Source organism: Bufo bufo, chromosome 1 (assembly GCF_905171765.1).
Source record: "Bufo bufo chromosome 1, aBufBuf1.1, whole genome shotgun sequence".
In the NCBI taxonomy this organism is placed as follows: domain Eukaryota; kingdom Metazoa; phylum Chordata; class Amphibia; order Anura; family Bufonidae; genus Bufo; species Bufo bufo.
This window is the reverse complement of record NC_053389.1, coordinates 665,190,841-665,262,929: the sequence shown is the minus strand read 5'-3', so window position 1 is coordinate 665,262,929 and position 72,089 is coordinate 665,190,841. Positions and strand designations below refer to the sequence as shown.

Sequence of the window (72,089 nt, the reverse complement as noted above, 5' to 3'; positions counted from 1 at the left end):
CAGTTATATCCACCTTAGGCTACTTGTACACGAACAATGTTTGTTTCTGTGTCCGTTCCGTTTTTTTTGCGACTAGGATGCGCAAAAATCGTGGACAGCACACCGTGTGCTGTCCGCATCAGTATGTCCATTCCATTGCACCGCCAAAAAAATAGTGCATATCCTATTTTTTTCTAGTTTTGCGGACAAGGATAGGCATTATTACAATGGATCCGTAAAAAAATGGATCCGCCAAAAAAACGGCTGCTATACGGAACGTCATCTTTTTCTTGCGGATCCGCAATTTGCGGACCGCAAAACACATACGGTCATGTGCATGTAGCCTTAGCCTGTAACCTGTGGATAGGAGATAACTTAATCCAACTGGAAATCCCCTTTAAATAATAACACTACACATTATGCTCCCTTTAAATGAGAATGCCCCCCCACCACCACACCCAAGTAAAAGATATTCCACTCTTTGAGTTCTCATCTAGGGTATGTTCACACTGCATTTTTATCTGCAAACATTTTGGCTTGTATTCCACAACGTAATATATGCATAATCCACCTCCTATCATTTTAAATGGGAAATCCGTGCAGTAAGAGATCGTATGGAGCTGGCTACTGTAGTGAGTCTGCTCCATACGTGGTGGGTGCTGGCTGTATCATACAGCAGGCACCCGGCTGCAATGATGGGGAATGGCGATCCTGACGAACCCTGTCATTTAACCCTTCAGGTGCCGCATTCAACGCTGATCTTTGCATCTTTAGAGTTAGACAGAGGGATGTGGCTCCCACGGTTACCATGGCAGCATGGACACTGCTGTTAGAATCCTATTCACCCTAATAGATCTCGCTCGCACGTGCAGCGGGCATCATAGCCGGCGGGCCTCCGCTGTTTCAAACAGCAGAGACCTGCGGCTAATGACCTCGACCGGCAATAATGCAGATCACGGTCACTAAAGCCTTTAGATGCTGTGATCAAGTAAGATCATGGCATCCAAAGGGTGAAAAATACAGAAGCTTCCGGGCTTCTTACCAGCATCCTCTGGGACCAATGAGGACGCTGGTAATTGATTTTAATGTGCTGGGTCTCGCTGAAGAGACGTAGGGCATTTAAGCTGCAATTCTTATTTTGGCCTGCAGGTGGCAGGCCAACATAAAAAAAAAGCAATTCTGAACAATTAACCCCTTAGTGACCAAGACTGTTTGGGCCTTTATGACCAAGCGTTTTTCTTCCTTTTTTCATGGTCTCGTTCCAAAAGCTATAACTTTTTTATTTTTTCGTCTATATAGCTTTATGAGGGCTTGTTTCTTACGGGACAAGTTGTAGTTTTTAATGGCACCATTTTGGGGTACACATAACTTTCTGATTAACTTTTATTAACTCTTTCTGGGAGGGAAATGGGGAAAAATAGCAATACTGCCACTGCGTTTTTACATTATAAATTTTACGGCGTCCATTTTTCGGTACAAATAACATAATATCTTTATTCTCTGGGTCAGTACGATTACAGTGATACTAAATACTATTTTTTTTTGCAATAAAACCCCTTTTATTAACCAAAAAAATAATTTTGCATTGCCACTTCATAAGACCCATAACTTTTTTATATTTTTTTCTATGGAGTTGTATGGAGGCTTGATTTTTGAGGGACGACTTGTATTTTTCATTGGTATCATTTTGGAGTAAATGCCGCTTTTTGATCGCTTGTTATTACGTTTTTTTCGGTGGAAACTAAGAATAAATTAGAAATCTTTTTTTTTTATTTAATTTTTTACGGCGTTCACCATAGGGGATAATTTATGTAATATTTATGTAGTACGGGTCGTTACAGACGCGGCAATACCAAACATATGGGGGATATTTCCTTTTTGCATTTTTTTTTCATTGAAAAGCGTATTTTCAATGGAAAAAAAAGCATATTTTTTTATTTTATGGATTTTTTTTATTTAATAAATGTGTATTTTTTTACTATTTTTTTTTTCTACTTAATAGTCCCACAAGGGGACTATAATATACAGTATTTTGATTGCTTTTAAAATGTAATGCATTATCTCTATAATGCATTGCATTTCAATAGCAATGCTATTCAAACATTGACCAGCAGTCTGCGCCAGAGAGGCACAGCCTGCTGGAGATAACTGAAGACAGGCTCGGGCCCTGATCGGAAGCAAGGTAAGCTTCCCAACACATCAGCACCCCGCGATCGCATTTTCGGGGTGCTGATGGGAGACAGAGGGAGTCCGCTTCCTCTGTCACCCCTTTACATGCCGGGCGCAATGGCGCTCGCTGCATGTAAAGTGGTGACAGAGGAAGCGGACTCCCTCTGTCTCCCATCAGCACCCCGAAAATGCGATCGCGGGGTGCTGATGTGTTGGGAAGCTTACCTTGCTTCCGATCAGGGCCCCGAGCCGGGTCCGCGCTCCCCGCTGCACGGGGGAGCCATGCAGCGCTTAGACTGGGCCGCCGTAAAAACGCGGCGGCCCAGCCTAAGGCCCCTTAGTGACCGCCGTAAAAACACGTATGGGTGGTCACTAAAGGGTTAATGGATATAAAAAATTGGATTTTGTAGGCTCAAATATAAGCTTCAGAATCATAATAAAAAGGTTTAAAAAAAACTGTTAAAATATGTAAAAAATCTAAAAATATTAGTTTTAATTACACCCCTTTCCGTAGAATAAAAAAATATAAACATCATGGGTAATACTGCGATTGAAAATGCACGCACTAGTAAAATATCAAAATCTTTTTCCAATACGACGAATGGCATAACTGAAAAAAGGGTCAATTTGCTATTTTTTCATCTCTTCTCTTACCCAAAAAATTTAATAAAATGTGATCAAAAAGGCATACACACTCCAAAATGGTATCAATAAAAACTACAGATTGTCCCGCAAAAAATGAGCCCCCCACATAGCTCAGTAGATATAACTATAAAAAAGTTATGGGGGTCAGAATATGGTGATATAAAAAAATATATATATATCTCAAAGTTTAAATTTATTTTTTACACTATTTAGACATACAAACCTATACATATGTGGTATTGTTGTAATCATATTGACCCAGAGAATGAAGGGCTCCAAGATTGACTCCAGGATCAGGGCTTTGGGTACCAAGGCTATAAGTCTCATGTGGCCTAAACTCTAGGACCCTACATTGCCATTCTTTGGGGCCGCTCAACAGGCTGTTTGCACCCACAACTCACTTTTCACTTGGCCAAATACTGGAACTAAGTAAAAACCTTGGGGAGTTACAGGGCTTCCAGGGACCCATGTCATTGTATGATCCCGGTGACAGTACTGCAGCATCTTCCACTAACCAGCGAGCTAACACTGTGCCAACATTGTACCAAGGTCCTCCATGTAAAACAACTAGCAACCCCCAACCCTGCCGTAAACGCTTACTGCACCAATAGCACTTGCTGCAGGCAAAATCATTATCCATTTAGAGGATTATATCTGAGATGCAGCACCTGTTACCCTCAATGATTACAGAAATGTCGCCAAACCCACAAGAGGTGACTTATCTCTTTTCCTGATGTAACACCTTGCTTCTCTGATTCCACAGTGACTGCCAACATCTTACAGCTGTTAAACTACTTCTTTTGTGTTCCCTCCTTGGATTTTCCTTACCAATCAAACATGTAAAAAGGAGAAATGTTACACCATCAGAACCTGCACAAACAGGACAATTTTCCAAATGTGTTACCCCCCCCCGGCCCCCCCCCCCCCCCCGGAAAAAAAAAACAGACCCACAAATTCCATGACCCTGTTACAACCTCCTTTGCCCTCAGTATCTGAAACTAACTAGGGGGCAACCCCCTACATTTCTCGCCTCCTCGCCAAGCAGCCTGGGTGCCCTCTCGATGGACAACTGCCCTCTTGCTACACATCTGTGGTGCAAGAGGATGCTAGGAGGATAATGCCACTCCTGGACAACATCAATCTCCATTGTTCAAGAAAGACTCTACCCAGGAAGATGTCCCAAAATCCCTTCAAGGCAAGTGACAACCTGGAAAACATATCCAGGAAGAAAAACCTTCACTTACTGGGAACTCCTCAGACCATCAAAGGAGATGACCAAATGTACTGGAGGGAATAAAATCTTCGTATTCCAGGACTATTTGACCTCAGTTACACAAAGGAGATGTACCTTTGCCCCTACCTGCAAATTACTAATCTACAATAACCACCAAAGGTTCTAGCTCTGGCTTCCAGTATGGTTGCTCAGTGATAGGACTGTTGCCTTGCAGCTATAGGATCCTGGGTTCAAATCTGACCAAGGGCAATGTTTGCATGGGGTTTGTACTGTATGCTTACCCCGTGTTTGTGTAGGTCTACTCCTACACTCCAAAATATACTAACAAATAAAGTGGCTTATGACAATGATCCTAGTGAGCCCTGCAAATTTAAGGCCCTGCACCTTAACCACTTCCAGATTGGCTAGGCCTAATTTTGCAAATCTGACATTTGTCACTTTATGTGTGGTAATAACTTTGAAACGCTTTTACTTATCCAAGCCATTCAGAGATTATTTTCTCGTGACACATTGTACTTCATGTTAGTGGTAAATTTGAGTCGATATGTTTTACCTTTATTTATAAAAAAAAATCCAAAAGTTAACGGAAATTTTTTAAAAACTCACAGTTTTCAAAATTTTAATCTCTCTGCTTTTAAGACAGATAGTGATACCTCATAAAATATTCATTAATTAATGTAGAGGGAAGGGGTAGATTTAAATATATATATATATATATATATATATATATATATATACTCACCTAAAGAATTATTAGGAACACTTGTTCTATTTCTCATTAATGCGATTATCTAGTCAACCAATCACATGGCAGTTGCTTCAATGCATTTAGGGGTGTGGTTCTGGTCAAGACAATCTCCTGAACTCCAAACTGAATGTCAGAATGGGAAAGAAAGGTGATTTAAGCAATTTTGAGCGTGGCATGGTTGTTGGTGCCAGACGGGCCGGTCTGAGTATTTCACAATCTGCTCAGTTACTGGGATTTTCACTCACAACCATTTCTAGGGTTTACAAAGAATGGTGTGAAAAGGGAAAAAAAACATCCAGTATGCGGCAGTCCTGTGGGCAAAAATGCCTTGTGGATGCTAGAGGTCAGAGGAGAATGGGCCGACTGATTCAAGCTGATAGAAGAGCAACGTTGACTGAAATAACCACTCGTTACAACCGAGGTATGCAGCAAAGCATTTGTGAAGCCACAACACGCACAACCTTGAGGCGGATGGGCTACAACAGCAAAAGACCCCACCGGGTACCACTCATCTCCACTACAAATAGGAAAAAGAGGCTACAATTTGCACGAGCTCACCAAAATTGGACTGTTGAAGACTGGAAAAATGTTGCCTGGTCTGATGAGTCTCGATTTCTGTTGAGACATTCAAATGGTAGAGTCCGAATTTGGCGTAAACAGAATGAGAACATGTATCCATCATGCCTTGTTACCACTGTGCAGGCTGGTGGTGGTGGTGGTGTAATTGTGTGGGGGATGTTTTCCGGGCACACTTTAGGCCCCTTAGTGCCAATTGGCCATCGTTTAAATGCCACGGGCTACCTGAGCATTGTTTTTGACCATGTCCATCCCTTCATGACCACCATGTACCCATCCTCTGATGGTTACTTCCAGCAGGATAATGCACCATGTCACAAAGCTCGAATCATTTCAAATTGGTTTCTTGAACATGACAATGAGTTCACTGTACTAAAATGGCCCCCACAGTCACCAGATCTCAACCCAATAGAGCATCTTTGGGATGTGGTGGAACGGGAGCTTTGTGCCCTGGATATGCATCCCTCAAATCTCCATCAACTGCAAGATGCTATCCTATCAATATGGGCCAACATTTCTAAAGAATGCTATCAGCACCTTGTTGAATCAATGCCACGTAGAATTAAGGCAGTTCTGAAGGCAAAAGGGGGTCCAACACCGTATTAGTATGGTGTTCCTAATAATTCTTTAGGTGAGTGTATAGTGCCAATGTGAATAGTGATGGGTGCAGTAAAGTCCCGGGGAAGAATGAAAAAGGGGTGTTGTTTGCTCCAGGAGCGTGTCACCAAGGGGCCCGGCCTTGGTGGAGTAAAAGCCCTAGATATAGGTGGCCACTAAGTTAGGCCTCTTTCAGACGACAGTATGGCTTTTTCAGTGTTTTGCGGTCCGTTTTAAACGGATCCGTTGTTCCGTTTTTTGTTTCCGTTGTGTTTCCGTTTCCGTTCCGTTTTTCCGTATGGCAAATACAGTATACAGTAATTTCATAGAAAAAATTGGGCTGGGCATAACATTTTAAATAGATGGTTCCGCAAAAAACGGAACGGATACGGAAGACATACGGATGCATTTCCGTATGCATTCCGTTTTTTTGCGGACCCATAGACTTTAATGGAGCAACGGAACGTGATTTGCGGCCAAATATAGGACATGTTCTATCTTTAAACGGAACGGAAAAACGGAAATACGGAAACGGAATGCATACGGAACACATTCCGTTTTTTTTGCGGAACCATTGAAATGAATGGTTCCGTATACGGACCGCAAAAAACGGCCCGCAAAGCGGAAAAAAAAAAACGGCCGTGTGAAAGAGGCCTTAGTTGGTGGACACCAAGATAGTTAGCTTAGCTGGCTCCAGCTAGTCTGGGGTGGGCTTTTACTGGGAACATGCTCTAGTGCGGGATTTTGGAATATGCCCATGTCCAGGGATGCTATTTAATCCTGTTGCCTGACTTGGGTGTGGCTCCCAGTCTGGTAAAGGAGCAGGCTGTGTGATCATTTGTAGTCGCCGCATATAACATAGCGCACGTAGTTCAGGAAAGAGGTAGAGCAACGAGGTAGATTGTATTTATAGTATAAATAGGCGGCATCATCACTAGACGACTCGTGCCTATTTATGAATATTAATTATTGATATTAACCCAAAATATTAATAATTAATATTCCCTTTAACAATTAATATTACCCATATGTCTACTTTATGTTGCCATAATTTTGGTAATGTAATTAGATTTTTTTAGGACGTTAGAAGGTTTAGAATTTTAGAAGCAATTTTTGACATTTTTAAGAAAATTTCCAAAGTTAGCTTTTTTTAACCACTTCCCGCAACTGTAACGCCGAAAGGCGTCATTGCGGCGGCTCCCCCAGGCTACGCTAACGCCAATAGGCGTCATCTCGCGTGAGCCGAGATTTCCTGTGAACGCGCGCACACAGGCGCGCGCGCTCACAGGAACGGAAGGTAAGAGAGTTGATCTCCAGCCTGCCAGCGGCGATCGTTCGCTGGCAGGCTGGAGATGTGTTTTTTTTAACTCCTAACAGGTATATTAGACGCTGTTTTGATAACAGCGTCTAATATACCTGCTACCTGGTCCTCTGGTGGTCCCCTTTGTTTGGATCGACCACCAGAGGACACAGGTAGCTCAGTAAAGTAGCACCAAGCACCACTACAGTACACTACACCCCCCCCCCGTCACTTATTAACCCCTTATTAGCCCCTGATCATCCCTGATCACCCCATATAGACTCCCTGATCACCCCCCTGTCATTGATCACCCCCCTGTCATTGATCACCCCCCTGTAAAGCTCCATTCAGACGTCCGCATGATTTTTACGGATCCACTGATAGATGGATCGGATCCGCAAAACGCATCCGGACGTCTGAATGAAGCCTTACAGGGGCATGATCAATGACTGTGGTGATCACCCCATATAGACTCCCTGATCACCCCCCTGTCATTGATTACACCCCTGTCATTGATCAACCCCCTGTAAAGCTCCATTCAGATGTCCGCATGATTTTTACGGATGCACTGATAGATGGATCGGATCCGCAAAACGCATACGGACGTCTGAATGAAGCCTTACAGGGGCGTGATCAATGACTGTGGTTATCACCCCATATAGACTCCCTGATCACCCCCCTGTCATTGATCACCCCCCCTGTCATTGATCACCCCCCCTGTCATTGATCACCCCTCTGTAAGGCTCCATTCAGACATTTTTTTGGCCCAAGTTAGCGGAATTATTATTTTTTTTTCTTACATAGTCTCATATTCCACTAACTTGTGTCAAAAAATAAAATCTCACATGAACTCACCATACCCCTCACGGAAACCAAATGCGTAAAAATTTTTAGACATTTATATTCCAGACTTCTTCTCACGCTTTAGGGCCCCTAGAATGCCAGGGCAGTATAAATACCCCACATGTGACCCCATTTCGGAAAGAAGACACCCCCAGGTATTCCGTGAGGGGCATATTGAGTCCATGAAAGATTGAAATTTTTGTCCCAAGTTAGCGGAACGGGAGACTTTGTGAGAAAAAAATTAAAAATATCAATTTCCGCTAACTTGTGCCAAAAAAAAAAAAATTCTATGAACTCGCCATGCCCCTCATTGAATACCTTGGGGTGTCTTCTTTCCAAAATGGGGTCACATGTGGGGTATTTATACTGCCCTGGCATTCTAGGGGCCCCAAAGCGTGAGAAGAAGTCTGGTATCCAAATGTCTAAAAATGCCCTCCTAAAAGGAATTTGGGCACCTTTGCGCATCTAGGCTGCAATAAAGTGTCACACATCTGGTATCGCCGTACTCAGGAGAAGTTGGGGAATGTGTTTTGGGGTGTCGTTTTACATATACCCATGCTGGGTGAGAGAAATATCTTGGTCAAATGCCAACTTTGTATAAAAAAATGGGAAAAGTTGTCTTTTGCCAAGATATTTCTCTCACCCAGCATGGGTATATGTAAAAAGACACCCCAAAACACATTCCCCAACTTCTCCTGAGTACGGAGATACCAGATGTGTGACACTTTTTTGCAGCCTAGGTGGGCAAAGGGGCCCATATTCCAAAGAGCACCTTTAGGATTTCACAGGTCATTTACCTACTTACCACACATTAGGGCCCCTGGAAAATGCCAGGGCAGTATAACTACCCCACAAGTGACCCCATTTTGGAAAGAAGACACCCCAAGGTATTCCGTGAGGGGCATGGCAAGTTCCTAGAATCTTTTATTTTTTGTCACAAGTTAGTGGAACATGCAGATTTTTTTTTTTTTTTTTTTTTCATACAAAGTCTCATATTCCACTAACTTGTGACAAAAAATAAAAACTTCCATGAACTCACTATGCCCATCAGCGAATACCTTGGGGTCTCTTCTTTCCAAAATGGGGTCACTTGTGGGGTAGTTATACTGCCCTGGCATTCTAGGGGCCCAAATGTGTGGTAAGGAGTTTGAAATCAAATTCTGTAAAAAATGACGAGTGAAATCCGAAAGGTGCTCTTTGGAATATGGGCCCCTTTGCCCACCTAGGCTGCAAAAAAGTGTCACACATCTGGTATCCCCGTACTCAGGAGAAGGTGGGGAATGTGTTTTGGGGTGTCATTTTACATATACCCATGCTGGGTGAGAGAAATATCTTGGCAAAAGACAACTTTTCCCATTTTTTTATACAAAGTTGGCATTTGACCAAGATATTTATCTCACCCAGCATGGGTATATGTAAAAAGACACCCCAAAACACATTCCTCAACTTCTCCTGAATACAGAGATACCAGATGTGTGACACTTTTTTGCAGCCTAGGTGGGCAAAGGGGCCCATATTCCAAAGAGCACCTTTCGGATTTCACAGGTCATTTTTTACAGAATTTGATTTCAAACTCCTTACCACACATTTGGGCCCCTAGAATGCCAGGGCAGTATAACTACCCCACAAGTGACCCCATTTTGGAAAGAAGAGACCCCAAGGTATTTCGTGATGGGCATAGTGAGTTCATAGAAGTTTTTATTTTTTGTCACAAGTTAGTGGAATATGAGACTTTGTAGGAAAAAAAAATAAATAAAAAAAAATCATCATTTTCCGCTAACTTGTGACAAAAAATAAAAAGTTCTATGAACTCACTATGCCCATCAGCGAATACCTTAGGGTGTGTACTTTCCGAAATGGGGTCATTTGTGGGGTGTTTGTACTGTCTGGGCATTGTAGAACCTCAGGAAACATGACAGGTGCTCAGAAAGTCAGAGCTGCTTCAAAAAGCGGAAATTCACATTTTTGTACCATAGTTTGTAAACGCTATAACTTTTACCCAAACCATTTTTTTTTTACCCAAACATTTTTTTTTTATCAAAGACATGTAGAACTATAAATTTAGAGCAAAATTTCTATATGGATCTCGTTTTTTTTGCAAAATTTTACAACTGAAAGTGAAAAATGTCATTTTTTTGCAAAAAAATCGTTAAATTTCGATTAATAACAAAAAAAGTAAAAATGTCAGCAGCAATGAAATACCACCAAATGAAAGCTCTATTAGTGAGAAGAAAAGGAGGTAAAATTCATTTGGGTGGTAAGTTGCATGACCGAGCAATAAACGGTGAAAGTAGTGTAGTGCCGATTTGTAAAAAAGGGCCTGGTCTTTAGGGGGGTATAAACCTGTGGTCCTTAAGTGGTTAAGGGCCAGTTCAGTTCTGAAGTCACTTTGTGGGGCTTACATAATAGAACAAACCCATAAATGACCCCATTTTAGAAACGACACCCCTCAAGCTATTCAAAACTGGTTTTAGAAATGTTGTTAACCCTTTAGGTATTCCATAGGAATTAAAGCAAAATAGAGGTGAAATTTCAAAATTTAACTTTTTTTGCAGATTTTCCATTTTAACCACCTCAGCCCCTATAGCTTAAACACCCTTAAAGACCAGGCCACTTTTTACACTTCTGACCTACCCTACTTTCACCGTTTATTGCTCGGTCATGCAACTTACCACCCAAATGAATTTTACCTCCTTTTCTTCTCACTAATAGAGCTTTCATTTGGTGGTATTTCATTGCTGCTGGCATTTTTACTTTTTTTGTTATTAATCGAAATTTAACGATTTTTTTGCAAAAAAATGACATTTTTAACTTTCAGTTGTAAAATTTTGCAAAAAAAACTACATCCATATATAAATTTTGCTCTAAATTAATTGTTCTACATGTCTTTGATAAAAAAAAATGTTTGGGTAAAAAAAAAAATGGTTTGGGTAAAAGTTATAGCGTTTACAAACTATGGTACAAAAATGTGAATTTCCGCTTTTTGAAGCAGCTCTGACTTTCTGAGCACCTGTCATGTTTCCTGAGGTCCTACAATGCCCAGACAGTACAAACACCCCACAAATGACCCCATTTCGGAAAGTAGACACCCTAAGGTATTCGCTGATGGGCATAGTGAGTTCATAGAACTTTTTATTTTTTGTCACAAGTTAGTGGAAAATGATGATTTTTTTTTTTTGATTTTTTTTTCTTACAAAGTCTCATATTCCACTAACTTGTGACAAAAAATAAAAACTTCTATGAACTCACTATGCCCATCAGCGAATACCTTGGGGGTGTCTTCTTTCCAAAATGGGGTCACTTGTGGGGTAGTTATACTGCCCTGGCATTCTAGGGGCCCAAATGTGTGGTAAGTAGTTTGAAATCAAAATGTGTAAAAAATGACCGGTGAAATCCGAAAGGTGCTCTTTGGAATGTGGGCCCCTTTGCCCACCTAGGCTGCAAAAAAGTGCCACACATGTGGTATCGCCGTACTCAGGAGAAGTTGGGGAATGTGTTTTGGGGTGTCATTTTACATATACCCATGCTGGGTGAGATAAATATCTTGGTCAAATGCCAACTTTGTATAAAAAAAATGGGAAAAGTTGTCTTTTGCCAAGATATTTCTCTCACCCAGCATGGGTATATGTAAAATGACACCCCAAAACACATTCCCCAACTTCTCCTGAGTACGGAGATACCACATGTGTGACACTTTTTTGCAGCCTAGGTGAGCAAAGGGGCCCATATTCCAAAGAGCACCTTTCGGATTTCACTGGTCATTTTTTACACATTTTGATTTCAAACTTCTTACCACACATTTGGGCCCCTAGAATGCCAGGGCAGTATAACTACCCCACAAGTGACCCCATTTTGGAAAGAAGACACCCCAAGGTATTTCGTGATGGGCATAGTGAGTTCATGGAAGTTTTTATTTTTTGTCACAAGTTAGTGGAATATGAGACTTTGTAATGGAAAAAAAAAAAATCATCATTTTCCGCTAACTTGTGACAAAAAATATAAAATTCTAGGAACTCGCCATGCCCCTCACGGAATACCTTGGGGTGTCTTCTTTCCAAAATGGGGTCACTTGTGGGGTAGTTATACTGCCCTGGCATTTTCCAGGGGCCCTAATGTGTGGTAAGTAGGTAAATGACCTGTGAAATCCGAAAGGTGCTCTTTGGAATGTGGGCCCCTTTGCCCCCCTAGGCTGCAAAAAAGTGTCACACATGTGGTATCGCTGTACTCAAGAGAAGTTGGGCAATGTGTTTTGGGGTGTCATTTTACATATACCCATGCTGGGTGAGATAAATATCTTGGTCAAATGCCAACTTTGTATAAAAAAATAGGAAAAGTTGTCTTTTGCCAAGATATTTCTCTCACCCAGCATGGGTATATGTAAAATGACACCCCAAAACACATTGCCCAACTTCTCCTGAGTACAGCGATACCACATGTGTGACACTTTTTTGCAGCCTAGGTGCGCAAAGGGGCCCACATTCCAAAGAGCACCTTTCGGATTTCACCGGCCATTTTTTACAGATTTTGATTTAAAACCACTTCTCACGCATTCGGCCCCTAAAATGCCAGGGCAGTATAACTACCCCACAAGTGACCCCATTTTGGAAAGAAGACACCCCAAGGTATTTCGTGATGGGCATAGTGAGTTCATGGAAGTTTTTATTTTTTGTCACAAGTTAGTGGAATATGAGACTTTGTAAGGAAAAAAAAAAAAATCATCATTTTCCGCTAACTTGTGACACAAAATATAAAATTCTAGGAACTCGCCATGCCCCTCACGGAATACCTTGGGGTGTCTTCTTTCCAAAATGGGGTCACTTGTGGGGTAGTTATACTGCCCTGGCATTTTCCAGGGGCCCTAATGTGTGGTAAGTAGGTAAATGACCTGTGAAATCCTAAAGGTGCTCTTTGGAATGTGGGCCCCTTTGCCCACCTAGGCTGCAAAAAAGTGTCACACATGTGGTATCGCCGTATTCAGGAGAAGTTGGGCAATGTGTTTTGGGGTGTCTTTTTACATATACTCATGCTGGGTGAGAGAAATATCTTGGCAAAAGACAACTTTTCCCATTTTTTTATACAAAGTTGGCATTTGACCAAGATATTTATCTCACCCAGCATGGGTATATGTAAAATGACACCCCAAAACACATTGCCCAACTTCTCCTGAGTACGGCGATACCAGATGTGTGACACTTTTTTGCAGCCTAGATGCGCAAAGGGGCCCACATTCCTTTTATGAGGGCATTTTTAGACATTTGGATCCCAGACTTCTTCTCACGCTTTAGGGCCCCTAAAATGCCAGGGCAGTATAAATACCCCACATGTGACCCCATTTTGGAAAGAAGACACCCCAAGGCATTCAATGAGGGGCATAGCGAGTTCATAGAATTTTTTATTTTTTTGGCACAAGTTAGCGGAAATTGATTTTATTTATTTTTTTCTCACAAAGTCTCCCTTTCCGCTAACTTGGGACAAAAATTTCAATCTTTCATGGACTCAATATGCCCCTCACAGAATACCTTGGGGTGTCTTCTTTCCAAAATGGGGTCACATGTGGGGTATTTATACTGCCCTGGCATTCTAGGGGCCCTAAAGCGTGAGAAGAAGTCTGGAATATAAATGTCTAAAAATTTTTACGCATTTGGATTCCGTGAGGGGTATGGTGAGTTCATGTGAGATTTAATTTTTTGACACAAGTTAGTGGAATATGAGACTTTGTAAGAAAAAAAATATAATTTCCGCTAACTTGGGCCAAAAAAATGTCTGAATGGAGCCTTACAGAGGGGTGATCAATGACAGGGGGGTGATCAATGACAGGGGGGTGATCAGGGAGTCTATATGGAGTGATCACCCCCCTGTCATTGATCACCCCCCTGTCATTGATCACCCCCCTATAAGGCTCCATTCAGATGTCCGTATGTGTTTTGCGGATCCGATCCATGTATCCGTGGATCCGTAAAAATCATACGGACATCTGAATGCAGCCTGACAGGGGGGGTGATCAATGACAGGGGGGTGATCAGGGAGTCTATATGGGGTGATCACCCCCCCTGGAAGGCTCCAGGGAGACGCCTGTATGTGTTTTGCGCATCCAATCCATCTATCAGTGGATCCGTAAAAATCATGCGGACGTCTGAATGGAGCTTTACAGGGGGGTGATCAATGACAGGGGGGTGATCAGGGAGTCTATATGGGGTGATCACCACAGTCATTGATCACGCCCCTGTAAGGCTCCATTCAGACGTCCGTATGCGTTTTGCGGATCCGATCCATCTATCAGTGGATCCGTAAAAATCATGCGGACGTCTGAATGTAGCTTTACAGGGGGGTAATCAATGACAGGGGGGTGATCAGGGAGTCTATATGGGGTGATCACCACAGTCATTGATCACGCCCCTGTAAGGCACCATTCAGACGTCCGTATGCGTTTTGCGGATCCGATCCATCTATCAGTGGATCCGTAAAAATCATGCGGACGTCTGAATGGAGCTTTACAGGGGGGTGATCAATGACAGGGGGGTGATCAGGGAGTCTATATGGGGTGATCACCACAGTCATTGATCACGCCCCTGTAAGGCTCCATTCAGACGTCCATATGCGTTTTGCGGATCCGATCCATCTATCAGTGGACCCGTAAAAATCATGCGGACGTCTGAATGGAGCTTTACAGGGGGGTGATCAATGACAGGGGGGTAATCAATGACAGGGGGGTGATCAGGGAGTCTATATGGGGTGATCACCACAGTCATTGATCACGCCCCTGTAAGGCTCCATTCAGACGTCCGTATGCGTTTTGCGGATCCGATCCATCTATCGGTGGATCCGTAAAAATCATGCGGACGTCTGAATGGAGCTTTACAGGGGGGTGATCAATGACAGGGGGGTAATCAATGACAGGGGGGTGATCAGGGAGTCTATATGGGGTGATCAGGGGCTAATAAGGGGTTAATAAGTGACAGGGGGGGGTGTAGTGTAGTGTGGTGCTTGGTGCTACATATTGCTGAGCTATCTGTGTCCTCTGGTGGTCGATCCAAACAAAAGGGACCACCAGAGGACCAGGTAGCAGGTATATTAGACGCTGTTATCAAAACAGCGTCTAATATACCTGTTAGGGGTTAAAAAAATCACATCTCCAGCCTGCCAGCGAACGATCGCCGCTGGCAGGCTGGAGATCCACTCGCTTACCTTCCGATCCTGTGAACGTGCACGCGTTCACAGGAAATCTCGCGTCTCGCGAGAGGGCGCACCGGCGCGTCCACCCAGAAGAGCAGGGCCGCCGCAAAGACGCAATCCTGCGTACGGCGGTCCTGAGGAGGTTAATCAATTTTTTCCTGGAACACATCAAGGGTTAACAACAAAACAAACCTCAATATTTATTAACCTGATTCTGCAGTTTACATAAACACCCCATATGTGGTCGTATACTGCTGTATGGGCACACAGCAGGGCACAGAAGGCAAGGAGCGCAATATGGTTTTTGGAGGGCATATTTTGCTGGAATGGTCTTTGGGCACCATGTTGCATTTGAAGAGACCCTGAGGTATACCCATAGTGAAACCCCCCAAAAAGTGACCACAGTTGTAAACTACACCACCTAAGGAATTTTTAAGGGGGTGTAGCGAGCATTTCACTCAACAGGTACTTTAGGCCCAAACTTTCTTTTTCACAAAAGATAACAGGAGAATATCCACCCACAATTTGCTACCTATTTTCTCCTGAATACAGTAAGACCCCAATTGTGGTCGTAAACTGTTATTTGGGCATACGCCAGGGCTCAGAAGGGAAGGAGTGTCATCTGGATTTTCTAACATGGAATTTTCTGTCATGGTTTTTAAGAGCGATAACTTTTTTTATTGAATGAGCTGCGTGAGGGTTTATTTTCTGCGGGACAAGCTGTAGTTTTTATTGGCACCATTTTGGGGTACATTTGGCTTTCTGGTTGCTTTTTATCTAATTTTTTGGGAGGTGAAGTCACAAAAAAAGCTGTTTTGTGTAATTTTTCTAATATTTTTTTTTTACACTGTTCACTTGATGGGGTAGATCATGTGATATTTTTATAGATCCGGTCATTATGGATGCAACGATACCAAATATGTAAAAAAAAATTTTTTTTACGTTTTACACAATAAAAACATTCTGTTTTTGTGCTGCCATTTTCTTATTTTTTTTCAATTTTCTGGCTATAGTCTTGTGTGAGGGCTTGTTTTTGCGGGAGGAGGTGACGTTTTTATTGCTACCATTTTGGGGTACATATGACTTTTTTATTGATTAACATTATGTTTTTTGGAAGGTGAGCTCACAAAAAAAAATCTGTTTTGGCCCAATGTTTATTTTTTATTATTTTTACAGCATTCACCTGATGGGTAGATCATATTATATTATTACAGAGCCGATCGTTGCAGATGCGGTGATACCAAATATGTCTTGATTTTTCTTTTTTTAATTCTATTTTTAAAAATTTTTAAATAATGGATCTGGGGGAATTTTTTTTTTTAAATGTGAATCTTTTTTTAATTTTTTATACTTTATTTTTTATTTTTTTATTTCACGCTTTGTGTCCCCCATAAGGTCATACAAGACCTCTGGGGGACATTTGAATTCATTTTTTTTTTCTTCACTTCATTCTGTCCCTTTCTTTTCAATATTTCATCAACACATCCAACTCCCCGCCCCTATATATCAGTCATTGCTGGTCCAGGAGCTAAAAGTCAGTGTCATTGTAGCAAACTCACCTTTTTGCCAGAGTTTGCCATGAGCTTTTGGAGGGGGCTGCGTGCCCGCCTCTTGCCCCAGGATTATGGGCCCTCTCATCAGCCAGGCCTCATTTGTTCACAAAGGACTTGGACTAACTTGAACTCTCACCCACACGAATTAGACCAGGGTTCAAGTTAGTCCATTACGTTTGGTAATTGTATTTTGTGGATTGCGTCTCAGACAATACTCATTGTGTTAGTTAATTGCGTCTCAGACAATGCTCATTGTATTTTGTTGATTGCGTTACAGACAGAGGGAAGGGGATTTTGTGTACAATTGCTGGGAAGGTTGAATACTGTAAATGCATGTGATTGGCTGTGTTTACAAAACCCCGTGGGTGGTAACATTGTTGGAAGATGTGTATAAAGCAATGCTTGTGTTAAAATAAAGGCAGTTCCTGTTTTAACCCTCTAGGTGAAGTGTCGTCTCATTCTTGGGGGAGGATTTATTGCATGCTGTCCCAGTTTGACTGCTAGGAGTGAAAACCTATTCGTATGGTTTCCTATTCAACTGTCTACAGCATTCATATGCTTGAAGAGGATTTATCTGCTTCTTCGGTTCGGTGATTGTGGTGTCTGCCAGAGTGCTTGGAAACCTCAGGAAAACGCTAGGAGCATCAGTCAACGGAGGTACTCAGTCGGGGTGCCAGTAGTGATGGGAAGTTCGGATCTTTTAGGTGAATCGGTTCATTTGAATCAGCTCATTCAAATGAACCGATTCATGAATCGGATCTTCGGTTCACTTGGTGAGTCAGACTGCTGAGCTGACTCGCAAGTGCCAGCCCCACCCCTCCCCGCCCACCAACCAATCACCGACCAGAGCTGAGGGGGCAAGGCAAGCACAGCACACTAGCAGCTCTGACTCGAGTCCTCTCTTAGTGCAGGGTCAGGGAGTCTAAATGAATCGAATGAGTCAAAAGAATCTAAAGATCCGACTCAGTTAGTGACTCATTCGATTCATTGAGTTAAAAGAGCCGTGAGTCAGACTGTAGAACAGGTTACACTGAGGCTCTCGGCTCTTGTTGCAGCAGTGATAAGATTAAGGGACAGGAGCAGAGAGATAAGAGAAGGGACAGATGACACAGAGTTTAGATTAGGGTTGAATTAAATTAACCCTTTAGAATCAAATTGGCTTCTCAGGAGATATATATGTCATATATATTTCCTGAGAAGCCAATTTGATTCTAAAGGGTTAATTTAATTCAACCCTAATCTAAACTCTGTGTCATCTGTCCCTTCTCTTATCTCTCTGCTCCTGTCCCTTAATCTTATCACTGCTGCAACAAGAGCGAGAGCCTCAGTGTAACCTGTTCTACAGTCTGACTCACGGCTCTTTTAACTCAATGAATCGAATGAGTCACTAACTGAGTCGGATCTTTAGATTCTTTTGACTCATTCGATTCATTTAGACTCCCTGACCCTGTACTACTCAGAGAGGACTCGAGTCAGAGCTGCTAGTGTGCTGTGCTTGCCTTGCCCCCTCAGCTCTGGTCGGTGATTGGTTGGTGGGCGGGGAGGGGAGGGGCTGGCAGAAGCAGCTTCCACTCTAAGATCATATTACTGACTCCTCCCGAGTCCCTCCCTCAGGCTCCTGTTGCCAGCGTGAGGTGAGCTGAGCGTCTGCATTCATTGTCTGTCTGCTGTGACTGAGAGCCGTTTCACACGGATCGGATCATTCAAGTGAATTGACTCCTCCGGTTCACTGAACTGAATCGATTCAAATGAACGATTCGTTCATGAACCAGACATCACTAGGTGCCAGCTGATCCGTTACATTGGTGGCAAGCAGTGGGATGGCGTCCTAGTGCGAGGAGAAGCAGCTCAGAGACACCGGTAACGTGTGGAGTTACAAATTGAGGGCAAACGCTAGCACTCGTGCAGCGCCCCTGGGAGCAGAGGTATCCAGCGACTTGGAGCAGACAAGTATGGAAGGCTCTGAAGATGACTGGCTGGCCGAGGTGAGGCAGCGAGTGGCCCAGTATGGAGATAATGTGTCCATGGATATATGCCAGGCCATCTGGAACCAGGTCACAGCCAAGCGACACGCAAGGATGGAACGAGAATTCCGACTGGCGAAAGAGAGAGAAATTGCCCAGCGGAAGGAGTGTTACAGCAGCCGAGCAGAGGCTGCATCCGAGGAGGTAAGCAGTCTCCCCCTGAGGTGGCCAGAGGAACCCGAAGTAGGGGTCCTCATAGACTGGTCCTGTGAGGAACCACAACAGGCAGGTGGAGACGGGACCGAGGTCTCTCCACCGGGATGCTGGGCACCTGGCCCAGACCCGCAGCAGCAGTCAGAGTTGCCAGGTGTGGATGCAGGTGGTCCTTACTCGCAAATGTTGAGGGACCTCACAGACTGGTCCTGGGAGGACCCACAGATGGCAGGTGGAGATAGGACAGATCTCTCTACCGGCCCTACAGGGATACGGGGCAGCCGGCCCAGATCTCCAACTCCAGATGGGGGTAATACAGGGAGAGAAGTGTGTCGTCCTTCCTTCCCAGCGGCAGAGTGCTTTACAGGGAGGGGAGACAGCCAGTCTCACTCCACAGCGGCAGTGTGCTTTACAGGGAGGGGAGACAGTCGGTCTCTCTCCCCAACAGCAGCAGTACCAGGAGGAGGAGGTAAGCAACTCCTCCCCTCCACAGCCAACTCCAAACCAGGTACTGGGGTCAGTAGAGGAGTCGTTAGCCCCCTCTGGCCCCCTCCCAGCAGAAGAGCTGGCATCTGGGCAGAGCGCCGCTGGCCTCTGCCCTACTTGTCCCCTTACTACCCAGCAGGACTGTACTCCAGTCCCTCCAGCAGAAGAGCTGGCATCCGGGTAGAGCGCCGCTAGCCTCTGCTCCACCGACCCCCTTGTTACAGGGCTGGCTTGCACCCCCCTCACCCCAGCAGAAGAGCTGGCATCCGGGCAGAGAGCCGCTAGTCTCTGCTCCACCGACCCCTTTGTTACAGGACTGGCTTGTACCCCCCTCGCCCCAGCAGAAGTGCTGGCATCAGTGCAGAACACCGCTGGCCGCTGTTCCCCAAGTAGCCCCAGCGGTTTGCCTAGCACACCAAGGGGAGACAGTAAGCCCCACAACAGTGCAGATGGGACCGTAGTCTCTGCACCTACACCACTGGAGATATGGACAGTCTGTCCTGGTCCACAACAACAGGACAATGTATTGGAAGGAGAGGCAGTCTGTTTTCCCCTACAACAAGGGAGGGTGTCGCAGAGAGAGGAGCCTGTTACCCCTTCCCCCTAGCAACAGCTTTGTCCAACTGGGGGAGAGGGCGCCCTGGGTACCTTTCCACCAGACTATGGATTTATAACGGAGCACATGTGGCAGGAGGACACTGGGACAGCTACACTGGGTGAGAAAGGCCGGCCGACTATCAGAACCCCAGACCGATTGAAGGTCTGGAGTCTGGATAGTCTTTTTGGTAAAGGGGAGAAATGTAGCAAACTCACCTTTTTGCCAGAGTTTGCCATGAGCTTTTGGAGGGGGCTGCGTGCCCGCCTCTTGTCCCAGGATTATGGGCCCTCTCATCAGCCAGGCCTCATTTGTTCACAAAGGACTTCGACTTACTTGAACTCTCACCCACACGAATTAGACCAGGGTTCAAGTTAGTCCTTTACGTTTGGTAATTGTATTTTGTGGATTGCGTCTCAGACAATACTCATTGTGTTAGTTAATTGCGTCTCAGACAATGCTCATTGTATTTAGTTGATTGCATTACAGAAAGAGGGAAGGGGATTTTGTGTACAATTGCTGAGAAGGTTGAATACTGTAAATGCATGTGATTGGCTGTTTTTACAAAACCCTGTGGGTGGTAACATTGTTGGAAGATGTGTATAAAGCAATGCTTGTGTTAAAATAAAGGCAGTTCCTGTTTTAACCCTCAAGGTGAAGTGTCGTCTCATTCTTGGGGGAGGATTTATTGCATGCTGTCCCAGTTTGACTGCTAGGAGTGAAAACCTATTGTTATGGTTTCCTATTCAACTGTCTACAGCATTCATATGCTTAAAGATGATTTATCTGCTTCTTCGGTTCGGTGATTGTGGTGTCTGCCAGAGTGCTTGGAAACCTCAGGAAAACGCTAGGAGCATCAGTCAACGGAGGTACTCAGTCGGGGTGCCAGGTGATCTGTTACAGTCATCAATTTCTTTATGCTGGAATAAGTCATCGATTAACTATTTGGGCACTCCTATTACCAAAACGCCCAATTTGAGATGTTCTGCCAACATCTCAAATTATATCAAATCTCTCCTTTTCCGCATACAATATAATTTGAAACTGCATGTAGGACATAAAGGGTTTTTTCCTTGCACCCCAACTGATCAGCTATTCCAAGTGTAGAACTGAGCTGCAGTAACCCAACATGGCAACTACACTTGGAATGGAGACATGCTTTAGGCACAATTCAAAGTGCTGGTTCCAGCTCCAGAGACTACATGTAACGGCTGATCAATAGATTATCTGCTGTTGGACCCCCGCCGATAAGATATTGATGACCTATCCTGAGGATAGATCATCAGAAGCCTCGAAAAACCCTTTAACTTTACTGACATATTGACACCTAATTTTGCAAACCAACTAAGAATTATCAAAGATTGGATCCAAAATGTCTCCATTCACACTGACATTGATTTGAAACAAACCTATATACGAAAAAATGCTCCTTTCTAACCTATTATACTCAACTTAAAAAGCTCTCCCTTTGTCAGTAAAGGACAACTCTCTATTATTTTTCACATAGCATGCGTGCCAAAAATATTCTGTCAGAATTATGGGCTTAACCCCACCAACTCTTATTTTACCCTCACAAGAAATCCTAACTTCCAGAATGGGCAATTGGACTTGGTCTTTCACTGTAAGAAAATCCACCCAACAGCCCACATATAGACAACACCTCAAAAGCAGATAACACTAATCACCTAATAACTTTTCCTGTATCACTGTTTGCCCATTTGCAAGCTATGAGTTAAGCACATGTTCTATTTTCTCCTTATAATAGGACACTACATTAAATTCCATCCTCAAACTACCCACCAAATACGAACATTTTCCTTTTCTTCAAATACTTAGAATGTTCCATAGACTACTAGTCAGAGTTACCAAGCTAAATATATTCATTTTCTTTGGGCAAGTTATCAAAAAATCAGAGACAACCAACATTTTTTTTTACAGACAAATTTCATTCAAATGTTGACGGATAGTTCATGCTGACACTGATGCACCCTGAGCATAGAACTTGATTGGGGCTCCTTATCCACCATATGGACTATCCTGCGTTGTGTAACACGTTCGTGACACGTTGCAACCTTTCATTAATTTTTCTCTTCTGTCCATGTCCAGGGAGATTAGCTACAGTTCCATGGGTTGTAAACTTCTTGATTATGGAGATAGCCTTGAGATTGTTGATATTTTTCCACAATTTTCTCTTTTTGTTCCCCATGCTTATCGTGGCACACACAGTGCAAAGATTGAGTCAACAAACAGGTGAGTTTGAACGAGCATCACATGCTTGAAACAAAGTTGTTTACCACACAATTTTGAAAAAGGTGGCAAGGCAACAATTTTGTCCCGCCCATTTTTGGAGTTTTGTGTAAAATTGTCCATTTTGCCTTTATTTATCTATTTATTTATTTTTGTGTTGTTCAATACACACAAAGGACGTAAACATGTGTATAACAAAACATGTGTAATTGCAATAATTTTCTATGATACATGTCTGTAGCTCAATACACTGATAAGAACTCATTACCAGCATTTGCTGTGAGCAGCAAAGTGATAATTATAATCAAAATGATCTGCTCAAATACCACCAGCCTAAAAAAAACTCTTATACCGTACGTGTCTGTTTTTATTTTTATTTTTTTAGGGACACTGGAAAAAAAACTCTATTTTTACGAATCTTATTTCCACCTCCCCATATTCTGATAAAAATAAAAGATACACATCTGTAATACAAAACATGGTTCCTTGGAAGAGTACTATTAAAATCTAAAAATACTACTCTGATGCGGTGAACGGTGTAACAGAAAAAAAAATATCAATATGGCCGATTCACTTCACCTGTCAAAAAAAAAAAGTTATAAAAAGTGGTCAAAAAGTCATACACACTACAAAATGGTAGTAAACTGCAGATTGCCCTCTAAAAATAATCATACGGCTGCATAGACATAACTATAAAGTTATGGGGTCAGAATATGGCTATGAAAAGAAAACAAATATTTTTTTTCAAAGTATATATTTTTTTCCGTAGTAAAACACAAGGAAAACTATATAAATGTGGTTTCACCGTAATGGTACTGACCCGGAAAATGAAGGTAACAGGTCAGTTTTAGGGAAAACAAAACCCATAAAACTGTGGCGGAATTGCATTTTTCTTTCAATTCCACCGCTTTTGGAACTTTTTCCCGCTTCCCACCACATTGTATGTAATAGTAAACGGTGCCATTAAAAAGTACAATTTGTTCTGCAAAAAACAAGCTCTCATATGACTAAGTGAATGGAAAAATAAAAAAGTTATGGCTCCAGGAAGGCACGGAGTGAAAAACGAAAATGCACAAATGGAAAATAGCAGGGTCCTGAAGTGCTTAAGGCCTCACGCGCACAACTGTATTTTTGATCCGGATTTTTAGTACTTCCAGTAATCGCTGCCAAAGGTGCTTCAACTAAGTACTGCGTAAAGGGTCTGAATACTTATGTCAATGCAAGATTTAATTTTTTCCCTTTCAATAAATTTAGCAAATATTTTGAACATTCTGTTAACACTTTCTCATTATGGGCTATTAAGTGCAGAATGATGGGGGGAAAACTAGATTTTTTATTTTAACACAAGGCTGCAACATAACAAAATGTGAAATCCGAATGCATTGTGTATATAGCTGGATCCATAGAGACAAAGAAGTAGCGCCTATTATTAGGCTTAGTGGTGCTTAGTGGGCAGTGCAAAAACGTCAGGATGTTCATAGAAGTTTGTTCCCAATAACTGGCCCATATTATTAGCCGATTATCGGCAGCACGTTGCCCTGGAAGAAATAGTTCCTGCCTTGCATTGGTATATGTGTAATAGGCTTCTATCTCGAGAATGGGGCTGTCAAATACTCTCCATTCACTGCTATGAGACTTCTGAAAGGTGCCATAACAGTGAATGGAGATCAAGATGCCCAAGCATGGCCATCTCTCCTTTCACTTTCATGGCACTGTCAGATATTTTCAGAACTCCCAGAGATGTGAATAGAGGGTGGCTGCATGTTCATCTGCTCTCCCTTCACTTCGGAGGACCCGTTCCCAAGATAGGAATTGGTCCCGGAGGTATGCCCCACACCCATCTGACATTTGTGGCATATCCTTTCGATATTCCACACATGTTTAGATAGGACTACCCCTTTAACTGAACATATGGCATTTTTAAATAATGATATGAACAGGGTTGCATAACTTGGTGCACAATTAAAACACGATACCTCTTAATAAGTATGCAGTGGTCCAGAAAAAAAAATATATATTAAGGAGCCAAATTAAATTTGTAGTCGCCACAGTAGTGAGCCAGCTCTACTTACAGCATACTGCCTGCCAGCACTAGGAAACCTCTTCCTCTTCTCCTCCATTTGACCAAGACCACCATGACAAATTCTTTCAGCCACATCTCATCCCTAAGGCTCACAGAAGGCTTGCTTAGCCAAATTAGGTTTCGGTCACCTTTATTCACTATCTCTCAATTAAAAAAGTTGGGAAGGATGTGTTACACAGTAATACATAGTTATCAGTGGTAGCAAAGAACATTGCAGGTAATAAACTGGAGTAAACCTGCAAGCCCAAATTGTCATTTGCACCCCAAACTTAAAGGGTGCACAATAGTTACCACTGATAAGAGGCTACAATATGCAACACAGGGTGTAATTGCACCCCCTCTGTTCTTCAGTAGCCTATATTGACATAACCCGACTGACTACACAATCAAAACACGTGGCAGTGTGACACTTAAACCGCAAACCATCCACTATCGCTGCATGTTGGGGCAGCTGGAGTTTGGCTAAGCAAAACCCTGCCGCTAGATGCTACCTATGCCGTGGCTCAATGCGTTTCTTATAGTAAATGATCAGGAGCCCTACCGCAGAAGCATAGTGTAAGTTGTTTTACATATATCAGAGCAGCATCACGCCACCCCCCAACATGTATGAAGGCAGCGCTCTCGTACTAGTGCGGCCGTGAAGCGGCCGCCAAAATTCAGGGTATTTAAACCTGAAACCCCCTCCCAAGCCGCACCCGCCCAGTGTCACGTGATCAGAGCGAGGTGGAGAGATCCAAAGCGCTTCTATGATTCACAGATGCTGGCACAGTAAGTGGGGGACCTCAGGGGGGACAATTCCCCCAACAAAAGTAGGGATTAAAGAGGCGAATAATATAATAATGACCTCAGAAAACCAATACCATTAAAAGGAGGAACAATGAACAATGATTTTTTTATTGAACATGAAATTGTTATGTTCTAAATAAACTTCATCATTTGTAACACCAATTCATTATGGGGCCATAAATGCACCCCCCCTTTGTTGTTGCATTTCCGTTTGGCTGCCAAAGATCTTAGGCAGCGGTTTTTACTCTGTGGATACCCTCCCACAGTGCTCAATCAGGCATATCAGCACGCCTTGGGATGTGATAGGGAATCTCTTTTGACTCACCGTGCTAGGCCATCAGAACCGGATCAGATTCGGATCATTGGAGAATTTGATGAGGCCCATATTCATGTGAGGGAGATTTTATCCTGTTATTGGGGAATTTTACAAGCTGATCCTGATATTAGGTATCCGGCGGGGAACACTCCGGCGATCACCTATCGTCGAGGAAGGAATATAAAGGATCGTTTGGTCCATAGTTTTCATGAAACCATTCCTCACACTCCTGATTGGATAACCAGCTCGATGCGTGGTTGCATTGTATGTGGAGCTATCAAAGTACATGTACTGGTCTTACGTATGACATCAGGACATTTATCAGTTGTAGAACCACAAGTTTGGTGTATTTAGTCACCTGTAGCTGTGGTGTCCAATATGTGGAAAAGACTCTGAGAGAGTTTAGAAGGATTGGGGAGCACCTCAATGATGTCAAAAACAAAGCGGATACATCTGTGGCCCGCCATGTGGTTGAACGCCATAATGGGGACCCAGGTGCAATTATGTTCCAGGGCATCGAGGTTTTCAAACCATCCCCAAGAGGAGGTGACTTCGACCGAAGTCTTCTTAAAAAGGAAGCACAATGGATTTTTCGTTTGAAAGCTTGATGAGCACATATCCTTTACTTGTTTCCTATGAATCAGGCTGGTGCTGTTATGTACCTAAGAATATGTTGATACCCTATATAGCAAGGGTGGCCCTTTACATTTCTTTGCATAATCTTTTCCTATAGTGCTTGGCTATAGATTATTATAGTTATACACTCTACAGGTATACCTCTTGAACCTTGCATAAATCTATGCCCATGGACCATATGATTTACAATATAAGTATGGGACATGATATGCTTGGGTCCACCTAGTCAACAATGGATGTGACAGCAAAGCTTATTTTATACACATTGGATAATTGTGCAATTATATATTATGTATGCCATTTAATTCTCTTTGTTTTGTACATTCTAGTGATGTGCTACTCCTATTAATACTTCTCTGATTAATTCTCTGCATGTCAACATCATTTTGCAATCTGGTTCTCATTCTTCCTCCATTTAACACCTTAAGGACCTTGCCATTTTTCACCTTAAGGACCAGGCCGTTTTTTGGAAACTTGACGTGTGTCACTTTATGTGGTGATAATTTCGGAATGCTTTTACTTATCCAAGCCATTCTGAGATTGTTTTCTCGCGACACATTGTACTTCATGATAGTGAAAAATTTTAGTTAATGTAATTCACCTTTATTTATAAAAAAATCCAGAATTTACAGAAAATTTGGAAAAATTTGCAATTTTAAAATTTTTTATTTCTCAGCTTTTAGGCCTCTTTCACACGGGCGTCCCGGATTTGCTCCGGATGCGTCGCGTGTGCATTGCGAGAAACCCGCGCGAGTGCGCACGCAATTTCAGTCAGTTTTGACTGCGATTGCGTTGCGTTGTTCAGTTTTTATCACGCGGGTGCCATGCGTTTTGCACGCGCGTGATAATAAACTGAATGTGGTACCCAGACCCGAACCCGGACTTCTTCACTTGGTGAGCATGATTACGTCATCAAAGGTCCTTTGGCAGGTCCTGAAAGAAGAAGAAAGAAGACGATGCTGGCTGCGCGAACAAGATGATGAGTTTTGTTTTTTTTTAACCCCCCAGAAGCCACATTTTAGTAAGCATTCTGTATTAAGAATGCTATTATGTTACCTTATAACCATGTTATAAGGGAAAATAATACAGTGATTTAGACTTTAATGCGGTTGCTCATCCCTATCATCTCCTAGCAACCATGCGTGAAAATCACACCGCATCCACACTTGCTTGCGGTTTTCACGCAGACCCATTCATTTCTATGGGGCCTGTATTGTGTGAAAAAACTGAGAATATAGAACATACTGCGATTTTCACGCAACGCACAAGTGATGCGTAAAAATCACCGCTCATCTGAACAGCCCCATTGAAGTGAATGGTTTCGGATTCAGTGCGGGTGCAATGCATTCACCTCATGATTTGCACCCGCGCGGAATTCTCGCCCATGTGAAAGGGGCCTTAAGGCATATAGTGATACATCATAAGAGAGTTATTACCTTACATTCCCCAAACGTCCACATTCATGTTTGCATCATTTTGTAAAGGCTTGGAATTTTAGAAGCACATTTTTGAATTTTTAAGAAAATTTCCAAAACCCACTTTTTTAACCCCTTAAGGATCGGGCTCATTTTCACCTTAAGGACCAGGCCATTTTTTGCAAATCTGACCAGTGTCACTTTAAGTGCTCATAACTTTAAAACGCTTTGACTTATCCAGGCCGTTCTGAGATTGTTTTTTCGTCACATATTGTACTTCATGACACTGGTAAAATGAAGTCAAAAAAATTATTTTTTTTGCACAAAAAAATGCCTAATTTACCAAAAATTTAGAAAAATTTGCAAATTTCAAAGTTTCAGTTTCTCTACTTCTGTAATACATAGTAATACCCCAAAAAATTATGATGACTTTACATTCCCCATATGTCTACTTCATATTTGAATTGTTTTGGGAATGATATTTTATTTTTTGGGGATGTTACAAGGCTTAGAAGTTTAAAAGCAAATCTTTAAATTTTTCAGAAATTTACAAAAACCCAATTTTTAGGGACCAGTTCAGGTCTGAAGTCACTTTGCGAGGCTTACATAATAGAAACCACCCAAAAATGACCCCATCTAAGAAACTACACCCCTCAAGGTATTCAAAACTGATTTTACATACGTCGTTAACCCTTTAGGTGTTGCACAAGAGTTATTGGCAAATGGGGATGAAATTTGAGAATTTCATTTTTTTGCCTAATTTTCAATTTTAACCCATTTTTTCCACTAACAAAGCAAGGGTTAACAGCCAAACAAGACTGTATCTTTATTGCCCTGACTCTGCTGTTTACAGAAACACCCCATATGTGGCCGTAAACTACTGTACGGCCACACAGTAGGGCGTAGAGTGAAAGGTGCGCGGTTTGGTTTTTGGAAGGCAGGTTTTGCTGGACTGTTTTTTTGACACCATGTCCCATTTGAAGCCCCCCTGATGCACCCCTAGATTAGAAATTCCATAAAAGTGACCCCATCTAAGAAACTACACCCCTCAAGCTATTCAAAACTGATTTTACAAACTTTGTTAACCCTTTAGGTATTGCACAAGATTTAATGGAAAATAGAGACACAATTTCAAAATTTCACATTTTTGGCAGATTTTCCATTTTAATATTTTTTTTCCAGTTACAAAGCAAGGGTTAACAGCCAAACAAAACTTATTATTTATGGCCCTTATTCTGTAGTTTACAGAAACACCCCATATGTGGTCGTAAACCGCTGTACGGGCACACGGCAGGGCGCAGAAGGAAAGGAATGCCATACGGTTTTTGGAAGGCAGATTTTGCTGGACTGGTTTTTTGACACCATGTCCCATTTGAAGCCCCCCTGATGCACCCCTAGAGTAGAAACTCCAAAAAAGTGACTCCATTTTAGAAACTACGGGATAGGGTGGCAGTTTTGTTGGTACTAGTTTAGGGTACATATGATTTTTGGTTGCTCTATATTACACTTTTTGTGCAGCAAGGTAACAAGAAATAGCTTTTTTGGCACGTTTTTTTTTTTTGTTATTTACAACATTCACCTGACAGGTTTTATCATGTGGTAATTTTATAGAGCAGGTTGTCACGGACGCGGCGATAACTAATATGTATACTATTTTTTTTATTTATGTAAGTTTTATACAATAACTTCATTTTTAAAACCCAAAAAAGTTTTAGTGTCTCCATAGTCTAAGAGCCATAGTTTTTTCAGTTTTTGGGCGATTATCTTGAGTAGGGTCTCATTTTTTGCAGGATGAGATGACGGTTTGATTGGCACTATTTTGGGGTGCATATGACTTTTTGATCGCTCGCTATTACACTTTTTGTGACGTAAGATGGCAAAAAATGGCTTTTTTTACACCGTTTTTGTTTTTATTTTTTTACGGTGGTCACCTGAGGGGTTAGGTCATGTGATATTTTTATAGAGCCGGTCGATACGGACGCGGCGATACCTAATATGTATACTTTTTTTTTATTTATGTAAGTTTTACACAATGATTTCATTTTTGAAACAAAAAAAATCATGTTTTAGTGTTTCCATAGTCTAAGAGCCATAGTTTTTTCAGTCTTTGGGCGATTATCTTAAATAGGGTCTCATTTTTTGCAGGATGAGATGACGGTTTGATTGGTACTATTTTGGCGTACATGCAACTTTTTTGATCACTTTTATTACCTTTTTTGTGAAGTAAGGTGGGCAAAATTTCAATTTTCTCATAGTTTTTATTTTTTTATTTTTATGGCGTTCACCGTGCGGGGAAAGTAACATGACCGTTTTATAGATCAGGTCGTTACGGACGCGGCAATACCTAATATGTGTAGTGTATTTAATTTTTTTAATTTTTATTCAGTGATAAATGTTTTTTTTTTTTATCTTAACTTTTTTCACTTTTTTTTAAATTTTTGTGACCCAGACCCACTTGGTTCTTGAAGATCCAGTGGGTCTGATGTCTGTATAATACAGTACAGTACAATATATATTGTTCTGTACTGTATTTTACTTACACTGAACAGATCTATGCTTTTAGCACAGATCTGTTCAGCACCATGGACAGCAGGAGCCTTCCCCGTCTGCTCAGAACTTCGCAGACGGGGAAGGGTAAGCACAGGGCTGAGGGGGGCTGTCGGGGGGCTCTCTCCCTCTCCATCGGGGGGCTGCAAAGGCACAGCAGCCCCCCGATGGAGAGTGAGGGAGCTCCCTGACCGATGACAGTTAACTTTTTCCATACAGCGGTCCGTACGGACCGCGGTATGGAAAGGGTTAAACGGCTGACATCTGCACAGATGTCAGCCGTTTATACTAGGGTGCCAGCAATGTGCTGGCACCCTGGTATACCCACTAGAAGCCAACGATCGTTCATGGGGAGGCGGGCGGGGGATCGCGATCCCGCCTGCCGCACCGCCCACCTCCCGCAATGCCCCCACCGCCTGCGACACCCCCCGCCGGCATAAAATCGTGCAGGGGTGCAGGGGGGGTGAAAAATATTGATTTTAGCCACTCTAAAGTTTTTGATCCCCGCGGTGAGGGACCGCGGGGATCAGAAACTGCAAAAAGCGCAGCAAACCGCAGGTCTGAATTGACCTGCGGTTTGCTGCGATCGCCGATACGGGGGGGTCAAATGACCCCCCCCCCCTGCATTGTTACGGGATGCCGGCTGAATGATTTAGAATTCCGATTAACCCCTGGGGCGCCGGAATACAGATTTTAAGTCAGGACGTACCGGTACGTCCTTGGTCCTTAATAAGGACTCGGGAAATAGGGCGTACCGGTACGTCCTATGTCCTTAAGGGGTTAAGGACCACTTCAATTCTAAAGTCACTTTGTGGGCCATTGTAGAAACTACACCCCTCAAGATATTCAAAACTGATTTTACAAACTTTTTTAACTCTTTAGGTGTTCCACAAGAATTCAAGGAAAAGGAGATGACATTTTTAAATGTCACTTTTTTGGCAGATTCTCCATTTTCTTTATTTTTTATAATTGTATATTTATTAAAGAGTGAAGAAATGACAAAGCATATCCACAACAGATCTATGCACATTAGTACAAAGTATGAGGTATAACATGTAAAGCATCGTATTCACAGTAACTAGGCATTAATAACATTCAGTAATGTCAAGCATTAATATGACAATAAAGTGCACAGAAGAAAGATAAACTATGTCTGTCTTTAATCAGTCCATTATAGGACCATTGAATAACAACGAGACAAGACAAACGACAAAGACACAATAGGGAGGGGGGGAAATACACCATTCTCGCCAGCTCTCTAAGAATGTCTCGTAGCCCAGTAATCGTCCCAGGGATCCCATATAGCATTGAAGAGAGCAATTTTGTCCTGAAACATAGCTGTGGAGTATTCCAGGGTCACCCTAGCATACAAATCAGAGACCCTTGGTGGTTCAGGGCTTTTCCAACATCGAGGTATTAGACAACGGGCTGCTGTAAGTATCATTAGTAGTAACTTAAAGGGGTTCTGCACTTTGTTTAAACTGATGATCTATCCTCTGGATAGATCATCAGCATCTGATCGGCGGGGATCCGACACTCGGGACCCCCACCGATCAGCTGTTTGAGAAGGCAGCGGCGCTCCAGCAGCGCCGCGGCCTTCTCACTGTTAACCCCGCCCAGTAACGTCACGACTAGTATCACTGGCCTGGGCGTGGCTAAGCTCCGTTTTTTAATGGAGCTTAGCCCCGCCCAGGCCAGTTGATACAAGTCGTGACGTCACTCGGCGAGCGGTAAACAGTGAGAAGGCCGCGGCGCTGCTGGAGCGCCGCTGCCTTCTCAAACAGCTGATCGGCGGGGGTCCCGGGTGTCGGACCCCCGCCGATCAGATGCTGATGATCTATCCAGAGGATAGATTATCAGTTTAAACAAAGTGCAGAACCCCTTTAAGTGAGTGTTTTTTAACTTGACGAGGTACCACATTAAGTAGGAAAGACATAGGGTCAGGCTGGATCTCCACTGCAAAAATGTCACTTAGAAGGGTGCCTACTCCAGTCCAGTAGGGGCGTATCTTGGGACAGTCCCAATAGATATGAGGCAGTGTACCCCTATGTAACCCGCACCTCCAGCACTCTCTCGGAACTACAGGATTCATTCTATGGAGGAGGTCAGGAGTGTGATACCAATGCATCAAAATTTTATATTGGTTCTCCTGTTGTAGTACCGCCATTGAGGATTTCGCTGCCCTCCTCCATATAAGGCGCCACAGTGTGTCCGGTAGAGTCTTCCCCAGGTATTCCTCCCACCGTACCATGTAGGAGTGCCGTTGGACCCGATCAGGAAAGGGGGTCAGTAATATAGAATAGATAGATTAAGAAATCAGACCCTTCGTGTGTACCCCTTCCCTACAAAGGCGTTCAAAGGCAGTCAGGAGGGAGACTGTAACCCCCGAGAAAATGGACCAGGCAAAGTGACTAATTTGGATATAAAAGTAATTGGAGGAGGAGGGGAGATCATATTTGGTCTGGAGGGTTGGAAACGGCAAAAGGTCCCTAGTGAAGGGGTCTACAATATCTGCAAACCTGAACACCCCTTGTTGAAACCATGCTTTCGTCGTGGATGCGGTAAGACTAGTGGGGAGCTTAGGGTGATATAGAAAGGAGGTCATGGCGGAGTGGATAGACACTAGAGGGAACCGACCACTACATAGCTGCCATATGGATCTAGTGCAGGCCATGGGCCCTAAAAGATCCCTATTTGGCAGGGCGCCATGAGATCCTGACCATAGCATAGAGTTGGGATGAATCGGGGCTAGTCAGAGTCTTTCTATCTGGACCCAGACAGAGTACGGGTGCAGAAAAGCCCAGGCCGTGACATAGCGTAATTGGGCTGCCCAATAATATTTGGACAGGTCCGGTACCCCTAACCCACCCTGGTGCTTACTTGATAGGAGGACTGACCTTGGGATTCTATGACGTTTCCCCGCCCATATGAATCTAAGGAGCTGAGATTGAGTGGATCTCAGGTCCCTAAGGGGGACCGCAATCGGAAGAGTTTCAAAGAGGTATAGTAGCTTGGGCAATATTGTCATTTTAGTCGTGGCAATGCGTCCCAGGAGAGACAGCGGGAGAGAGTGCCACTTATCCAGTAGACCCCTGATTTCTGCATATATGCGTGGGAAGTTGGCTTTATAAAGAGCCCCATATCGGGGCGTAAGATCAACACCCAAGTATCGCAAGGAATCCCTCTTCCATTGGAAAGGGAAGTTCATCTTAAGAGAGTTCTGGACCGCCTGAGGAACATTGAGGGGGAGGGCCTCAGTTTTATGGGTGTTGACCTTATACCCCGAGAGCCGACCGAATTCCTGTAGAATGGAGTGGAGATTTGGTAGGGAAACATGAAGTTTGGTAAGGGTAAGGAGGATGTCTTCTGCGTATAGAGACAATTTGAATTCCTTGTCCCTAACCTGAACCCCTCTGAGGGTGATCGGCGGCGGGGCAGGGAACTTTTGGCTCCCATGCCCCGCCACAGTATTCAACTGAAGAGCGGCAGCAGTGGGTCTAGTCACAAATGGCGACAAGACTGAAGAGTTTTGTCGCCATGTGCAAATTCTAAGTCTCATGGGTGACCATTTTGGTCGCCATCTGGAGCACTGGTGTGTAGGAAATATTTAATAATAATTTATTAAATTTAACATAGAACATGAGTAAGTTGAAACTTTTTCCTCTGTGGCTGGTAACCTGTGGAAGGAAGATCTTTTACATAGTACTTACTCATTCCCAGATCCATTGATGCCGCCCTTTCCACTGCGCTCGCAAGGGGCTGAGGGGTCTTCCACCCAGGTCTCTACAAAATGAGGCTGCTTCTTTTACTGTTCAGCTACATGTATTACTATTCCATTTCTAACGTTCCTTTTATACGGACCAATTATATGTCAGGGAAGAGCTTTTGTATAAACTCTTGCTCCCCTTAATCTGTAAAAGCTGTCTCTAAAAGCTGTCTCCAAAAGCTGTCTCCAATCACCCAATGCATGAGAAAATCCTCGTTCATTTGGTGATTGTGTCATTCCGGCAGCATGGAAAATTATCCATCCTGCACAGCAGACTATGTTCTGCGCTGGAACACTGATTTTCAACGGGAAAAGTAATTGCTGAATCATTCGCTCATAAATGCAGCAGATCATCGGTCCATGTAACAGGACCCTAGAAAGCACAGATAATTCAGTACTACACCTGCATATGTGGAATATTTGTTCATTCTAGTACATCTATCCTGTTAATTTCCCATCTAGGAAGCACAGGGAATTCACTATATACCTGTATATTGTGACACAGTGAGAGGTTTGGTCTGGGAAAACAGGTATTTTCCTCCCAGCATGTGCTGCTGGGCTGATTACAGCCAGGTGAGGTCAAATACCGGACTGGATTTTAAGTGCCGTTCCGGGTTTTGGCAGCACCTGGCTGTCCTTAAATAGGCAGCTGGGCTCAGAAGTGAGATCTCTGTGTTGGGACCCGGGAGTCTTGTGTCTGGATGAAGGCTTGCTACCTGGCGTGAAAACAGGTTGGTGCTGCTATGAGCAAGGACTCTTTGAGGCAGAATTACTGCATGGTGTGAATTACCACCAACACCGCAAGGTGACTTTTTGTTTGAATATGACTGCTTGTTTTGTCACTTGCCTAAAGTGTGAATAAAACACTGAACTGTTTCACCCAAAGAACTTGTTGTTGCCTCTATACTGCGTCCGCTAATCCTGTCTACCAGAGCGAGTCCCCACAATATGTAGAATATGTGTTCTTTCCACTATAAACTACACATATATCCTGGTCATTCCCCATCTAGGAAGCACATGGAATTTACTATACATCTGTATATGTGGAATATGTGTTCTTTTCCAGGGGTACACCTAGCCTTTCTGCTGCCTGAGGTGAAAACAGAAATGACGACCCTCCCTCCCATGCCAAATTGTCAACCTAAGGCCTCTTTCACACTTGCGTTGTCCGGATCCGGCGTGTACTCCACTTGCCGGAATTACACGCCGGATCCGGAAAAACGCAAGTGTACTGAAAGCATTTGACGACGGAACCGTCTTCCAAATGCGTTCAGTGTTACTATGGCACCCAGGACGCTATTAAAGTCCTGGTTGCCATAGTAGGAGCGGGGAGCGGGGGAGCAGTATACTTACAGTCCGTGCGGCTCCCGGGGCGCTCCAGAGTGACGTCAGAGCGCCCCATGCGCATGGATGACGTGATCCATGTGATCACATGATCCATGCGCTTGGGGCGCCCTGACGTCACTCTGGAGCGCCCGGGGAGCCGCACGGACGGTAAGTATACTGCTCCCCCGCTCCCCGCTACACTTTACCATGGCTGCCAGGACTTTAGCGTCTTGGCAGCCATGGTAACCACTCTGAAAAAGCTAAATGTCGGCTCCGGCAATGCGCCGAAACGACGTTTAGCTTAAGGCCGGATCCGGATCAATGCCTTTCAATGGGCATTAATTCCGGATCCGGCCTTGCGGCAAGTGTTCCGGATTTTTGGCCGGAGCAAAAAGCGCAGCATGCTGCGGTATTTTCTCCGGCCAAAAAACGTTCCGTTCCGGAACTGAAGACATCCTGATGCATCCTGAACGGATTTCTCTCCATTCAGAATGCATTAGGATAATCCTGATCAGGATTCTTCCGGCATAGAGCCCCGACGACGGAACTCTATGCCGGAAGACAAGAACGCAAGTGTGAAAGAGCCCTAACCCCTTCCCTCCAGCGCCACGGTTAAAGGTATACTTGGAAAACATTACATATAGTGCTACAAAACATACAGGTTAACATAGTGCATTATATCTTTTACATCCAGTTACGTATCCTCTGATGTAGACGTTCACCTTTCTTATCTTCTTCATTCAAACCAGACCACCATGATGAGTTTCCTACTTTTCCATCCTCCTCGCCACCTTCTGAACACCCCATTCTGCCACCCCCAGTACTGTGTCAACTGTGCTCCCTAATACTATAATATGGAAACTGTCTCCCTGAAAATACTATTACCACACAGATATTGCCCCCTTCAATAATTATTGTCACACAGTGCCTTAAAAAAACAGTGCCTATCAAATACTGCCCCTGACACTTATAGTGCTGTAAAGTGTCCTACAAAAATAATTGTTCTAAGCTGATAGTTTTACTAGGGTGCCCACCCACTGTAACATACCTCCAATAGTAATAATTATCTGCCAGAGTGCACTATGTGGTAACAGTGCCCCTAATAGTAATAATGTCCCTTATTTTGCCCCAGAAGTAATAATGCCCCATAGTACCCATACTAGTAATCATGTTCCTCTTAGTAGATGATAGGTACGTGTCACCGAGTCTCTTGGCCTCGGTGGAGTAAGAGCCGGTATTTATGTGTCAGCAGCAGTTGCTGTTTGACACCTTGATACTTAGTATGGCTATAATAGCTAATCCGGGACTGCTCTTAATGGGAGTAGTCAAAGTGCTGGGTGGGTGACTACTCCCCATGTTCCAGGCTGGGTTTTGCCAGGCATAAAAACCAGCCAGCACTGCCAGGTGGAGAGGATTACCTCTGTCTGACAGTGGAGCTTAGGAGGTCTGTGAGCTGTGATCTGAGGGCTATGTTGGGATCTGCGCTTGAGCCGGGCTGGAGGGCTCAGACTCCTGTGAGGGCGAACAGGCCGCCTAACGCCTGCCTGTGGACTTGACAAGGCAGAACTTCCAACAGGGTGTGAAGTAACACCCAGGATAAAAGGTGACTGATTTGTATATGAACTTTTCATGTGTGTGTATGATCCCCAAGCAACTTGCGTTTTTGTTTTGCTTTCACGTGGGAATAAACACTGATGTTTTGAACCAAGATCTTGTACTTTGCCTCTGTGCTGCACCCGCTAATCCTAACTACCAGAGCGAATCCCCACATTTGGTGGAGGATGCGGGCAAGCACAGTGAGGCTGGTGTGAACGCCGATATATTTTTTGGTTTGTATTTTTGGGCACGAAATGTATGTCGTACATCAAACTAGTGGTATTACAACCCGTACCCCACGACAAAATGGAGGCTGTTGTGAAGGCTCTCGTGGAAGCTAATCTACAGCAGCGAGAGACTAACCTGCACCAACGGGAGGGTAATAAGCAGCAGCAAGAGACCAACCAGTTGCTGCTCACAAAATTTTTGATTCTCCGTAGAACACAGGGCAGGCCGGTTGCAGGGAAACGCGGATGCCCTGTCCTGAGTATACTGTATGGCATGTGTTCACCCCCTCAGGGTTGAACAAAGGGGGGAGGTATGTAAGAAGGTACAAGGAATCATCGTGGATGATAGGTATGTGTCACCGAGGTTCCTGGCCTCTGTGGAGTAAGAGCCGGTTTTTATATGTCAGCAGCAGTTGCTGTTTGACACCTTGATACTTAGTATGGCTATAATAGCTGATCCGGGACGGCTCTTATTGGGAGTAGTAGCTGGGTGGGTGACTACTCCCCATGTTCCAGGCTGGGTTTTGCCAGGCATAAAAACCAGCCAGCACTGCCAGGTGGAGAGGATTACCTCTGTCTGACAGTGGAGTTCAGGAGGTGTGTAAGTTTTGATCTGAGGGCTGTGTTGGGATCTGCGGCTTGAGCCGGGCTGGAGGCCTCAGACAGCTGTGAGGGCGAACAGGCCGCCTAACACCTGCCTATGGACTTGACAAGGCAGAACTTCCAACAGGGTGTGAAGTAACACCCAGGAGAAAAGGTGACTGTTTTGTATATGAACTTTGTGTGTGAACGATCACCAAGCAACTTGCGTTTTTGTTTTGCATTCATGTGTGAATAAACACTGATGTTTTGAACCAAGAACTGGTACTTTGCTTCTGTGCTACACCCGCTAATCCTAACTACCAGAGCAAATCCCCACACCTGTTCATTCCCTATCTAGGAAGTACAAGGAATTCACAATACACCTGTATATGTGTTCTTTCCACTATAGACTACACATATACCCTGTTTATTACCCCCTCTAGGAAGCATAGGGAATGCACAATACACCTATATATGTGAAATAGTGTTAATCGTGAATATTCTAATTGTGAATTTTTATCCCGAATATCGGCACTTCGAGAATTCGCAAAGATGTAGAATATAGTGCTATATCTTCGCGAATATTCTAGATTTATTTTTTTCATCAGTACCCTCCTGCTTCTTGCTTGTGGGCCAATGAGAAGGCTGCAATATCTTTGTCTGAGCTTAGCAACATCCCTAGCAACCAATAGGAAAGTTGCCTACCCCTTACTATATAAGAACCTGCCCAGCAGCCATTTTCTGCAGTTTTTTGCAGTTCTGAGAGAGAGAGCAGTGTCATTGATGTGCTCTGTGCTTTCATCTGGATCCTATTCCGTATCCAATTACTTTAGATAGTTAGCTCATATATATATATATATATATATATATATATATATATATATATATATATATATATATAATTTATTACAGCTAGTGGTTAGCTCATATATATAATACAGATAGTCATTGTAGGTTAGATAGTGATGTAGTGTAGCTGATAGGTTCCAGTGGAGGGTGTTAGGTAGTGTGATAGAAATTACTGTACTGTGCATTTTCTCCAGTCCCAGGAAACTTCTAGCAGCTTGAAAAATGTAAAAGTGAGCTATGCCTGTATTGTGCACGCAATACGCGCATATTACATTGCAATCAAGAAAATAATGACTGGAGATCACGAGTTCTAGAATTTGCAAATTTATCACAAATGTTAGGCTAAAAATTAGCGAAATATTGTGAAAACGAATATTGCCCATGCTGCTCATCACTAATGTGGAATATGTGTTCTTTCCACTATAGACTACACATATATCCTGGTCATTCCCCATCTAGGAAGTACAAGGAAATCACTATACATCTGTATATGTGGAATATGTGTTCTTTCCATCTTTAATAAATACATGGAGCTGATTATACCGCTTCCTATAGTTATATATAATATATTTCTATTCTTTGTCTTACAAATAATATTCTTCATTCCTCTTCTTCTTTTTTTAGTATGTCCCTTGCTAAGGAGTTTCAGAAAAGCGCAGAACAAAACTCCAGGACCCCAGCAGAAGAGTTGGAACAGCCCGTTTATTCCCTGGTTGCCCAGCGCAGCAGTCTCAGTATGGTGACCAGACACAGCACTTGCGGTTCCTGTGCGGCACTGTGACACGTGCGGCTTCCCCTCCTGTGACAGCCGGGCACCGAGTCCTAGCATCTCTCAGAGCTGCACTGACAGCAGTAGATGACGTCACGTTGCTCCTCCCTCCCACACTTTCGGCCAATAGGAGTGGCTGCCGCACCTGGCGCCCCCCCTCCGCAGCCCAGGCACGTCCTTTCCTTATCTCCCGTTCTAAGTGAGAAGTTGTGCTCCGCGCTGCTCCGGTCGAAATGGAGGCTTTTACAAGTAGTTGACGTTGACTTCGTCCCCTTCTGCTCTCTGCTCTTCTCTAGGGTTTACCACTTTCCATCTTTTTTATTTTCGTGTGTGTGGATTTCGCTGAAAGAAGACATTATGCAGATCATCGTGGGCATTGGCGGGTGAGTCACTGCGCAAGCGCGAACTACATGAGGCTGTGCAACAGCTGCTGCTACATGTTGGCTGACTGTAAAGCCCAGCATGCCTCCCCCTGCTGTGATTGGCTGCTGCGTGTGCGATTTAGTGCTCCATGGCTTACAGCCGAAAGATCCTGATGTGTTGTAGTCTATGGTTTTACTGGGGTAGAGGGACTGTCATTTAATTGCATGCAAATTATGGCCATGTCCTCTGGACTACGTGTCTGTCCTATGACGTCATCAGGTTGTACATATGTCACCGTATTTCTGGTTCCTGTCCCATCTAAGTGGCTTTTCTTGCCGTCTGCACCAACTCTCGGATCCAGTCACGTCATAAGGATTGATTATACATGATTGTGAATATTTCTGTCCTGTTAGTCGTAATGAATAATATAATCAATGTATTTCTCTTAATTTCTACGTCTATATTAATATTGTCCCTTACCACCTCCTCTGTTACACGTAACTTCTGTGCCTGGTGGGTGTGGTGGCCTTGGCAAGATGTGATAATGTTTCCCTCCTTTCTCAGGACACGTCTTGTGTGGTAACTGGACTGATAGTTTGCATCATCCAGCATGTGCTGTCCCCGGATCACCGACACTGAGCTGGGATCAGACCACGTACCACTGTAGTGTCCAGATTTAAAGGTCCTATTACCATTATTTGACACTCCGTCTTTCACAGGACCGTACGGTATAATGATTTATAATGCTTTGTGTCTCTGCCTGGAATTCTACAAAACACGGATACTGGCCACGTGCATTCCATCCTTCCGTATTTTGCTGATCAGCACATTTCCCTATATGTTTGAAATGCCTATTCTTGTCCGCAAAACAGACAGGAATAGGACATGTTTTTAATCACACAGATTATCGCTAACGAGCGTTCATAGTAACACTTGATAGCGATGATCAGGCTGTGAAAAAGTACAAGCAAAACGCTCGTTCAGAGGGTAAGCCGATATTTTGGCGTGCGCACAAATGAATCGTTTACCGACAGCAGTTTGTGCTGTGTCACCAAGCAAGTCAATATGGCAAAGAGTGATGGCATTAGCGATCACTCCTTCCCATACTGTGGAGGAGATCGCTGCAGCATGTAATAGCATTGGTCTCCTCCACCAGTGATCAGCAGGTTGTCAGGAAGGAAAGCTTCCCTCCCGGCAATCTGCTGGTACATTGTCCCCTGTAAAGGGACCTTTTAGAGTTGAGGTCGGCCAGAGACACACAGCATTATAAATCATTATAGCAGTGTCCATAACAGGTAATCATACTCCCACACGTAGCCTGTTTTCCACACTGGACAGGCTAAAATTTCCCTTAGACAGGCAGATATTCTTTCATTAATGAGCGGCATTGCCGGCTCTGCCTTCCATCGATTTGGACCTGACTACAAAATGGGGACACTTTTTTAGTATTTTTTCCAGGGCCACTTTTATTTCCCAGTCCGCCCCTTTCGGCAAGCAACAACAGAAATGAATCATCGCTAAGAGGGAGATTTATCAAAACTGGTGTAATGGAAAATTGGCTTAGCAGTGCTCCAGACCAAAAAAATGACCAGGAGCCAAATTACATTTTTTAGTCGCCAAATTTAAAATGCATATAATAAAAAAAAAAGGACTTTGAGAAGATGAGACGCAGGTCACAGTAGTGAGCCAGCACTACATATAGGAGAATACAGCACCACATACCTCTCACATCTAGGGACATCTTCTGGGGGACAAGGTGACAAAAAATGGCGAATTGCGTGGTTTAGAGTTATTTTTTTTCTGTTACGGCCTTCACCGAGCGGAAACATTTTTTTATATTTTAATAGCTCACACTTTTTGGGACGTGGCGATATCTAATATGTTTATTCTTTATTGTTTGTAAATTTTATATGTAAAACTGGGAAGGAAGCCATTTAAACTTTTAGTATTTTGGTGTTTTTTTTTTTTTTGTTTTTTTTTTACTTTTTATTTAATAACCATTTCTTCCCTTAGGGACTAGAACTTGGATCTTTTCATCCCTTGTGCTATTCACCCTGATAGAGCTCTATCAGAGTGAATAGGATCTCTCACATCTCCCTGCTGCCCTGGGCTCTGTGCACACAGCAGCAGGGAGCTGAACATGGCAGCCAGGGCTTCAGTAGCGTCCTGGCTGCCATGGTAACAATCTGAGCCCCAGCATTGTAATCTGCCACTGCCACCACTGGAGGGGATGGGACCCTGTGGCAACCATATAACAATGGGGGGGGGCGACGACTTGTGGCCAGTGATAATGGGGGGGGGGGGAGACTTGTGGCCAGTGATAAGGGGGGTGGAGAGGCTTTGGGGGGGGGGGGGGCGCACTGCACCACCAATGAATGTAATTAAAGAGGACAACTTAGTAGCAGGCTGCATAGAGCGGCGCCCAGGGGTCTTAGTGCACTTACTATTATTCCTGGGCGCCGCTCCGTTCTCCCGCTGTGGCCCCCGGTATCTTCAACATTCAGAGCAAGGAGGAGGAGACGCCAGTGCCTCTCCTTCTCCCTGACAGCAGCGCTGTCCAATCACAGCGCAGAGCTCAGAGCGAGGGAGTTTTTTTTTCTGCACTTAGATCCCTGGGCGCCGCTCTATGCAGCCTGCTACTAAGTTCATATTCTTTGGACCCATGAAAGGTCCTCTTTAACTCCTTTATACAATTGTCTGCACCGGTATCATAGACCCCGCACCCGGCCTCAATAACAGGGCATGCGATCTGTGGCACCTGAGGGGTTAATTGCCGCATATCGCATGCCCTGTTATTGAGGCCGGGTCTGTGATACCGCTGCCTATACTTATGTTTTACATTCATTAGTGGCGCAGTGGCGACAGCTCCTCCCCTCCTCCTCCCTGCTATCTCCCCATTGGTGGTAGTGGCGGCCGCGTCACAGTGGAGAGGGAGGGACTCCTTCCTTCTCCACTGTGCTACTGAAGAGAACTTAGGCTGCGCAGGATTGCGGCGGTCCAGTCGCAAATGGCGACAAGACTAAAAAGTCTTGTCGCCATCTGCAAATTTTAAGGCGCATTGGCGACCGTTTTGGTCGCCATCTGGAGCCCTGCTTAGTTGTCCATAGCAACCAATCAGATTCCAACTTTCATTTTCCAATGGAGCTCTGAAAAATGAAAGGGGCAATCTGATTGGTTGTTATGGACAACTGTCCGCTTTCATTTATGCCAGTTTTGATAAATCTCTCTCATCTGATCCATGGAAAATGACTGATTTATTCAGTAATTGCACAATATTACATAAGACGATAATTGCTCAGATTCGAATGGTTACATGAAAATTCAAACTAATCACTGGGTGTGAGCTGCAGGTTATAGAGCGAGAGGAGCTGAGCAGATTGGTGTATAGTTTTATGGGAAAAGACTCGCGCCCGGGGATAACAGTAAGTGCAGGGGGATCCCTGGGCGCCGCTCTCCATGTCTGTATAGTTAGTTAGGTCCTCTTTAAAGGGGTTTTCTGGATTTTTTTTTATTGATGACATCACCCATGATGCTAGGCAGACTGGACCCCGTCGTGTGGATCAAAACATCCGGCGTCCGTGCAGGATGACGCGGGTGCCGGGCAATGGGTTAAGTATAGGAGGGGCCTGGGCATTGTGGGGAGTATTTTTAGACTTGGATAACCCCTTTAAATCTTTTTTCATGAAACTACATATTGGGCTACTTTCACACTTGTGTTTTGTGCGGATCCGTCATGGACGGATCTGTTCAGATAATGCAACCGCCTGCATCCGTTCAGAACGGATCTGTTTGTATTATCTTTAAAGGGGTTCTGCAGTTTGTTTCAACTGATGATCTATCCTCTGGATAGATCATCAGCATCTGATCGGCGGGGGTCCGACACCCGAGACCCCTGCCGATCAGCTGTTTGAGAAGGCAGCGGTGCTGGCAGTAGTGCCGTGGCCTTCTCGCTGTTTACCGCAGGCCCAGTGACGTCACAACTAGTATCAATGGCCTTGGCGTGGCTAAGCTCCATTCAAGTGAACAGAGCTTAGCCCCGCCCACGCTAGTTGATACTGGTTGTGACGTCACTGGGCCTGCGGTAAACAGTGAGAAGGCCGCGGCGCTACTGGAGCGCCGCTGCCTTCTCAAACAACTGATCGGCATGGGTCCCTGCTGTCGGATCCCCGCCGATCCGATGCTGATGATCTATCCAGAGGATAGAGCATCAGTTTAAACAAACTGCAGAACCCCTTTAACATAGCCAAGACAGATCCGTCTTAAACACTATTGAAAGTCAATGGAGGACGGATCCGTTTTCTATTGTGCCCGATTGTTTCAGTGAAAACAGATCTGTCCCCATTGACTTACGTTGTGTGTCAGAACGGATCCGTTTGGCTCAGTTTCGTCAGATGGACACCCAAACACTGCAAGCAGCGTTTTGGTGTCCGCCTCCAAAGCGGAATAGAAACGGAACAGAGCCAAACTGATGCATTCTGAGCAGATCCTTTTCCATTCAGAATGCATTACGGCAAAACTGATGCGTTTTGGCTTTCCGTTTGAGAGATCCGTTCAGGGCTCTCACAAGCGTTCCAAAACGGGAGTGTGAAAGTAGACTTAGTCTGCTCAGCCCCTCCTGCTCTATAATGTGCTGCCTGCAGAATGCGCTGCATTTTCAAGATGGCTGATTTCCCTTTAAGGCAGAGACGCTCTGTAAAATGTTGACTTTGTTACTAGGCTGCAGAACAATGAGTCGTTGCTTGTTGATTTCTATGAGGAAATCCAGACAATGGTGTCTCCTCTGCCGAGTTCTTTAATGTCAAAGTCTCTCGCTGAGCCTGCCTTTCATGGAGCTTGTCCATGTTACCATGATCAAAGCAATTATTGATCTAGGACCTCTAGGGTCAGTATGTCATTTACATATCGCAACTTCTCTTAACCATCAGTCGGAATTAAAGGACATTCTAATATTCATGATTCTGTAAAGTTCTGTCTGTTGGTTTGCTGCTTGGTGCTCTTTGATTGTGATATTTCATTATTAATTAGCACCAGATCTTTCATCTACTGTATTTCCCAGTAATTAATAATATTGCTTACCATGGCCGTGCCAAGGTTACTAGTTACATGTGAAGATCCTGCCGGCAGTACTAAGTTTTAGCATCCATAGTTCTTTATTTTTTATATCAGAATTTGTGTGTGTGTGTTTTTTTTTATATATTTTTATATATATATATATATTTTTATATATATATATATATATATATATATATATATATATATATATATATGGGCAGCATAGCCTCAAGACGCCATTGCCACTGAGGTGAATAAAGTATTTTTTTTATTAATTTTTTTTTTTTAAAAAGGCCAGGTAATTCCTTTTGAGGTTGCTAGAGTAGTTCAAGGTTTACTGTCCTCCTTGGCATGTTATCGGCGCTCTGTTGGTCTGGCCATGCCAATAGCATAAGTCTACCATAAATCGTTTTTTTTCTTTAAATACCATAACTGTGCACTGTTACATTTAAAAGTGTAGTTGGGACTGTGTGATCTTGGTTTATACTCGTCAAATGTGTACCAAAAGTACACACCCCCTCCATACTTTTAGCCATTAAAGGGAATTTACTGTTAAACCAGGCACACTAACTTGTAGAGCTAGATTTATTCTGGAGAAAAAGTACTTTTAGTCCATATGCAGATAAGCAGTTAAAGGGAATCTTTTAGCATAACGTGTAGAAAAATGGAGGCTCCAGCACTCGTGGTAAAGTTTTGTCAATCCCGGTCTTTATTGCACCAAATTGTATATACAAGTACAGTGGCACCCCTCTTCACTCCCCCAGATTAACGCGTTTCGAACTGTTCAGTTCTTAGTCATAATCCTAAGAACTGAACAGTTTGAAACGTGTTAATCTGGGGGAGTGAAGAGGGGTGCCACTGTACTTGTATATACAATTTGGTGCAATAAAGACCGGGATTGACAAAACTTTACCACGAGTGCTGGAGCCTCCATTTTTCTACACGTTCTGATGTCTGGACTGGCTTAGGTCTGCTCCGCGCATTGAACCACAGGATGAAATTGGGTGAGCTGGACAACTTGCTGAATCTGTCAGCAGTTTTGTCCATGCTAAGCTGTAGAGAGCACTAGGTATGGATTGGGAGAGAATTAGAAACATACCTTTTTATGACATTTTCTCTTCAGGAGCAGTGTGAATATGAAGTTTTATTCTGCCTTTTTAAGTACCCAGGAGGTGGAGCTACTATGAAGTGCTCTGTCCATTAAGCTGCTTCACAATCCCTCCCTCAAGGAGGAGGGGCTGTGAAGCAGCTCAATGCAGGGAGCACTTCATAGTGAAGTCCCATATTAGGCACTTGCAGGATCAGAATTTGGCACAATAGAAGTTCTTGTTCCCACCAGGGTGGATAAAAATCTGATTTAAAAATAAATAAATAATAATAATATATATTTTTTTTATTGGATTTTTTTTTTAATATAAAATGCTTTTTGAGGAAAATATATTACCATCCAAAGGTTATTCCATCATGAAATAAAGATTTGTTTTTTAATTATGTAGAATAAGGCTGTATATGTTAAATTTTTTTGGTAAATAAATTCCATTAATCCATTCACAATGTCATGCACTTCCAGAGGTTTTTGTAAGATTATTGGGCAGTTTCTCTGCCTACAAGATATTATCACAGATGCTTGGTTTACTTTTGCAGTTCTCAAAACTGAATTTCACTCAGCAGAGATCACATGCCTCTTCTTCACAGCAAAAATGTTATAACAGGAACAGAGTTGAGAAAAAGACCTTAAAGGGGTTCTGCAATTTGTTTAAACTGATGATCTATCCTCCAGTCTTCTCACTGTTTACCGCCGGCCCACTGACGTCACGACTAGTATCAACTAGCGTGGGCGGGGCTAAGCTCTGTTCACTTGAATGGAGCTTAGCTGTGCCCACGCTAGTTGATACTAGTCGTGACGTAGATAGATCATTAGTTAAAACAAAGTGCAGAACCCCTTTAATCCTAACTTCTACAAACCTATGAATACAGAATCAACCTAATCAAACTAATATGAAAAGTTGTTATTCTAAAAATCTTCATCTACTTGCATATTATAAGTTATACCAGTAAGAATTGGTCTTTATGTAGAAAACTATGATTTAAATCAAGCCTTTCTGACTAGTGATTTAAATCAAATCCACCCTGGTTCTCACTACTGATGAAAAAAACCCCACACAAGGTATCTACCCAGCCCCTACCCACCTGTTTAGCATGGTCAAAAGTAGTGACTACATTTTAATTTAATTTTAGTTTTTCCTTTTTAATAAATTTGAAAAAAATAATAATTCTGTTTTCACTTTGTCATTATGGGCTAGTGAGTGCAGAATGATGGGGAAAACGTGACATTAGTAAGCATAAGGCCGCAAAATGTGAAAAAAGGTCTGAAGACTTTCTGAATGCACTGTACCTGATCTCGTAATATAACATGTGGGGCCGGAATAGAATTATTTCCACTAAGTATACTGAATCTCATCTAGATGTTTCTTCTTGTTTTAGCGTTACCAACGGTGGGAAGACCACTCTGACAAACAGATTAATAAAATCTCTGCCCAACTGTTGCGTTGTGCATCAAGATGACTTCTTCAAGGTAATGATGTGAATTATTCTCTTTTTAGGCTACTTTCACGCTCGCGTTTGGTGCGGATCTGCACAAATGCATCCGTTCAGATAGTACAACCGCATGCATCCGTTCAGAACGGATCCGTTTGTATTATCTTTAACATAGCCAAAACGGATCCGTCTTGATCACCATTGAATGTCAATGGGGGACGGATTTGTTTTCTATTGTGTCAGTGAAAACGGATCCGTCCCCATTGACTTTCATTATGTGTCAGGACGGATCCGTTTGGCTCAGGTTCGTCAGACGGACACCAAAACGCTTCTGTCAGTCTGCTGTATGTTACGGTTTTATATAGACAATGCTCTTGTATATTTTTCACTGTTTCAGCCTCAGGACCAGATCTCAGTGGAAGATGGATTTAAGCAGTATGATGGTAAGAAGGTGCCGCTGCTACACTCCCCTCACATAACGGAAGGCGGCTGCTGCTGCTAGCAAATTCATGAAACACGAGTTCCCTCTGTAGAGTCCAACGTTCCGACACTTTTGTGTTTCGCTCCTTTCTAGTGATAGGTGCTTTGGATATTGAAGCCATGATTGAAACCATTGCAGCCTGGAAAAAGGATCCTGTGAAGTTTGAGCGATCCCATGGTGTTAACAACAGTCTGGATAGTGAGACCTCTGAAGGAACCGAGGAGAAGGAGCCTTTTCATATCCTGATTGTGGAAGGTTTTCTTCTGTACACCTATGAGTAAGTGTTTAGTTTTTTCTCCTTTGGCTGTGTGTATAGGGAAAGCTCCTGACGAACACAACAAGATGCATCCGTGGACCCTATGTACCCAGCATATGGCAAGAGGGTGCCTTGGCAAATGTTGGGCTGGTATGCGTCAGCCGACCTTTAAAAAAAAAAAAAAAATTTGGGGAGTCATTGACTGATGTATGCCTATACAGTAGCTTCTGACATAAAGATCATATATAAATTCTGCCTGCAAGGCAAAGACTATAATCTTGTAGTAATAAAGTCTCGTGCACGCTGCACAGTATGGTGGCAGACCCTTTATGGTCCACACAGTCCTGAGTATTGCCCCATATGCATTTCTCCATATGGCATCATATTCCATCCTAGAAGCGGTTCTGTATTGTGATTCTCCTTCTGGACTGCTTCTAGGGAAGAATGCTTCTGTAATACAGCATGCTGCAATGGTTTTTAGCGGATTCCTTTTGAATCCGTAAGGAAAAACCTCTGTGCATTTGTATAAAATCCGAGGCATAGGGCTGTACTTCTGCTCTATAGCAGGCTATGGCTGTGTAGTGTGGATCTCTACAACACAGATCTGTAATACAGCAGTATCCATGGGTCTGCCCCCTAAGCCAAGGACCTTATGCTTTGGGGATGTTCATCTGCCTGACTGTTTGAAACGTCCTTGTTTTCTTTATATGCTGTGGACTAGTATGTTAAAGGGGACCTGTCCCCTCTCCTGACATGTTTGTTTAGGACATAATTATATTCCCATGAAATAAGACATCTGGAGTATTTTTTTCGCAGAACTTTCTTGGAAACCAATGAAGAACTGGACATCTGGGTGTTACCAGGTTGTCCCTATGTGCTCCATGGTGGCAATATCAGACTGCGCAGGGAGAGTTGGCGTGCATTTTGCAATGTGTGTGACTAATAAAAGCCACCTACTTGTTGGGTGTAGAATATCAGATCTTAGGCTATACATTCTAGTTTTGTATAATATATAATTGTATAATAAAACTTCCATATAGCGCTTGTTGAAATGTTAGTTTTGATTCATATATTTTCTTTTTTACATTGCAGACCACTGATTGAGTTATTTACACACCGATATTTTATTTCCATACCCTACGACGAATGCAAGAAAAGAAGGAGGTAAATGCACTTGTTTGTATGTATATTTTAGTGAATCGCTCATGTTCTACAATCTGCAATATCCCTTTCAGCTTGATCCTTGGAGTTCCTCATTGGTCCTTACACTGTAGCTTTTCATGTCTGTCCAGCAGGAAACCATTAGCAGTCGGGGGGGTTAGGGATGCTGTGGCAGGATGTCGTCTGTTGTCACCCATCTTATAATGAATGCTCATTACATCAGTGTTCATGGGATGGGACAGGAAATGTCCTTTTTCCCCTTTTATGCCAATGCAAACGTTAGGCTAGTTTCAGACGAGCGTGTTCATTCCAGGAAACACTCTCAATGTGTAAGCGTCATTTCCCAGTCTGAATGCTGCTATTGGGGCACCTAATTATAATCATTTATAAGGCTCCGCTGTAATGAACTGTACTGACAGCTTTATGCGAGTGCAATTAATTACAGCAGATGTCGGGCAGAGACACACCGCTTTATAAATCAGTGTAATGCCGTGTGTCACGAGCAGCATTCAGGCTGGGAAATAGGGCTTACACATGGAGCCTGTTTCCCAGAATGAACACCCTCTTGTCTAAACCTATTATTTTCACACGTGCCATAAATGCTGCAGATTTGCATGAAAGTGGAATATCTGCAGCATAACATGACCAGTGGTGTGGATTTTAAATCTGCAGCATGTCAGCTTATGTTGCGAATTCCTGATGCAGGTTTCAACTTTTGCAACGCACAGGGGGAAATTTGCAACAAATCTGCATGCAACACCCCGCCTCATGTGGTTTTAGACTAATAATGTTATAATTGATATAATTGATCCATTGACACTCATGTATTATTGGCTGTGATAGCACTACACGGATTTGCGATTTTGGCATTCACAGAGTTAATGCCAGGACGTGGCACTGTGCTATATCACAGGAGACAGCTGCTAGTGGACAGGAGGGTGAGACTTTTTGCTGTCAGCATTCTGGCAACGTGAATGTGAAATACTGCGGTGAGAGGAGTGATCACATTCACTTACTATATAAATAGCCATATATTCGCAGTTGTCCTCTTTTTGTACAGTGGATACCGTACCATTGGCCCTGGCACTATGGTATCGGAGCTCGCTTAGTCATTCCTTGGTATAGTTTAAAACAATGTGACGTGATGACCTTTCCTATCTAGAGACTTTATGTACCAGAATAGCATAGAACATGTGTTTTCTTATCACCCAAAAAACAGCTGAAATATTTGTAATCCAAGGCACTGGTGGGATTGATGGGGTTACCCAGCTGTAGAGCATACTGCACCACCGCTGTAGAGAGCATGTCTGCATACAGATGACTGTCCTGAAGGAGAGTGGAGATTTAGGGATGAGATAAAACATTGTGAATTTTGTGTTCTGTATTCAAGTGTTTCCTAGAATGATGATGTCTGCATTCCGGCTCATGTATTTGTCCTGCAGATAACGTGTTCCAGATCCCTTATTAAGATATTACGTATTTTCTTTTGACCTCTATTCCTCCTTTTGACTTGCAAGCAGCGCATGGCTTTTTGGCTGCTTTGACATGTGACTATAAAAACTGTTTTACCCGCCTTTAGTTGGACACCAAAAGTCCCATGTAAAAAGAGGTGGAGATCATTTACATGAAGCCTTCCGTTCTTGCATCTTGTAGATTCTTTGAATCTACATAAGCTGTTGCACTACAGCATGACTTAAAGGGGTTGTCCGGGTTCAGAGCTGAACCCGCACATACCCTTATTTTCAGCCCAGCAGCATCCCTCAGGCTAGCATCGGAGCATCTCATGCTCCGATGCACTCCCTTGCCCTGCGCTAGATCACGCAGGGCAAGGGCTCTTTTGTTTATCATAACACACTGCCAGGTGGAAACTTCCGCCCGGCAGTGTGTTCGGTGACGTCACCGGCTCTGATGGGCGGGCTTTAGCGCTGCCCTAGCCGTTTTACTGGCTAGGGCAGTGCTAAATCCCACCCATCAGTGCCGGTGACGTCACCTGGCTTCCTGGCAGCCCCATGGAGAGCCCCGATACATCACCGGAACTCCTAAAAATGCCTTTGCCTTGCGCGATTTAGCGCAGGGCAAAGGAGAGCATCGGATCATGAACTGCTCCGATGCTCAAGTCAGGGGGGCTGCCTGGGTGAAAATGGAGGTATGTCCGGGTTCAGCTCTGAACCCGGACAACCCATTTAAAGGGGGTCTGAAAGTTGGAGGGGGAAAAAAAATGAAAATATTAAAATAAAACCATGCACCTCTCCTCAATCCCCTACTGGTCTATGTTTACAGGCTGCCAGTAATGACTGTTTGGTAATGCAAAGTGCGGCACATGGCTGCAGTGGCAATGTGCTGATACGGCAAGTCGCTGGCAGTCTATAAGCAAAGACGGGAGGGAAACTGCTGGAACATCTGCGTTGAATCCTCAGGGATTTAACCACTTACCGGTAACTGTTCAGCTTGGGCAGAAGTAGAGGGGGTAGGGCTGCTTTAGATGCTGCTATCTCCTGAATGGTCGCAGCTAGAAGCATGGAACTGGTCTTTTTTGAAAGCTGGCATTCCAAAATGACAGCTAAAGTCCAAGCTAAACAGTAGGGAATATTCGTGGGTAAAACCTGCTTTTACTTTCATCTGTGTTCACTGCATCCCAAATTCTAACAGTGATATCTTCCCATGTATTGAAGATAATGCAGTCTTTCTGGCATTGTTTGAAAGCTTGGAATGCCAGCTAGCAAGACCAGTTACATGCTTCTAGCTGCTACCATTCAGGAGATGTCAGCAGTCTGGAGGAGGGGAGCAGTTGCAGAGCTGACAGGCTGCAGGAGGAAAAGAAAAAGTGGCATTATCATTGTACGGACTCGCATAATAAAATTATTTGTACCACACAGTCAGCGCCATAAATAAATTCCTGTTTTTTCTTCTTTCCCCCTAGAAAAAAAGAAAGTTATTTAATACAAACACTATACATACTCCAAAATGGTTTATAAAAAACCTACAACTAATCCTGCAAAAAAAAAAAATTATAGAAGAACAAAATTAAAGTTATGACAAGTTATAGAACACAAAGTGGAGAAATATTATTGGTCCTTAAGGCTAAAATTAATTGTCACTAAGGGGATAAAAATGCAATAATGACCTTGAGTTGTATCCCTACAAGATTTACTGCAGACACACATTAAAAATCTACAATAAAAAAAGTTACATTCTTGGATGGGTTTTCCAATTTTAACGTGACTGTTAGGAGGTTAAAGTGTAACTGCTGTTCTATTTTTATTTGTGTAATGTATAGGGGCAGTGATGTTAACCATTTTTGTAATATACTTTAATTACTGAAATCATACATTTCTATTAGAAAATAGCTCTTAAGTGGCCCATTTTGAGCCTTAGCCACGCTCCTGTCTTTCTTTGGTTTTTCTTTCTAATAAAATGTAAAAAAAAACACAGTTATTTCCCATACAAAATTAATCAACGACATTATTAATTTTCTTCTTTTTATACCTTAATCCCTCCCCTTGCAATGCGTCTCCTATCCCCTCCGTCAACAAAGATGGAGAAGGGATAGCGATGGGGTGAAGGCAGGGAAACTTAAAACTTCCAAATCCCCCAAACCTTATTCCATTTCTGCTCAATATTTCTCTGTTTATATAGGATACTTTCATATCTCTTAATCTTATTGACCAAATTTAGCCAAGTATGCACACCTCATCTGTCTTCTGTTTACAAAACAGTCAGTGTTGAGCAAGTCTCCACAGTTATGTAAACAGAAGACAGAGGAGCGTTGCTAAGGCTCAAAATGGGCCACTTTAGAGCTATTAATAGAAATGTACTATTTCAGTAATTTAAAGTATATTACAAAAATGGTTAGTATCACTGCCCCTACACATTACACAAATAAAAATAAAACGGCAGTTACACTTTAAGAGGGGAGTTCTTAACTCCCAAACCCCCTTTATGCAGTGCTTCAAATGGGGATCCAGTGCAATTTTGTTAATGATGGATGCCATATAAGTAATTTTACTGGAATTTGCTGGCCCCAACTGAATCTATAAGGATAATATGCTAGAAAAACCAAAACCTTTCATGTGAGTTTCACATGGAATCAGGATGCCTGAAGCCAGTACTACTACTCCTGGCCTTCTACATATAGAAACCTCCACTGGACTTTGTCTTGGTTGTTGTATAGCAATAGTTTACATCTACACAAAGTGACAATAGTAGATCTCCTTTATGTTGTGTGATCTACTGTTCTGACTGAGAGATCCTCCGGGCCAAGGCACCAAGTAGTGACACTGCCCTGCAGCTTCCTTCTGTGGAAGACCAGTGTGATTTCTGCAAGCAATATGGTGGCTAGAAGCTTGATTACAATAGTCAGATAAATTGATTGCAATTTCTATGGGGACTTAAATGGATTTTCCACCTTTTGAACTAAATCTGGGTCCTCCCCGCTGGACCTGTGGAGGGAAACATACATACTTGCTCACTGGGTCATGTGCCAGTTGGGGGACATGTCACAGATGCAGCCAGTCATTGACTGCAGCGGCACACTTGACCCCTGTCCATGGCAGAAGTTGACAAGAGGGACCAGAGCGCCTGAACTAAATGGCGGGGAGCAGGTAAGTATGCTTCCCTTCATAGGACCATCAGAATGAGAATAAGGGGCCAAATTTGTTGAAAAGTTGGGAGACGACTTTCATCTAGCTTGCGGAATTTTGATCTTTTATTTATATAAACTCCTCTAGAGTTTTATTCTACAAATGTAGCCCCTTCTGATCTTCAGTGTCTCATTTGTTACAGTTCCAGAAATTACACTGTTCCAGATCCACCGGGACTTTTTGATGGCCATGTCTGGCCAATGTATGTGAAGCACGCAAATATCATGGAGGAAATGAATGTAATTGTGGGTAAGTGTTCATTTTCTCTGTGCAAGTTTAGGAATTGGGTGAATAGAAATAGGTGATTTGACAAACACTTGTTCACTTTTGTTTTAGAACAACTTGATGGGACAAGTACAAGGGAAGAATTGTTTAACAGAGTGTATGGAGATGTGCTAAACCTGGTAAACTGCAAGGTAACTGCCCCATAATATATCCACACCAAGTATTACTGAATTTGTAGACCTTTTGTGACTACAGGTCGGACAGACCCTGTCCTCAACACTTAATCACACTGGTGCCTGCTGGCTACAAAGGGAGAAAATAACTTTACAGTGTACCTGTGTGATCCGAGAGTGTGAAAACTGCAAATTGTTATAAAAGTACAGTAGAAAATATATTGCATTAATCTTGTTAAAAAATTCTGCAATTTCACAAAATTGGAATATTCCTTTAAAGAGGACCTTTCACCGGTCCTGACATTACAATATAAGTACGTTCCACAGTAGGGCATATTGAGGAGATGTGATATTGCTTATTTTATTTCTTACGATGGGCTTCTCCGTTCCCCCACTCTGCCCCCCGTTATGGTTTCCCACCCTGTATGATAATCCATACCATCGGTACAGGGAGGAGAAGATGGCTGTGTTTCTGAGGTGGCGTCGGAGAAGGTGAGATTTTTTTTTTTTTTTTTTCTTCAGCCAGGGTGAAGGAGATGTCCCCTGAGAAACACGGACGTCTCCTCCTCCTTGTACTGATGGGTCACAGCGGGGGAACGGAGCAGCCCATTGGGGAAAAAAATTAAGCAATATCACATCTCATCAATATGCCTTACACTGCCAGGTACTTTATTGTAATGTCAGGACCAGATAAAGGTTATCTCTAAAGAGTTTTTTTTTATTTTTTTATATTGCCGGTATGCAAATGGGAAAATGTGGTGACAAGTACCCCAAGGGCAGTCCCGACAGGTGCTCCAGGTCTCATTTTTAAACCTTACCCAATTCCTATCTTTTCGCCCTGATGACAGTACCAGCCTTTACCAACATCACTGATTTCCTAATTGAAATCTTGCATAGACATTGGTCCCTCATGGTCCAGCGCTTGAGCAGTGTACTCCCTGCTGTTGGCAACGGCCTCCCAGATGTACTGCACATGCTCTGAGCTATCATCGGTACACCTCGAAGAGCCTCTTCAACAAGACCACCCATTTATACTGACTAGATATGAGTTCCATCATATACAATGCATACTGATCATCTTCTTTCAGAGAACTGCCCTCTAGCCGACCATTTTACGATGCAGTATTATGTAGTCTTCTCAAAAAGGTTTCATATGTTAATATTCTGTGATACAGGTACAGTTACATGGATAAATATACAGAACCCCTCTAATATAGCCTTCCTCTGGGATATGTTCCACTGCGTTCATTTCCTAATATTCTAACCATTAGTATTTTGTTCTTTCTTTTCAGCATTAAGAAGAAAAACACTTAAAACCTGTGGCCTTAACGCCTGAAGATGGCTTTTGGATTTGACTTTATACACCTGTGTTACTCTGTGTCTGCAGTTTTTTTTTAATGGCATTAAGTTATTTTTTATTTTTATCATCAATAATTTTATAAACTTTCAAGCAAAGCACTCCACTCTAATAAACTATTTCTTCTAATCCAACAGTGTTAGATATCTTAAATTTTGTGTAGAGAACAAGATATGGGCTCCCAGTGCTTCATAGGGAAGCTATAAAAACCCTACTGAGTGTATTCCATGCAAGAACTGACATATCAATGCCTCATAGCTAATTTTATTTATATTGTTCAATATAATTAAAGGGGTTGTCTGCTTATCTTGCATTGATGACCTTTCCTCAGGATAGGTCATCAGTATCAGATCGGCAGGTGCCTGACTGCCAGCACCCCTGCTGAACATCTGTAAGATGCATCCTCTTAACTCTTTATCTGCTCGCCTTCGACATTGCAGCGGTGAGCAGGATAATTACAGTTACTCTGTCCCTTGCACTCCACTTGGATAGCTCTATTCAAGCGACTTAGAACGGAGCCGTCCCATTGATCCATCAATGGCGTGCAAGTAAACAGTGACCAGAACAATCACTAGGTGTGTTCTCTTCATACAGTTGATTGGCAGACAACCCTTTTAAGGGTGCTGTTAAGGGACTGCGTGAGTACCGCTGGTAATTTACTGCTAATTGCCCGCTGCCCCTAGACCTTTTCAGGCTGTGGCACAGTGATGAGTGTCATATCATGGCCGCTAATGACCCATGTAATGGCACCTTAGATATTCTCAGGGTACTTTCACACTTGCGTTGTTGGATTCCGGCAGGCAGTTCCGTCGCCGGAACTGCTTGCCGGATCCGGCAATCTGTATGCAAACGGATACCATTTGTAGACTGATCCGGATGCGGATCCATCTTACAAATGCATTGCATTACCGGATCTGTGTCTCCGTTTGTCATCTGGAAAAACGGATCCGGTATTTCTTTTTCACATTCTTAACCGCCTAACGCAGGATCGCGTTCCGGAGGTGGCAGTTCTGCGCACAGTCATGCATATACGCGTCATCTCGCGAGACGCGATATTTCCTGTGAACAGGATCGGAAGGTAAGCGAGTGGATCTCCAGCCTGCCAGCGATCGTTTGCTGGCAGGCTGGAGATGCGATTTTTTTTAACCCCTAACAGGTATATTAGATGCTGTTTTGATAACAGCGTCTAATATACCTGCTACCTGGTCCTCTGGTGGTCCCTTTTGCTTGGATCGACCACCAGAGGACACAGGCAGCTCAGTAATAAGTAGCACCAAACACCACTACACTACACCCCCCCTTCCCGGTCACTTATTCACCCCTGATCACCCCATATAGACTCCCTGATCACCCCCCTGTCATTGCTCACCCCCCCTGTAAGGCTCTATTCAGACGTCTGTATGTTTTTTACGGATACATGGATCGGATCCGCAAAACACATACGGACATCTGAATGGAGCCTTACAGGGGGGTGATCAATGACAGGGGGGTGATCACCCCATGTAGACTCTCTGATCACCCCCCTGTCATTGATCACCCCCCTGTAAAGCTCCATTCAGACATTTTTTTTTGGCCCAAGTTAGCGGAAATTGTTTTTTTTTTTTTTTTTTTTTTCTTACAAAGTCTCATATTCCACTAACTTGTGTCAAAAAATAAAATCTCACATGAACTCACCATACCCCTCACGGAATCCAAATGCGTAAAACTTTTTAGACCTTTATATTCCAGACTTCTTCTCATGCTTTAGGGCCCCTAAAATGCCAGGGCAGTATAAATACCCCACATGTGACCCCATATCGGAAAGAAGACACCCCAAGGTATTCCGTGAGGGGCATATTGAGTCCATGAAAGACTGAAATTTTTGTCCCAAGTTAGCGGAAAGGGAGACTTTGTGAGAAAAAAATTTCTATGAACTCGCCATGCCCCTCATTGAATACCTTGGGGTGTCTTCTTTCCAAAATGGGGTCACATGTGGGGTATTTATACTGCCCTGGCATTTTAGGGGCCCTAAAGCGTGAGTCTGGGATCCAAATGTCTAAAAATGCCCTCATAAAAGGAATTTGGGCCCCTTTGTGCATCTAGGATGCAAAAAAGTGTCACACATGTGGTATCGCCGTACTCAGGAGAAGTTGGGCAATGTGTTTTGGGGTGTCATTTTACATATACCCATGCTGGGTGAGATAAATATCTTGGTCAAATGCCAACTTTGTATAAAAAAATGGGAAAAGTTGTCTTTTGCCGAGATATTTCTCTCACCCAGCATGGGTATATGTAAAATGACACCCCAAAACACATTGCCCAACTTCTCCTGAGTACGGCGATACCACATGTGTGACACTTTTTTGCAGCCTAGGTGGGCAAAGGGGCCCACATTCCAAAGAGGACCTTTAGGATTTCACAGGTCATTTTTTACACATTTTGATTTCAAAATACTTCCCACACATTAGGGCCCCTAAATTGCCAGGGCAGTATAACTACCCCACAAGTGACCCCATTTTGGAAAGAAGACTCCCCAAGGTATTTCGTGAGGGGCATGGCGAGTTCCTAGAATTTTTTATTTTTTGTCACAAGTTAGTGGAATATGAGACTTTGTAAGGGGAAAAAAAAAAAAAAAAACAACATAATTTTCCGCTAACTTGTGACAAAAAATAAAAAGTTCTATGAACTCACTATGCCAATCAGCGAATACCTTAGGGTGTCTACCTTCCGAAATGGGGTCATTTGTGGGGTGTTTGTACTGTCTGGGCATTGTAGAACCTCAGGAAACATGACAGGTGCTCAGAAAGTCAGAGCTGCTTCAAAAAGCGGAAATTCACATTTTTGTACCATAGTTTGTAAACGCTATAACTTTTACCCAAACCATTTTTTTTTTTTACCCAAACATTATTTTTTTTATCAAAGACATGTAGAACAATAAATTTAGAGAAAAAAATATATATGGATGTCATTTTTTTTGCAAAATTTTACAACTGAAAGTGAAAAATGTCATTTTTTTGCAAAAAAAATTGTTAAATTTCGATTAATAACAAAAAAAGTAAAAATGTCAGCAGCAATGAAATACCACCAAATGAAAGCTCTATTAGTGAGAAGAAAAGGAGCTAAAATTCATTTGGGTGGTAAGTTGCATGACCGAGCAATAAACAGTGAAAGTAGTGTAGGTCAGAAGTGTAAAAAGTGGCCTGGTCATTAAGGGTGTTTAAGCTAGGGGGGCTGAGGTGGTTAAAGGTCTGCGCATGCGCAGACCGCAAAACCGGATCGGTTTTTCCAGAACACTTTGGGGCGGATTTGGCATTAATGAATTTCAATGGAAAATAATGCTGGATCCGGCATTCTGGCAAGTGTTCTGGAATTTTGGACGGGGAAAATGCCGCAGCATGCTGTGGTATTTTCTCCGTCCAAAAAACGTACAGTGACTGAACTGAAGACATCCTGATGCATACTGAACGGATTGCTCTCCATTCAGAATGCATTAGGATAAAACTGATCAGTTTTTTTTTACGGTATTGAGCCCTAGGATGTAACTCAATACTGGAAAAGTTTAACGCAAGTGTGAAACTACCCTAAATGTATTAGGATGAAAAAGTAACAGTAATAAGGTGGCTTAGCTAAGGCTACTTTCACACTCGCGTTTTGTGCGGATCCGTCATGGACAGATCCGTTCAGATAATACAACCGTCTGCTTCCGTTCAGAAGAGATCCATTTGTATTATCTTTAACATAGCCAAGGCAGATCCATCTTGAACACCATTGGAAGTCAATGGAGGACGGATCCGTTTTCTATTGTGTCAATGAAAACAGATCCGTCCCCATTGACTTACATTGTGTGCCAGGATGGATCCGTTTGGCTCAGTTTCATCAGACTGACACCAAGCGTTTTGGTGTCAGTCTCCAAAGCGGAATGGAGACTGAACTGATGCATTCTGAGCAGATCCTTATGTATTAGAATGCAAACTGATCTGTTTTGGACCGCTTGTGAGAGCCCAGAACGGATCTCGCAAAGGAAAGCCAAAACGCGAGTGTGAAAGTAGACTTGGCTATACCTGCACAGCTCTGGTCTTTAAGACCCCTCGTAGGGGGCAGGAATTCTGTTTATAAATGCACTTCTTGCCTTAAAATACCACAAAGGAGAACGGCCATCTTCTGACCCTGTGAATACGGACATAACGATCTGCTTGTGCTGCCAGATTGTTGTAAAACTGATGGATTTAGCAGTAGTTTTCACCCATATGTGCATCATATACAAACAGATCAATATTCACTGTAAACTTTTCTTTAAAGGGTAACCTGCTGCTTTAGGCTACTTTCACACTTGCGGCAGTGTATTCCGGCAAGCAGTTCCGTCGTCGGAACTGCCCGCCGGATCCGCCGATCTGGATGTGACTGAAAGCATTTGTGAGATGGATGCGGATCCGTCTCACAAATGCATTGCAAGAACGGATCCGTCTCTCCGCTTGTCATGCAGATAGACGCATGCGCAGACCGGAAGGACGAATCCGTCCTTTAGCTGTTTCTCAATGCCGTATCCGGCACTAATACATGTCAATGTACATTAATGCTGGATCCGGCATTCCGGAAACTAATCAGGCATTTTGGATGGAGATAATACCGCAGCATGCAGTGACTGAACTGAAGACATCCTGAACTGATTTCTCTCCATTCAGAATGCATGGGGGAGAAACTGATCAGTTCTTTTCCGGCATTGAGCCCCTTTGATGGAACTCGGCGCCGGAAAAGAAAAACACAAGTGTGAAAGTACCCTTATCTGCATGTAGCCTGTTATGAGTCCAGTGGGAAGTCTTACTTGTTGATTGACATGTCTGTAGTCATGCTAATACAACTGTCAATGATTGACTCCTTCTGGCCACTGAACTCATAAGCCAAGAATGTGCATAGATTTCAAGGGATTCGGTCAGCTCTGAAGCACCCCCTCCCAAACTAGAGTAAGGCCAGCTCCACATAGATCTGGTGATCCGGTTCAGTTCCCCTCTCATGTGAAGCAGAAAATGCTAGAGGGGAACTGAAGCTTGAACTGATTCTATGGTTTTCTATGGGATTGTTGATCACTTATGTCAACGTCGGACATAAAAACACTGCATGTAGCATTTTCCTGTCCTGTGCTATCAGTGTATAGATGCCGGATCTATGTACTGAAGTGCTGTGCACATATACAGTCAGGTCCATAAATATTGGGACATCGACAATTCTAACATTTTTGGCTCTATACACCACCACAATGGATTTGAAATGAAACAAACAAGATGTTCTTTAACTGCAGACTGTCAGCTTTAATTTGAGGGTATTTACATCCAAATCAGGTGAACAGTGTAGGAATTACAACAGTTTGCATATGTGCCTCCCACTTGTTAAGGGACCAAAAGTAATGGGGCAGAATAATAATCATAAATCACTCTTTCACTTTTTAATACTTGGTTGCAAATCCTTTGCAGTCAATTACAGCCTGAAGTCTGGAACGCATAGACATCACCAGACGCTGGGTTTCATCCCTGGTGATGCTCTGCCAGGCCTCTACTGCAACTGTCTTCAGTTCCTGCTTGTTCTTGGGGCATTTTCCCTTCAGTTTTGCCTTCAGCAAGTGAAATGCATGCTCAATCGGATTCAGGTCAGGGGATTGACTTGGCCATTGCATAACATTCCACTTCTTTCCCTTAAAAAACTCTTTGGTTGCTTTTGCAGTATGCTTTGGGTCATTGTCCATCTGCACTGTGAAGCGCCGTCCAATGAGTTCTGAAGCATTTGGCTGAATATGAGCAGATAATATTGCCCGAAACACTTCAGAATTCATCCTGCTGCTTTTGTCAGCAGTCACATCATCAATAAATACAAGAGAACCAGTTCCATTGGCAGCCATACATGCCCACGCCATGACACTACCACCACCATGCTTCACTGATGAGGTGGTATGCTTAGGATCATGAGCAGTTTCTTTCCTTCTCCATACTCTTCTCTTCCCATCACTCTGGTACAAGTTGATCTTGGTCTCATCTGTCCATAGGATGTTGTTCCAGAACTGTGAAGGCTTTTTTAGATGTCGTTTGAAAAACTCTAATCTGGCCTTCCTGTTTTTGAGGCTCACCAATAGTTTACATCTTGTGGTGAACCCTCTGTATACACTCTGGTGAAGTCCTCTCTTGATTGTTGACTTTGACACACATACACCTACCTCCTGGAGTGTTCTTGATCTGGCCAACTGTTGTAAAGGGTGTTTTTTTCACCAGGGAAAGAATTCTTCGGTCATCCACCACAGTTGTTTTCCGTGGTCTTCCGGGTCTTTTAGTGTTGCTGAGCTCACCGATGCGTTCCTTCTTTTTAAGAATGTTCCAAACAGTTGTTTTGGCCACGCCTAATGTTTTTGCTATCTCTCTGATGGGTTGGTTTTGTTTTTTCAGCCTAATGATGGCTTGCTTCACTGATAGTGACAGCTCTTTGGATCTCATCTTGATAGTTGACAGCAACAGATTCCAAATGCAAATAGCACACTTGAAATGAACTCGGGACTTTTTATCTGCTCATTGGGATAATGACGGAATAACACACATCTGGCCATGGAACAGCTGAGAAGTCAATTGTCCCATTACTTTTGGCCCCTTAACAAGTGGGAGGCACATATGCAAACTGTTGTAATTCCTACATCGTTCACCTGATTTGGATGTAAATACCCTCAAATTAAAGCTGACAGTCAGCAGTTAAAGCACATCTTTTGTTTCATTTCAAATCCATTGTGGTGGTGAATAGAGCCAAAAATGTTACAACTGTGTTGATGTCCCAATATTTATGGACCTGACTGTATCAGTCATGTCTGGCTTTTGGCCTGAAGTAGCTGGGTGGACACAACAAATATATACATAGTGTAAGTGATGCATAGACCAGTTTTTTAAATTTTGTATCTTCATTCTCATACTACATCATGGAGAGGACTCGGAGGAGTCCTGTCAATGCATTTTCATGCTGGTTTGTGGAAGCACACTGTCTGAATGCAAGCTAGTTATGAAAATGATAATTGCATAACTGGACTCGCCTTACTCTAGTTTTAGGGTGTTTTGGAGCTGACTGATTCCATTCAATGGGGGTTTTCAGGATTAAAAAAACATGATTGCTTTTTTGGTATTGCAGATCATCTTAAGCAGACACACCCTGTGGAGAGGTGTGGTACTTTTTAGGGTAACAAAACAAACAATAAACAACGGGTATAATACACTACAATAGATTAATATCAGTGTATTATACAAGCTGTACCATACCGTTTTCAGTACGTTCAAGTTGGAAAAAGTAAAAAAAAAAAAATACTATACATAATTTTTGCCATATCTATAACGACCCCCGATCTTTATAATATATGATCTAGTATAAAATTATCAAGTTACATTAAAAGCGGAGAGATTTCTGTTGGAAATGGGAGAATTATACAGGTATATATCCATATTCTATCCCATTATACTGTTCCTAGGCTCTTGTCTTTGTTTCCTATACAACCACAATATTTTGTGTATCATATACACCCTCTCCAGTCCTTCATCCACCTTACTAATAACATTCAACCCTCGGAGATACCTATATATAACAATGTTTGCACATTACATAGACAAAGCAATATAATCATTACATGGACAAAGCAATATACATTACATAAAGATACAACTGCATAGAGGACACAACCACACACAGCTGCCCCCTTTTCTTGCCCAGCTTGGTACCAAGTGGTCAGTAATGTGTATGTATATAAAATATATACACTCCTTAACATTCAAATTGCAACACCAAGAAGGACAAGCTGTAAGATTATGCAAATTGTGGAAGTAGCAGGTGTTGCTGCAAATGATCAAATTTTTTCCTTCACCCACGACGGCACCACGAGAGAGAGGATCCGTCCCCATAGACAGAAAACCTGCAGAATAAAAGGGCGGACACTCTCCTCCCTTCTTCTTCTGCCTGTAGAGCGCACTGGCTAAAAAACTGGGTTGGTGACTTCCCATCAAAAAACAAGTTATGTGGTGTTCCATGTTAAGGAGAATACCTTTTTGGGCTGGCTCTAGATCACCTACTAGACAAAGCTGCGGATAAAAAGAAAAAATTTGCAGGGTTTCAGGGTTCCTTCTGCGCGAGGAATAGATTTAGCCGTCCTTTTCGTCCCTTTAGGAACAACAGAGAAGGAGACAAAAAAATCAAGGCAGGATAGATTTAGAACCCGAAGAAATTATTTTTTCAACCAGCCCTTTGCAGACAAAAAGAAACAAGATCAGCAATGGCGCCAGAGGTCAGGTAGGAGGCAGATTAAAACTCTTTTTTTCCTGCCTGGTCTCAGATTTCTTGCAACTCGTGGATTCTAGACACGATTCTCACCAATCTAAAACTAGAATTTCGTATGGTCCCTCCGGTAAAATTCCTAGTGACAAAAGCTCAGACTTCGGCTCAAGGAAAATCAGCTATGAAAGAAGAAGTATTAAGATTAATCAAAAAATCTATTTTAGTTTCTGTCTCAAAAGGAGAAGGAGAGGGGTTTTACTCTCCTCTGTTTCTAGTAAACAACAAAACAGATGGTTCTTTCAGAACGATAATAAACTTAAAAAAGTTAAATCGGTTCCTACAAATAAAAAAAATAAAAATGGCGGCTCATATAAGAGAAAAATATATTCTTTTTATACCCTACCTGGACGATTTTTTAATAGTAGAAAAAACAGAGGAGGCCTGTGGAAGAGCAGTTTTAGAAATTCTGGACAGGTTAGGCTGGGTTTTAAACCTAGAAAAGTCAAGGCCTCAGACTTTTTGGGGATTGATTCTAAACTCATCCTCCCAGAAATGTATGTTGCCAGAAGAAATGGTCAGACATATTCAGGAAAGAATCAGAGATCTGACCAGAAACCCAGTAGTTTCTATGAGGAAAGGAATGTCTATCTTGGGATCCCTCACGTCATGTATTTCGGCAGTAAGATGGGCACAGCTTCACTCAAGGGTACTCCAGTGGGAAATCCACAACTCCCTAGAATCCAAAAATAAGAATCTCGGACCAAACACTCCTGAGCTTAGGATGGTGATTAGAAAGAAAAAAAACTCAGGGAGTTCCATGGAAGTTAGAAGACCTGGTATGTCTAACCACGGATGCAAGTCCCTGGGGGTGGGGGGCTCACATTCAGGAAATTTCCCTTCAAGGTCTTTGGTGGGATGACCAAAAAGGGAGCTCCTCCAACCTAAAAGAACTGGCAGCAGTAGGTCTGGCAATGAGGTCGGGCCTTCTGAAAATAAGAGGAAAGAATCTCAGAATTATGACGGACAACAAAACGGTGGTCTCTTATCTGAACAGACAAGGTGTTACAAAATGCAAGACTCTGATGCAGGAAGCTCAGAAAATCCTCTTGTTAGCAGAAAAACAGTGTGCTTCAATCTCAGCGGTACATATCAAGGGGCTGGAAAATGGACAGGCAGACTTTGGAGATCATGGTTCACGTGGCTTTGGATCATGTCGGTCTCTGACCCTTGGGTACTTCCAGAGATCCGGAACCTATTGAACCAGGGTCCAATATTTCACCCCGGCATAAAAAATCTCCATCTGACTGCCTGGAACTTGAAAGGTACTTACTAGGTAGGAAGAGTTTTCTGACGCCTTGATCTCTACTATTCTTAAGGAAAAGGGTAGGAAAATGGTGACGGTGGCCATTTATGCTAGGGTTTGGCAAAAAATTTTGGAGTTTTCAGGTATCCAGTTTAAAGAAATTCCCTCCTCTGCTCCCATTCGCCTAGTTTTAGAATTTCTTCAAAAGGGATTAGAGCTAGGTCTTGCAGGTAGTACCTTAAAAGTTCAGGTCTTGGCTCTTTCTGCTTTGTTCAATCAGGATATTGCAGGATGCCCGTGGGTTTCAAGATTCTTTAGAGCAGTAAGCGGATCCACCCCGCTAACTTCTCATAAACCCCCTCCATGGGACCTGAACCTAGTGTTAAAGGCCTTGACACAGCCACCATTTGAACCGTGGGATGTCAGCATCATTACATGTATTACCTTGAAATTATGTCTTCTAGTAGCAGTAACTTCAGCTCCAAGGGTTAGTGAAATCCAAGCCATATCCATTAACCTTCCATACACCACTATTTTGGAAGACAAGGTGTTGATTCGTCGTGATCCAGCATTTCTTCCAAAAGTGTCTTCCAGTTTCCATAGGTCCCAGGAAATTGTCCTTCCTACCCTTTTGAAGAACCCGAGGTTGGAAGAAGAAAGGTCACTTCATTGCTTGGATGTAAGAAGAGCCTTGATTTATTTATCTGTCTCGCACTGAAAGCTGGCAAAAATGTTCTTCACTCTTTGTCCTCTTCCATGGAGTGAATAAGGGAAAAGCTGCCACCAAAGGTTCCATTGCTAGATGGATTGTTTCTGCCATTTCTTTGGTCTATTCTTCATCTGGTTTATCTCCTCCGATGGGTCTAAAAGCATATTCTACCAGGGTAGTTGCTACCTCCTGGGGAGAAAGATCCTCGCTTTCCATAGAGGATATTTGAAGGGCGGCTACCTGGTCTTCTCCTTCAACCTTTTTTTAAGCACCATCGGCTTGATTTGAACTCATCTTCTGATTCTTCCTGTGGGGAAAAGGTGCTTCTTTCGGCTCTCCCACCCTAAAAATTTTCCTCTGGTAAATCACTTAAGATGCTGTCATGGGTGAAGGGAAAAATTATGATTACTCAACGGTAATTGGATTTTCCAGAGCTCCTGCTACTCCGTCCGCCCAGCAAGTCGCGCCGCTCCGCTCTTCCTTTCCGGGTCAAGCGAAGCTGGCGCATGCGCAATGACTTCTGTGAGGCCGATGCCAGGACACCGCGCGGGTGCTGACATGTGTATCCAAGGCGCATGCGTGGGATTACGAGCGCTGCACAAACATTATGTCGGCGAAGAGGAGTGAATAAATTAGCAGTGGGGCGGTGCTGGACTCCGAAGTAATGGGCGAGGCTGAGCTCCAACTGCTGGAGGGACGTCCTCTTGGGTTCCTTATTGAGGTACTTTGCATATTAATAAAACAGATTTTATAGACAAAAAATACACAGGGCAGTAATACTAGTATATTTTAATGTAAATCGTGGAGACTGATGTGGTGATGTTATTAGCTCAGTAAGTAAAATCCAGGTGACAGTGTCCCTTTCAGCTTCTTGTAGAGCTGGAGTTATGCTGCCATCCTGGACCTTACCATCTGTCCAGTTTGAGGGCCACCTTGTTGGACATAGATTGTCATCCTTTATGTATCCTCCATGTTCCCTACCTTACCTATGTTGAAGTTTGGTGTGGGTTTATGTTCAGGGTGTGGTGTACATCTTGTAGTTTCATGTCTGGTGTTTTGTCCAGCATGTATGCAAGGCATTTCCTTGTGTGTTGTGCCTCCGGTGAGGGTGCTCCTTGGTTCCCCAGAGGGGAAACCATGTTAACCACCTGCCTGCGGAAGTGAGCTCCAGGGTTTCCCGGAGGGGGAACCACTAGTAGGTAGCAGTTGTTGTTTCTTCCAGTTGTTGTGGCAGGTAAGTGCTGCTGTTCCAGTGTGTGTTGTTTGCGCTGGGTGCTTACCTGCCAATCTGGTTTATGCTACTGTCTGCTCCTTTCTTGTTGCTAGGCCTGCTGGAGACTCCGGTTCATCGGTGTCATGGATGAACAGGTCATCTCCTAGCCCTGACATTATTACCAGGGATCTCTAGGGTTAGTAGGGCCCGAGGTTCCGGGTATGAGCCCTCCCACCATTAGGGTTTGCTCATACAGTTAGGAGGTCAGGGCTAGGATTTAGGGATGCAATAGGAGGTGACCTGCTCCCTTATCCCAGCCTATGGCCTAGTTGTTTTTCCACCGGGTCCACATTGTACAGTGGGGGGTTTCCCCCACTCCCCACCGTGACACCTGCTGGATGCAATTTACACTGATACTAGACCTGACATTTTTGGTCGACAGGTCAGTCTGCCTACTTCCTTTATCTGAAGCCCAAGGCACATGGACAAGTATGCCCAAAGTTGCATGACATATGTCTGCAAACATACCTCTTCACTACTTTTACATGCAATCCAGACTGGTCAGAAATTAAGATCATGCAATTCCCCAGTGAGGGCAAAATTATGTGCTATGACTTAATTTCACAAGTCTTTCAGCTAAAAGTGACCAAGCTAATAGACTTTCTCACCAACGGTTGTGTTTTTGGAGAACCCCAGTGTTGGTGTTAGATGATAGAATGGCAAAAGCAAGGATTGCCATACTCGCACAATTTATTGTGGCTTAACCACCAAGCACATGATTCATGGCCCCTGTGGACCAGGTTATTGGAATACAGGCTGCATAGCCTAGGGAAAATGCCAAAATTAATACCCAAGGCAGGCTACCCACTGTATCGATGTGGAAAGCCTGGCAAAGATAGTTTCTCATTCGTCAAAAGGGTCAAAGTGCTGACCCTCAAAAATGGTCGGTAGTTTGTGCGCATGGCCAATGTTGAAGTCGACAACAGATTTGTTGTCCTATATACGCCACTTCCCTGGAAGGTATTTCATGACCGCATCAGTGTGGAGTCCTGCAGTTCAGTATCTGTGATCAGGTATACCTGTGAATTACAAAAGTTCAGTCAATTTTTGCAATTACAAATGGTGAAACTATTGCAGATGAAATTCAACAGTATGAACGTGGCCACTGCATAGGTAGCAACGAAGATTTCTGCCAAATTTTCAGATTCCCCATTCACAAATGACATCCGATGGTTCAACATTTCTCTGCTTTCTTGGAAAATGAACAGATAGTGTATTCATTACTGACACGGTAGCACAATTAGCTCAGAATCTGTCTAGAACAAGTCTGACAGTACTTTTTTGAACTGTGTCAGAGGGATGCATTTGCAAGGACGCTGCTCTATGTCAAGTTTCCAACATGGCAATCTTGCAAACAAGGCACACACATTCCAGGCAAAGATGCTATTGCTGCTAATAAGCTTGGGAGACACTGTTCATCCTAACTTGGAAGAGTGCTTTTATGCTGCTTCATCCTGTTTAAGGTCAAACATCCTTTGAAGCACTCATGATGGTCAACAATACTCTGTTGCTCATATAAAGTAATATGCTATAGACTTGCTCAAGAGTGACCAACAATGGCATGATTGCCTTCAGGAGGCCATGATAGGCAAATTGTCTGTCAAAACCAGAGAGCTGTTTGCAATCGTTCTCACATGCTGCCACCCTTGCAAACCTCAGGAGCTCTGGGAATGATCCAAATGACTTGCTGCAGTTGACTCCTCAAAATAGAGAAACAGGCACTTTTTGGAAGACAATGGTACTGCAAATGACCGGTTTACATGTGTCAATGTTTGATTTGTAATCACTACATCTACATGGTCATCAAGTGAAATTTGAAAAAATGAGGAGGCAGCACACTGTATAAACAAGGGGTGCACGTCCGGCAAATATGGACCAGCACCTAGGTCCAATGAGCTAAAAGTAAAAAATAGCCAGCAGCACTCCAGGAAATTAAAGGCAAACGGTGGTTTATTAGACCCAAAGTCAAGCGACGTTTCGACAGCTTGTTGCTGTCTTTGTCAAGCTTGACAAAGACAGCAACAAGCTGTCGAAACGTCGCTTGACTTTGGGTCTAATAAACCACCGTTTGCCTTTAATTTCCTGGAGTGCTGCTGGTCATCAAGTGAGCCATGAATGTCTCAGAAAAAGCGACTTACCGTATTACCTTGACCAACCAAGACAATATATTGCTGCAAATTATTTGATCCGAACAAAAGAAAGTTTATGAAACACTTTTTAGAGATATTCTAAGCAACACCAGAGGAGGAATCTACTTCCTGGATGCTCCTTGAGGAACAGGAGAAACGTTTCTAATTATTCTTGCAAAGTGCCAGTGAAATTGCTCTTGCAACTGCCTTATCTGGCATTGCTGTGGCTCTACTGAATGGTGTCAGCTAGGGAGGTAACATCTATTTGCAGTTGCTGATCATGCAAAGAGGCATTAGTAGCTGATGAGCTGAAAGCTTCACCACTTTGATAAGAGACCTACACTTATTACGACATACGTGCACTTACTTTTGGCCCTGATACTGCATGGCAATTTTCGCAGGTGCTGCTACAGATTAGAAGCAGCCAACTCAGTGATGGTAATGTGAGACCACCAAACAGTAGTACAGATGATAATGTGTGATAACAATGTATACCGCACCAAACTTAACAAAACCACACATATAGTTGAAATGCATACTTTATTGTATTATATCAAAATTAGACATACATTTATTAGATAAAATCAATTACAAATTGCAGGGCAGATGAGCGCTATGTGAAATGGTGCCCCAACCAGAATCTAGGTCTGTGCAAACCCATAAACTAAATCCCCTTACATGGATTAATGGGGTAGTAATACATATGGGCAATAAGTTATCCAGATGACAATCTATATCATAACCACCTAATATGGAATCTTATATACAGCCCCTGTAATGGATTCGATCACATAAAAATAAATAAACGGAAAAATAGATAAACAAATACACACTGGATAAGTAAAATACAGACCGAGTGCCTGGGGGGCCCACAACCGCGATGTCCGTTTTGCCTTGCTTCCTCTAGGGGGCGTGTCCGTTCGACCCATACCCTCACTTTATATATCCCATAGGGTACAGATTATCCCTCCCTTTTGATGACCATGTCTCCATTCACCTGTGACATCTCAATTTAGAGGCAAGATGTATACCGCCGCAAGTGGCGTCTCCCAAGATGGCGGTGAAAATAACGCGATATCTCCTAAAAATCACATCCAAAATCTCGGACATGTGATCTCAGACGTTGCGTCATCTCCACCCCCACTGCATGTGGAATCGAGGACAAAGCAGTTGCGGCACCTGCCAATCAACGGCAGGTCCCGCTTCCCTATGACCACATGGATGGAAACGCCATACTGGAGCTGGGCAATCCGCCAGCATCCCAATACCATGCATTACACCCACATGACTACACGGACCCAAAGGACGCCATCTTAGAAATGGATGTTCTATATGGCCACATAAACGTGAGACGCCATCTTGAAAGTGGGCAATGTTCCAACATCTCAATACTATGGTATTTAAAGCTATTACTTAATAATTTAATAAGTTAAGCATTTCATTAAAGGATCAACCACAGGGGTCACATAATCAAAAGTAGACACTTAAAACCTTATCTATTATATTGTGCTGTGATGATGGACCCAAATTTTGTGCAAATACATGGTAGTGAATAATATGATAAAACCTATGTATGAATTTGTCTCCTTGGCTTTGCGAACAACCAATTTTGGCTCCCAGGAACTATGCAGTGAATGCAATGCTCACACTTTGAGAGGGATATCTGGACAAATTTTCACATACACTGCTATCAATATAGAATAACCTGTTGAGTTTTTGAACTCATTGGAACCAACTGGAATCCTAAGAATTGAAAGGTGGAGCTCCGATAATATTGTTAAGAAATGTAGATGCACTGTGACTTTGCATTGGAACCTGTGTCAAACAACCCATGCCTCATGTGACTGAGGTACAATACTGACTGGCTGTTCTCAGAATTAAGATGTGTTTGTTCTTTAGATCCCTCTAATCCACTATGACAAGCATTAACCTTGCATTTTAAGAGACTGCGGTTTTCTGTCTGACTGTCTTTTGTGATGACAATTAACAAGGCACAATGCCATGCTAACAGATTAGAATGCTTTGTGCCTTTTCATTACTAATGTTATACAATTATTGAAATTGTTGAGCTGATTAATAATTTAATGTTTTATGTTAAATTAAATAATCACAATCTTATAATACAATTTTTTGTATTTTGTACAAAATGTTTTACTTTATTGGATATGTTGGCTTTATATCAGTAGCAAGCAAAGTTTTTAAACATCCACACACAACCAATAAACAGACCCGTGCAGAGCTGTATAATTCTGCTAGTAGACAGATTATAGATACAGTGAAAGCACACATGTAATATAACTTAGGGTACTTTCACACTAGGGTTTTTCTTTTCCGGCGCTGAGTTCCGTCCTAGGGATTCAAATCCGGAAAAGAACTGATCAGTTTTATCCTAATGCATTCTGAATGGAGAGTAATCCGTTCAGGATGCATCAGGATGTCTTCAGTTCAGTCTTTTTGACTGATCAGGCTTTTCAGAAAAACGTAGCATGTTGTATTTTTACCTCCGGTCAAAAATCCTGAACACTTTGACTGAACGCCGGATCCGGTCTTTTTCCCATTGACTTGCATTAACGCGCTGTGTGTTCAGTCAAACCGGATCCGGCTTTTGCATGTTAAACCCGAAAAATGTAAAAAAAAAGTTAAAGTCCATAAATGGCGGATTTGTTTTTTCCAATGCATTTTTTCATTGTGATCAAAATCCTGATCAGGATTCAAATGTAATCCGTTTTCACACGTTTTTCCGGATCCGGCGGGCAGTTCCGGTGTCGGAATTGAACGCCGGATTAAACAACGCTAGTGTGAAAGTATACCACGTTTGGTTGAAATCGATGGTTGCGTTTTTGAGTGATCGTGGAACATACATACGTCCTTAATAAATATATATATATATATATATATATATATATAAAGAGAAATTATATTTCTCTATTTTTTCAACGGGGAGGGA

General features: G+C 43.0%; 1 protein-coding gene across 1 annotated transcript; it reads left to right on the top strand.

Moving 5' to 3' along the window:
* Nucleotides 1-39,393: 39,393 nt before the first annotated feature.
* LOC120985847 (nicotinamide riboside kinase 2-like) lies at nucleotides 39,394-55,600 on the top strand. The gene is made up of 8 exons (XM_040414032.1): nucleotides 39,394-39,603; nucleotides 47,120-47,210; nucleotides 47,571-47,616; nucleotides 47,748-47,931; nucleotides 49,003-49,074; nucleotides 53,854-53,960; nucleotides 54,048-54,127; nucleotides 55,402-55,600. Exons 1-8 carry the CDS (start codon nucleotides 39,578-39,580, stop codon nucleotides 55,405-55,407), a joined length of 612 nt encoding a protein of 203 aa, XP_040269966.1. The 5' UTR covers nucleotides 39,394-39,577; the 3' UTR covers nucleotides 55,408-55,600.
* Nucleotides 55,601-72,089: the final 16,489 nt, after the last annotated feature.

Bases quoted from the DNA above. Each gene is read 5' to 3' on its own strand.
- LOC120985847 (XM_040414032.1), top strand. From the start codon at position 39,578: ATGCAGATCATCGTGGGCATTGGCGG. The intron at 47,932-49,002 runs GTAAGTGTTTAG...TTTACATTGCAG, and splicing joins TTTCTTCTGTACACCTATGA to ACCACTGATTGAGTTATTTA. The intron at 53,961-54,047 runs GTAAGTGTTCAT...CTTTTGTTTTAG, and splicing joins GGAAATGAATGTAATTGTGG to AACAACTTGATGGGACAAGT.